Source organism: Tachypleus tridentatus, chromosome 13 (genome assembly GCF_004210375.1).
Source record: "Tachypleus tridentatus isolate NWPU-2018 chromosome 13, ASM421037v1, whole genome shotgun sequence".
NCBI classification, from domain to species: Eukaryota; Metazoa; Arthropoda; class Merostomata; order Xiphosura; family Limulidae; genus Tachypleus; species Tachypleus tridentatus.
Genome location: NC_134837.1, coordinates 173,914,499 through 173,986,587, shown reverse-complemented (window position 1 = coordinate 173,986,587; position 72,089 = coordinate 173,914,499). Strand labels below are relative to the sequence as shown.

Sequence of the window (72,089 nt, the reverse complement as noted above, 5' to 3'; positions counted from 1 at the left end):
ATATGCTGTACACATTCTGAAATATACGGTTTTAAAAATGCTATAAATATTTTTGTTATTTACCGCCAAATTTCTTATAGTGAACAAACAATGATATCAATCGACGAAACCATTTTAGCACAGTGTTTCCAGAGTATTCTAGAGAAAGCAGCAATAAAACACTGTACACATAAATAAAAATAATTGTCCACTTGTGATCTACAGTTCAAACAATGGAACAGCTATGAATAGACAGTCCTCTATACTATCTTACTTTGAACAGAAAACAAGTAGATACTATTTGGTTATAACAATGGATAGTTTTTTTCCACTGAAACTTGACGTTATTTGTAGGCAAAAATTCAAATAATGAAAAAGATATTTACGAACGTTTGGTTTGGTTGTTGTTAAATGCAAAGCAATACAGTGGATTTCCACTACTCTGTCCACTACTGGGACTGAAACGAGATTTTTTCCATTATAATACTGCAGACAGAGAACTGAATCACTGGAGAAGCATTTAGAAACAATCTAATATTTTAACTGCTCCAGTTCAAACTGTATTAAGACTTGTCTTGCTGAAGTTACATATATGACACGTGAAAAATGCATAGAGTATCTTATAAGTTTGCACCTTGTCATCCGTCTGTCTGCGTTTTAGCAGCGACACCTTGTATTGTGTTACAATTTTGCACACGTATGTCTTAGTACTGGAGGATGTGTTCTTTTATGTGGCAAAACTTTCCATGGTGCGCTGTTTTTCCGATTTTGTCATGAAAAGTGACATGTGTGTGTGAGAGAAATTCTTACATCATTTACCAATAGAGTAACAAACCTTACTATCTAATCCCAGGTGTACGCCTAAATACTCGAGAATTTTACTTGGAACAATATAACTATGTTTAGTTACTCTACTCGTGACAAGGTTGTGTATTAAATAAAACGACTAGCAAAGTTATTGTATGTTTCGTATGTTATTAGTATTATTAATCTGGGAAGTGCTAACATAAAAATCCGATTAGACTTAAGTAATAGTTTTGTCAGTACCTAAGTAAAACTTCGGTTAACCTTAAATATTTTCCAACGGTAAAACGTAGCTGATTTTCTACCAAAGCTTACAAGGAATTTTGCACAAATTTTATCTACAGTGAATAGAGTGTGTACATGTTTTCCATTGTATAACTTGAATAGAAACATTTATTCACTAATTTATGTGTAACTTTCAAAAGTGATGAGATTAGATCATGTAAATAATTATTCTAATAAGCAAAACAGCTGTGTTTGTTTGTTTTTGAATTTCGTGCAAAGCTACTCGAGGGTTATCTGCTCTAGCCGTCCCTAATTTAGCAGTGTAAGACTAGAGGGAAGGCAGCTAGTCATCACCACCCACCGCCAAGAATAGGTTAGGAGTGAGCGATAACTATCATGCTAATATAGATAGCATGTTATTATGTTATAATAACATATTATAACATATGTTATAATATACTGTACCAATATATTCTTGTACACAATACTAGAAAAGTATTGCGCCAGTTGATTAAGGCGCTCGACTCGTAATCTGAGGGTCGCGAGTTCGAATCCCCATCACACCAAACATGCCTGCCCTTTCAGCCGTGGGGGTCTTATAATGTGACGGTCTAATCCCATTATTCGTTTGTAAAAGAGTAGCCCGAGTAGTCTAAGACTGCTAAATTAGGAACGGCTAGCGCAGATAGCCCTCGTGTAGGTTTGCGCTAAATTTAAAACAAACAAAAACCAAACATTTAATGTTTCTATACAGTGCTGTGGGGAGAGAACAGATAGCCTATTGTGTAGTATGGGATTTAGTTACAAACACATTTTATTTTGGTATCCAAGGTAGTTATGTGTTTTTATCTATTTCTTAATTAAAATATATTTTAGGAGTGCTTTTTCTTGATCGTTAAGAGTTAAGGTTAAGTATGTACAAAATCTCCCAAAATGTTCTAAATGTGCTCTATGATCTCTCTCTATTATTATTATTTTATTATATTCGAGGTAGTCTCTTTCAATCTTGACGTGCATCATAACTAGCATCAAGATAAAGTCAAGTCCGATTACCCATGAAAAGTTATGCAACTATGTTAAATATTAAGTAACTATATCATTAAATGATACATTCACTTCCACGAAAACACAATACGATCTGAATATCCGTTCGTTTTTATGTTTGTGGAAAATAACATTAAAACGTTCATACTGAAAGATGTCGACCTGAGAGTAACGTTGGCCTGTGTTCTCTATACAAGAAGTTCTCGACTATTAATTGATACGTGAAGAGGACAGTGGCATTGTTTACAGTACTGTGCGAACAACTTCAGTGGCTGAAGCAGGTCATTTCGACTTTACGCTAGAACAAGAGTTTTGTTCCTCACCACTTGGTCACTTATAACCTCTCCACTTGCTGTTTCAGGTCTAACAGTAGTTAGATAGGCAATGTTACATAGGTGGTAGTCAATATGGACATAGATGACGTTTCATGACGTTGTCTAGACTGCTTAGTGATTCAGACCAGCTGTCTGATGTAGCATGTCCATTAAACGAACCTAGATATCCCAAGATGAACTGGGTGATATAGTGTCTTTCGATTTACAATATAACAATTAAGGGCTCGAATCCTCTCTGTGGACACAGCAGATAGCCCGTACTCATACACACACATAGTCACCAGGCGATTAGGGCGCTTGACATGCAATCTGAGGGGCGCGAGCTCGAATCACCCGTCCCACCAAGCATGCTCGTCCTTTCAGCTTTGGGGCGTTATAATGTGTTGGTGAATCCCACTATTCGTTGGTAAAAGAGCAGCACTAAAGTTGACGGTGGGTGGTGACGACTAGCTATCTTCCCTCTAGTCTTACACTGCTACATTAGTGACAGCTAGCGCAAACAGCACTCGTGTAGATTTGCGCAAAATTCATAACAAACCAAACTGGTTTTTTCGGCTCTTGATATTGATGCACTCTGTACTCTCACCCACAAAATCGTCGTCTGCTACAAGTGGGTAAAAAATATCATTTAACTATATGGAAATGACCTTAATTAAAGCGGTAACCAAATCAGAAAACGGACAAAATGAGTCAATATTAAGTAGAAATGAGGATACTGTCTTTGAAAACCATGCTGAACGTCCAGGTTTTACTTCAAAAGCCTTGAATTCTGACAATACGAGAATATAACTACCGATATATCAAATTTCACTCACAATTGTTCTTTCGTACAGTATTACATTTTTATCCCTTTGATGTTTTAGTGTTATGTATTTTAAAACTTTCATTTTATCAAATCGCAGGTGAAATCCATTGGGCCTGTTACATTTTTCCTTAAAGTATAATACTATTAACTGAATGTTTAGCAGTTATCATATCCACAATCAGATTTTGTCCACAAAAAAAATTAAAATTCATCAATCAGGAAGCAATACGAGTAATATCAGATTACAATAGGACAAATTTATCAACTAAATCACCTCCATTTTTGTTGGTCTAACATGTGTCGAGCCAGTAAAGCCAGATGTAATGCCACACGTCACTTAGTACTTGATCTTGATGCACTAACAGATTAAACGTTGCACTTATATCCTGAAAACCATTCACGCAGACCAAAGCAAGTGGTTGGACATAAAAAAGTTTTTATTACTTTTCTATACAACGCCCCCATGGCCCAGCATGGCCAAGCGTGTTAAGGCATACGACTTGTAATCTGAGAGTCGCAGGTTCGCATCCCCGTCGCGCCAAACGTGCTCGCCCTTTCAGCCGTAGGGGCGTTATAAGTTCGGTCAATCCCACTATCGTTGGTAAAAGAGTAGCCCAAGCGTTGGCGGTGGGTAGTGATGACTTGCTGCCTTCCCTCTAGTCTTACACTGCTAAATTAGGGACGGCTAGCACAGATAGCCCTCGAGTAGCTTTGTGCGAAATTCAAAAAGCAAAAAACATACAACGCCCCCTAGTGACAGTATTATTATTACAAATCTGCTGAATAGCAGTGCAGTTACAATACACTTTTGTTCATCAGAGGAAACTATTACCAGTCGAAAGTGACAAAATTGGTGTGTATTTTATTTATGTCCATACTTACCTGTTCTTTTACAGTGGTTGAGGGCTGGGCGTGGCCTGGTAGTTAGCGTGCAAGGCTGTGGCTCCAAAGGTTCATAGTTTCTAGGGAAAAAAAGGGTCGCGTAACGCATTTGGGGCCGTGGTTGTGTTGTTAGATTGACGATAAAAATCTTAATATTCTGTTAGAATAATGCAAAATATGGCGGTGGATGCTCTTATCTGCCTTCCTTCTAAACTATCTAAAAAGATAGTTAAGAACCTAAAAAGGGTTAAGGTGCACCTTTGCACGAATACACCAAATAAACAAAACCTAGCTAAAGAATGAGTGTAGTCCTTCAGCGTTCCTGGTATATTTTGTGCTCAGATGTTTTCTCCTTGCAATGATATAAATTGTAACACAATTTACCAAAATTATAAACTGTTTTCTCTCATTGTCAAAATTTTAAATGTCGGTTTGAAAGAAATGTGAGACTCAGTCCATTGTTAGATTCGTCATTTAGGTCGATTTCCGGGAAATCTACTTGTCGTTAATTAACCCCAGGATAAGGATAAACCAAACTAAAATATCTGACCTCATTAAATGAGTCTTACAAATTTATAAACAAAGAAATAACGACAATATATTTGAGGCATCTATTGAAATAGTATAAACGACTAACAACCAAACCTTGGAAATTCAACATTTGTTTTATTGCACTGCCGATTCTAAAGAAATGCCTCTATGTCCATCGAGTGTGTACACGTGTTTCGTGATGACGTGCTTTAAATTGCTGTAATAACTACAATTATAATTTTATGTTTCATGCGTGTTTCGTCACCTAGCGTAAAGAGGGCACTACAACTGGGTGGAAAATATCATCTTCTATATAAAATCCAGGTTATATTTTAACGAAACTTACTATAACCAGCGATGATTTGTTTGTTAACTTTTGTGTGCTTGATTCATATTTCGAACCCACAAGATTTTTATTTAGTATACGAATTATTTAAAAAAATATATTTGAAAAATAAAAGTAAGATTCATTCTAGGGTTACGATTCGCCACACTATTTTCGCAGCATCACATTTCTCTATTTTTGAAGGAACTACTTCTAGATACGGTTTATAACTCGTAAGCACCAGTGAAATGGCAAGCCAGATGTACAATTGTACCGATTATCGAGAAGTTTTCTGGTTCGTCAGTTGTTCTAGAATATGATCAGTTTAATTAAAGAATATAATAAGTATAATATAATACGGTGTTAAATAAATGATGTGACCTTAACATTGTGCAATAACCCAGCTGGTCTGAAGAGTCCTCGTATTGTACGAAAGGCCTCGTCGGCAGTGGATACACCGTATATAACGTGGTTGACATATTATTATATACATTCTTTTCTTTTCACTTTCACTCAGTATGGCTCGGCATGGCCAGGTGATTAAGACGCTCGACTCGTAAGCCGAGGGTCTCGGGTTCGAATCCCCGTCACACCAAACATGCTCGTCCTTTCAGCCGTGGGGGCATTATAATTTGACGGTCAATCCAACTATTCATTGATAAAAGAGTAGCCCGAGAGTTGGCGGTTGGTGGTGATGACTAGCTGCCTTCCCTCTAGTCTTACACTGCTAAATTAGGGACAGCTAGCGCATATAGTCCTCGAGTAGCTTTGCGCAAAATTAAAAAACAAACAAACAAATTAAGAAGCGCATATCATTATAATATTCCCTTATGATAGTTTTTCCTTATAGAGACATATTTGGGATATTGTAATGTATTTTAAAATAATTAAGGATTGGGTCACATTGGTATAAACGTGAAAGTAGAAAATACGCGTTCGATCTGGATATTAATTACTGCAAGGAAATGCGAGCTGTTTTTTTGGGTTCCAAAAATACTATCAACCCACAAGCAAAACCGGATGACTGTTTAAAACCACCTGGAATTTTATTACAAGAAAAATATCAGACTTACTTTTGTCTTCTGTGTAGACGTTTTCGTGCACAACATTTACAGGGCTCTGTTAGTTGTATATACCTCACGTTAGCATTTAATGTGCTGGCATTATTTTTATGTATAGTTAATGAGAGTCGCGTGGCTAGAAAATGATTGAAGTAATTTTTTATGTCAAACCCTCAAAGTGTAAAGTTCGTTTTTGTCACGAACTAAGTAATTTCTGGAAGTTTTCTATGTGCGAAAAAATTTTATTCTTTTTTTACTGCAGAGTTGTAACACGTGATGTCTGTGCTCTTTCCACCTCGAGAAATCGAGCACCAGATTTTAACTTTTTATCTCTGTTGCTGTGTGCAAAGCTGCACAATAAGCTGTCTGTGCTGTGCTCCGCACCGACGATTATAAGCCCACATATTTACCGCTGAGCCATTGGTGGCGAAATTTACTACTGACACACTCTATCAGTTAGTAAAAGTTATTGTTGGTGTTTGTAATCACGCACAAAGCTACACAATGGGCTATCTGTGCTCTGCCCACGAAGGGTATCGAAACTCGGTTTTTAGCGTTGTAAGTCCGTAAAATACCGCTATGCCACTGGGGGGCGTTACAGAAAGAACAACTTGTTATCAGCATATTATCATACTTATTTTGAAGTCACGTACACCTTTAAAGAAGTGAGAAAATCTAGCAAAATATCTCTTTTCTGGTTTTATGACAATCTATGTCGTTTCATCAAAGAATAAAATATATTCGATAGTTCTTTTCTCTTTAAAAAAGTTGAAGGGAAACATTTTAATCTTTCCTGAAGTGTACAGCTGTTGCTGTTTTTTTCCTTTCGTCGTATGCTTTCGTTTTACAGTTAATAATATCATGGTGATAATTGCCACTTGACTTCGTTTTCTTTTTTCTACTTAAAACAAATCAGCACCACCTCAATCGAAGCAGGTCTAGAGTATCATCGAATTTTGACATGACTTCATCATGTCATTGGATCACAAAAAGCACGCGCTTACAATGTTCTTTTGATGAAGTATGATTCGTGGCTCGTGTCGGTATCAAGCTTAGTTTGAATGATTAGAGCTATATTGGTAGACTGGAAGAGCTCTCAGTTAGCGCGTGCAGTCAGTCAAGCTGTTTCCATACAATATTTACAACAAATGCAGACGTCACCTCTTGTTCTAGCCTGATTAGGCGTGCGTGCCTGAATTTGACTAAGCTTTCTAGATCGCTGATGTCTAATTAATGAAATGGCGCATGGCCAGCTTGCTGTTCGGAAACGGCAGGTGTGTACTGCCGCTTAAACTACGACAAGGAAGCCGTTATCAAAAAGATTTAGCCGTTGGAGCAAGAGTAACATTAAGCGGGAAGTACTAAAAAAACGTTCTCTCTGTTTAAACGTTCTAAGGTAGACTTCTGAAAATTTAGTGGAGTAACTTATGTGACAGATACACTAAGAAAACACAATAGTAAGATAACTTACATCTCTGTTTCTTATTATTAAAAAAAAAAAGAAGCTGAAAATAGCACGAGTGTGAGTTGGTAACCCTAGAAGATTTGAACCACTGCTTTTAACGTAAATAAAAAGCCCTAGCGACAAACTTTTGCTCTAAATAAAAACAATCAGTATTCTGGAGTATAAACAATAAGTGTTGTGACGCGAATATCCCGGATATTATATGTAATGTAAGAAATAAATACGTAGTTCATATGGTGAATTATCACACTGTCCATGATAATAAAACACGAATACGAAACACCACAAAGAATTTTCAGTCATTAAAGCTTTATTTCACAACATATATTGAATAACCGTAAAAGGTTTTGAAAAACAGTTTGGCTTTATTTGATTTAACGATATATACGTAGTTCTTACGCGTTTCTGGTGTGCACGGGGTATGCATATTTCTGACACATTTTTTGGTGTACTCGGAATATGCGCATTTTAACATATTTCTTGGTTTAAACATAAATCACATAACTGTAATTTTGCGATATATTCTTTATTTCGTTCATAACAAAAGTAGTGTACTGAGAAGAAATTCGCGTCTTAATTACGTCTATTTATTGTCGAAATCACAACGTTTCTTCTCATTAAGTTCGAACAATGTCTTGACGTGGAAATCGATAGCAATTCCGTAAAGAATCTAACGATGTCTTGACGCAGAAATGGATAGAAACTCCGTGTAGAATCTAACAATGTTTTGACGTGGAAATGGATAGAAACTCCGTAAAGATTCTAACAATGTCTTGACGTGGAAATGGAAAGCAACTCTGTAAAGAATCTAACAATGTCTTGACGTAGAAATGGAAAGCAACTCTGTTAAGGATCTAACAATATCTTGACGTGGAAATAGACAGCAACTCCTTGTAGAGATATCTTTTACCAGACATTAAGTTTGAAGTTTACATCTTAATCGTGTAACTTGTGGTTAGGTATCTGTAACAAGAAGAAATTATTGGAGATGTGAACCTAATTGTAATCAATAAACGAAGGGGTTACGTGATAAATTCAGTTCAATAAACAACTGAATATTTGTATGCCTGACTTTTCCTTATACATTTGTAATGACTTAATACTACTTTGTGCTTCAAATTATTTTATTAACTATAACTGTATACAGCTAACTACTCTTCCGGTTTCTTCAGAGTTATATCTCAAGAAAAACTTGCAATGGTAGTGATGGATTTACTATTATGTATGTATTTTAATATATATATTTATTTATGTTAAATTTATATTTAGAAATGGTCGTAGCTCATACTGTTAAATCAGCATTGTGAAATTCCTGCCTATTCAAGAAAATTGCAGAGGATTCTCGAGTGTAAAAATCAATAATACATGTATGCAAGTAAACACTGACGTAACGTCAGCATTGTTGTGCAGGCTGAAATTTGTATAGACTATCCTCATGCTTATAAATATAACCAACGCGTCTTACCAAGAGACAGTGTATATTATTGATTTGCTATATAATTGGTGTGCTGTAAACCTCGGAAGCTATAACTATGATTGTTAAACGCTTATTTATCGATAACTCCAGATATTTGACCTGGAACGTTCACAGATTTTTAAAATTATAAACTATTTAACTTCAGGATTAACATTAGACATTAGTATTTATGAATGTGTTATATAACTAATGTGATGGATAACCTGGCCGACGAAGAACAAAGAATGCAAAGCCACCTATCTCCCAATTATGTGAATTGCATATACGTCAACTCAAAATTCATTCGCTCATCGTGAACGTTTGATAAGATATCAAGAAGGTTCTAGAGCATATAGAAGACTCAATATTGTTTGTAAATTTGTAGAAAAAGGATATGTACATAGATCATTATTTGTAATAACCATTATTATAAATTGTGTTATTGTCTGCATGTTAAAATATATTTGTATTAAAGGATTGTGTGCATCACTGTTGTTGGTAAGTATCGTAAATATATATATCGACATTTATTTAACTTCTAAATCTAAATGATCATTTTTAAAATTCATTTTCAGGCTATTCAAAAATATAATACGTTATGTAATAAACTGGAGGCTCGTCCGCGATAAATTGTAATACGTAACATAATAAATTGAAGGTTCGTATCTAAGATCTGAATTCAAGACAAAATTCATTCTAAATTCAAGTTCAAATCTTAATTTAATTTAAATTTATCAATGTCAACAAGATCTGATAATGTCTGATTCTCAAAGTTTTCTTGAATCGCCCTCCTTCGAATAACTAAAGAGATATAACAAAAATGAATTGCTCAAAATTTCCAAAGTTTTAAACTGGAATTTAAAAAATTAATATGAAATATAAACTAAGAAGTATTTTAATGAAATACTACTCGATGATGGTTTCTTGCCTGAGGAAGTATTAGAGGACTATTCTAGTGTTCTTACTGGCTAATCAGACTTGAGGGATAAAAATAAGTCAGATATTCAATTAAAACTTAAGCAAATTGAGCTTCAACAAATTCGTATTCAAGCTGAAAAAGAGAAAGAACAAGTTCAACATCTCAACACCCAGAAAGCTCGCATTGAAGCCAAAAAAGAAATTAAGATGAAAGAAATGGAAATTAGAATCAAATCCAATCGACCAAGACAAAATGACAACTTTGAATTTAACTGATATGTTAATGTATAATCATTCAATGATAATGAAACTGACAGATGTTTCTAAAATTTTGAAAAGGTTGCCCAAAGCAATATAATAGCCCATTGAAAAGTGATCATTATTTTTACAGAGTGTCTTAACCGGTAAAGCACAAGAAACTTATGTTGCTCTTTTTCACTCTAAAAATAGAACGAATTATTAAAAGAACCTCGATGTGTTTTCCTCACATGCTGTTACTCGATCTTAGGAAAAGAAATTAAGCTAAAAACAAATGACAGACACAAGTTTGGAGAATGATATTATAAATTTGTCTTTTCAATAATAAAATCATCCTCAGATGAAAAAGTGAGCGGCCCACAATCGTTTTGGGATCAGTAACAACTTTTCTCTCAGCCAACTCATTTTCTAACAACTTGTATACAACTAAGAAATAAGTCGTATATTTTGAGAATAGCTGCTTTAATCTTATCATAATTCGTTCTATCTTTTAGAGTGAAAAAGAGCAACATAAGTTTCTTGTGCTCTACCAGTTAAGACACTCTGTAATAACAATGATCACTTTTAGATGGGCTCTTATATTGCTTTGGGCAACCTTTTCAAAATTTTAGAAACATCTGTCAGTTTCATTATCATTGAATGATTGTACATTAACACGTTTTGGATCCAACGAGGATCTTGTGGATGCTTGTCCTACTGGCGATTCTAAGGGGAGTGGCAATTATGAATGTAAGGGATCTTGTTCACCTAATGAAGTCCCATTTGCTTAAAGTAAACCAATTGCTGAACTAGAAAAGGATTCTCAGATCTCTTCACTGTTTAAATATACACTCTCAAAAGATAAACTGGAGAAAGTTGCAAATGGTTATTGTTTCAAAAATAGTGTACTTATGAAGAACTGAAGACCACCAGGTGCGCCAGCTTCAGAGGATTGAGCTACAGTTTATCATATCATTATTCCCAAAGCATATAGTTCTGAAATATTGAAATTTGCCCATAAACTCCCTACTGTAGGTCACTTAAGTGTCAACATGATATGTGGCAAAATTATGAGACATTTCGTTTGGCTACAAAATTGGGCAAGATGTATCTCAGTTTTGCAAAACTTTTTATACATGTGAGATGGTTGGAAAATCTAACCAGAAAATTTCTGTTTCTCCTTTAAAACTTACCCCATCTTTAAAAGAATCCCTCAGACGCGTACTTGTTGATTGTGTTGGACCTTTACCAAAAAGGTGATCAGGAAACCAGTATTTGTTGGCTATCATGTGCGCATCCACTTGATTCTCTGAAGCTATGCGTTTGAGAAACATTTCAACCAAAAAAATTCTAAGACTTTGATTAATTCCTTTACTTTCCCAAATATATTCATTCTGATCACAGAATGTATCAAAAAGTATAGCCTAATGAAGGAATACTGGACTGTTCCTCTAATTGACAGGGCAAAATAAATCTCTTCTTATAGAAAGATGTGTAATTCAACATTTCACTCATCACAACAAAACCTTACCAAAATACATCAAATTATTATAAATAGAATCCGTGACCTAATTTCACTTCATATTAAATACTCAGTACTTGGTTGGATCTTCTTATACTTTATTAACCTTTGCAAAGCGAAGTAGCGTGCTTTCAATTAGGTTATTTTATCCCAACTTCTCACCAAAAGGCACTACAACTCAACTACAGTAGCTGATTTAGAGTCGTGGTTAGCAATTATCCGATTAAGTTCAGCCCGATAGTTTTCAATGGGATTACAACTGAAAGACTTCGCTGGTCATGGTATTCTTTTAAAGTCCTCCTGGTGGAGATGATACTGTACGGTATGCACACCGTGGACAATTGCACTGTCATCCTGGAACACAAATTATTTCCAAACTTTGCCTTACATATAAAAAAATATCATCTCCAAGTTATACCTGTAGGAAGGTCCATTGACGCTTCCCTGGAAGATATGAAGAGATATGACGAATAGTTACCCAAACATACACTTCACCTCCTCCTGTGGGAAAAGTAGTTTTCCCTCATCATTTCTCAAAATGTAGTAGTCTTTCATGAAAAATAACCTTGTTTGGTCGGTTTCCTATTCACGGTTCTTCTGGATACCCCGAAATAAACGTGTTCATGCATTCTTGTCGTAAGTTGTTGCAAGACTTCTTTCGACCTTGACGTGTTAACTTATCATCTCGGGTAACAGTTTTTCATCTTCTACTAGTAGGCTTTCTTAAAACAACGTTTATAGTCCAATGAAGTTTCTTTCAGGATTCTGTAAACAGCGTATGAGGGGTTCCCTACTGTTCTGGCAATGTCTGTTTGCTTCATACCATTTCAGGAGGGTCGAACAGTTTGATGTGCTGTTATTTCTGACACGTGACAAAACATGACTCTACACCAAGTACGGAGAAACTGTTTGAACAAAAGCACGCTCTTTTATACAAAACAGGTGTTTATGTGTATTTTGTTGATGAAATGTTCAAAACAATTTATACAGACCATAATAACAACCCATACTTGTTTATTGGATTATATACTACCTTTTCTGTTACTAACTGAGTATTCACACAGTAACTAATTGCATGTAGACAGTAATATCAATAGAGAACAATATGGAAATAGCAATTCTCAATCGTAATTAGTTGTGTCTACGATAATTTGATTTTTTGTCTCCTTTCATAGTTTCTGATTCAACTCAAACCTTTGCTAGTAGGCTTTTGACCCTATAAAATATACATTTTACTTGAAATACAAATAAAGCGTTCCGAATGAGTTTTTTGGGGGCGTTAGCTTATCTGATCTCATTTACTTCAAAATCAGTATTATCATGCAAGGAGTCGTTCAGAACAATAGTCTAAACAGAACTTTTGTAAATTTAAAAATCTGAGACCCATACAAGTACCGTTTTTTATTCTCGACAACACGTTTTAGTAAACTATTAATCGATTGATTTACTTGGGTTTTTATAATTTTGCGCAACGTTACACGATGATTATTTGCGCTAGCCGTCCCTAATTTAGTATATTTACACTATAGAGGAAGGCAGCTAGTCATCACCATTCATCGCCAACTGCCCCTCAGTGGCTCAGCGATACGTCTGCGGACTTACAACGCTAAAAACTGGGTTTCGATACCCGTGGTGGGCAGAGCACAGATAGCACATTGTGTAGCTTTGTGCTTAACTTAAAACATCAAAAACAACAACCATCGCCAACTATTAGGTTACTCATTTACTAATGAATAGTGCGATTGACCGTAACATTATAACGCCCCCATGGCTGAAAGGGTGAATATGTTTGGTGTGAAGAGGATTCGAACCCGCGAATCAAGCGCCCTAACCACCTGGCCCTGGTGGGCCTGTATCAATAAAAGAATCTCTAGAATTATCATAGACAAATATAGCGTTAAATATGAACATAGGGAATTTTAAAGGTAATCATTTCCAGAGATCATTACTTTGTTGTACCAATCTTTATATAGGACAGTCTCGGTCAGAAAGTATGGTTTATGATAAGGTTCGGAAAGATCATGTGCCAGGAGTTGTAGTAAAATTATAAACACGGTTATCCAACAAAGATGTTAAAAACTTCAAGTTTGTAAATCAAAAACTTGCGGTTTCCGGCAGCTGATAAAGAAGGCAGCTGCAGTGAAGAAGTTTCAAAGACGGTATTTAAATATGAGTTTTAAAATAAATTGTACAATAAAATTGCTCGCGTTTAAGATAAAGAAATTATGCAACTTCTAGTGGAGTCTCATAATGTCGACCTCGAAGTTATGTGAAAATAAAAAACACGTTCGAGACCGATGAATCCACATTGGAATGTGTCTTATCTGCCTATGATGTAATGTATGTGTTTTCTTATAGCAAAGCCAAATCGGGCTATCTGCTGAGTCCACCGAGGGGAATCGAACTCATAACTTTAGCGTATGATTTAATGTATTTGTCTTTGCTTCATGGATCTGATGCATGTCAGATAAGAAATTAGATGTGCATGAGTAAAATGAATGAAATATAATGAGCTAGAATTTAACTGTTTTAGCGCAAAACTATACAATAGGCTATTTTATGCTGTCCACCACGTAGAATCAAACCTTATATTTTAGCGTTGTAAGTTCGTTAACTTAGAATATAAGTTATAGAGAGAGCGAGACTATAGACATCTTGTGAAATACATTAGTTTTAGCGGAAATAAAGCCTAATTTTTTTATAACAAATTATTATAGCAAATAATTGTTGAAAATATATCATGTACTATCAGAGAAATGTCATTGGTTATGCACTATGCCCAATAAAAAAATGTCTTGTAGAATCCACATCTCTTTCTAAAAATAATAAAAATAAAGGGTTAAGAAATGTCGTATGCATAGACGATCTAGTACAAAAGAACAAAACCAAAATAAAATATTACGTTCTTTTTTTCGAAAATAATAATAGGCTTAAAGTCAAAATCTTATTTTGCCCTTTTGGCAATCTAATGGTAAATTCCCAAATTGCTGAAAAGAAATGTTACAATTATTTCAGTTTACATGTGAGAAGATGTGCGATAACAATGTTGACAGCTTGTTCTCAGAACAAACGCGAATGATTAGTTGAATAAAGTTATTTTTAATAGAAAAGCTGTTATACCTGAAATGCAGTGATTAGGTATAATAATAATGCTATTTATTTTAGCACGTATAGGTTCCAGTAATATTGTAACTCATAACAGTATTATATAATAGAGATTCCAAAATAGGGAAAGAACTGAGTTAAAGGTAACTACGTAAATACAGAAAGTACAGAGTTCCTTTTGAATTAATGGTGAAGAAAACTGTGATTTTCAGTATTAGTATCTACGTATGCTTAAATGCACTGAACCCCCGGGTCAGAGACCCCTTGATTTAAGTGCAGCATTACGTGATTACAAACCAAGTCTATACCGATTTTGGGACGATTACCATCAACATTTGAATGTATATTTGATCACGTGGGAAATTGTATATCCTTAGTGAAGGAATTCAAACCTGCGTACGTGTATAAAAATTAGACCCAATCACTGATCTGTGGATGCCGAAGTAGCGCTGTGTAAGGGAAGGTATTATTATTTCTCAATTTATTTTGTATGTACGTGTGAAACCTTTACTTAGATAATTCATTGATATGTAAAAATAGAAAGAAAAAATCGAAAGATATTCTTTATTGCTCAAATTACGAATCTGGCTATGTTAGTAACAATGAGAAGCGTAATAATTTTACATTACGCAAAAACAAATCGCGATCGGATATGGTTGTCGTCCTCTTTTAAAAAAAAAATTATAGATGACAATTCCTTAAGCCTAAACAGTATAAAGAAAGAAAAAAATTATGCATTCCACTAAGACATGATCGAATTTTAGTGCAGCTTAAATAAAACGGTAAAGTTTATTTGTTTGCTTGTAGTTAAACACAAAGCTACACAATGGGCTATCTGTGCTCTGTTCACCACGGGTATCAAAACCCAGTTGCCAGCGGTATGAATCTGTATGGATATAAAGTAATAAAATGTAGATTAGCTTATCTAAATCTAATTCAAATAATTTTAATTCGTATTTTAAATTTAGTACTTATGTAATAGTTGTAAAAATAATTTTATTAACCCTTTCTTGTATGCATAAAAGTAGCATTTCATAAGTAATTAATGAATGCAAATATTTCATTGTAACTTTATTCTTCAGTACAGCACTGCAAAGATTATCAAAACATAAATGAGTTAGTGATTTATTTGTAAAATACAATGTTGTTTTAACTGTTAGCATTCTATGTCAAGTTCGACCAATCACTTGAAAGATGCTAAACTTGAAAATCTCGGCTTCTTTAATCAGTTGTTTATAAGTTGATTTGCAGCAGTATATTACGTTTGTTTATATGATGTTTGGGTGATTTTTCTTTTTGCGTGATATTTGTATATTTTCATTTTCGCATGTTTTTACGTGACATCTTTCACTGGAGTTTGGCGTTAAATTTCAAACAATAACAACAACCAACGACATCAAACTGCAATCACAATAAATCTTGTTAAGATAAAGCCCAGAAAGATTTCATAATAAACGTTTCTTTAACACGTGGCCCGGCATGGCCATGTGGTTAAAGGGCTCGATTCCTAATGTGAGGGTCGCGAGTTCGAATCCTTGTCACAGCGAACATGCTCGCCCTTTCAGCCGTGAAGGCGTTATAATGTGACATTCAATTCCACTATTCGTTGGTAAAAGAGTAGCTCAAGAGTTGGCGGTGGGTGGTGATGACTAGCTGCCTTCCCTTTCTAGCACTGTCTAACACTGCTAAATTAGGGACGGCTAGCGCAGATTGCCCTCCTATAGCTTTGCGCGAAAATCAAAACAAATAAACGTTTCTTTAACACGTTGGTTTCTAACCAGTTTTAATTTAACGATCATGGCTTTTTACTCCATAAGTGTCATACTACACTTTATAACGAAAGATTGTAACAGAATTTACACTGCAGACAAGGCAGAATCAATGTTTATAATAAAGCATAATTTATTTTTCTCGAACAACTTAAAAACAAAAGTAGATTAACGTAAAAAACAATTAATATAAGAGAACAAGAAAATTGATATTATTGAATAGGTTAAGAACAAAAAGATATCAGAAAATACGGTCAGAAGCGTATTTATTTATTTTTGTAGACAAGTAATAATGATGGGCTGGAAGAATTAATTACGATAAAAAAACACACACACACACAAATAATTATTTGAATGCATCGCCTCGAACTACGATAAAACATTAGGGTTGTAAATAAATATCTTATTTTAATTACTAGTTATAATGACAGTAGCGGTCTCTTCCATGTTATCAGCTGTTGTGTTGCAACTGTGTCACAACTCGATTACCACGAACATCTGTCAGATTTCGGGACTATAGGAAGTTGTGGCTCTCGAAGGTATTCAATCACGGTCTTCCAAATTCCGTTATATCGATGGCACGTGCCACACGCATGTCTGGAAGGACAGGTGTTTCTTGCAAAATTCATTTCCACTTTGAACAAAAATCGTTTTTATCGTAGGTAACGACACGATAAACTCTACGACTGATGTCCTAACGGTTATTCTGAAAATTCTTAGAAAGGTAGAATTGGAGGGAGGAATGATAAAATATGAGTTGGGCAGCTGTAAGGTAAGTTTATATGCCTATATATAAATATACATACATGCATCCTACCCCGGAAGGTTTCTAGGCCTAACTAACAAGTTCTCATTCTAGCAGCGGGACTCGTATAAGAAACAAACCTGTATTTTGAATAAATGATAAAAAAATAATTGAATACGTGAACGTATTGTTAACAATAAGAGGTTAAAATTAGTTTAACAGTTGCCTTTGTTTGTAGATAATTAACAAGCATACTATGTTTTGTATTAGTTTCTACCCAGTTTCGTATTAGGGTGTATTTCGTTTTGTATGAAGATGTATTCAGGTGGTTATGCCTACTTTTGTATTATCATGTATTGACCTTTATACGAGGATATACTGAGTTTGTACAGGATGTAGTCAATTTTGTACTGAATAAAACGATCTGATGTAACGTAGTACGTCCTTAAACGTGTGTATGTTATAAACATGAAGGGTTCTACAGTTCTGTGATCTGTTGTTTTAAAATATTGTTATTGGCGGAGATTCAGAGACCTTAATAAGATTGGTATTTTGAAATAACAATAACATTTAAGCGTTTAAAAATTAGTAACAGGCAAACTCTATATCAATTTCACTGAAGTATTACATTTCAGAATAAACTATTTTTTATCATATGGTTTAACACTGCATTATAAATACATTTTCAAAGTGTTCCACTTAATACGAAGTGAGTAAAAATATGTTTTTTTTTCGGAATTAGTTTGCGAAATGCGATAAAGATAACAATAAACATATGAAGTCTATTACATATAATTATGTAGCGTCATTTTTCAATATACATTCAATATGAAAACAACTTAGTGTTAATATTTATCAAAGTCACAGTAACTATTAGTGAATATATTTACTGAAGTGATTTTTCTTGATAATTACGTATCAGTGTTGCACATTTGGTTTGACTAAATAAATATCCTGGATCTAAATAAGCTAATTTCAGGTTATCTTTAACCTTCTATTAAAAGTGAAGTAAATCTCGGGCGCTTTATTAAGGCGATTCGTTTCGTGTTGGTTCTTTTGAAATTGATCAGAGATAAACTTGGGTGCTTCTAACACTTCCATCCCTGAGATACACATTTGCGTTTAACAGTGAAAAAAAAAAATCATTATTTTGCATTTCATTGATTCAGAAATTAATTATGATGTTTGAATTAAGTTAATTTTGACAGTATTTAATTTTGTGAAGTAAATAATAAAAACTAGTTATTAGAGAAATTTGTTGTTAATTTTTATACATGTTATTTAAGGGGTTAGAAATGCATCAACCTTGTTAAGTTGATTCTTATCTTATAAGCTATATTTTCGTTCGGTTTACCACGTGGTACATAAAATGTGTGGTATAGTGATACCTACTTCCGGTTTTATATAGTAGCATTAATAAAATTATTAATAAAACTAACTGATAACTGTTATAATTAGATACAACTACCCTAAATGTGAATAAACAGCCACTGTAATACCATGCTCTTATATGTACACGTTCAATTAAACAATTATTGTATTGTTGCATTCTTGGCTATACATGATCAAATAAACAGTCACCATAATATCATCTTCTTATTTGTACACGTTCAATTAAACAGTCACTGTATTATTATATTCTTGGCTATACATGATCAAATAAACAGTCACCATAATATCATCTTCTTATTTGTACACGTTCAATTAAACAGTCACTGTATTATTATATTCTTGGCTATACATGATCAAATAAACAGTCACCATAATATCATCTTCTTATTTGTACACGTTCAATTAAACAGTCACTGTATTATTATATTCTTGGCTATACACGATCAATTAAACAATCACTGTATTATTATATTCTTGTCTATACACGATGAAATAGTCATTGTTATGACATGAGCAGAATGGTATAAATAATCGCTTCGGCAATGCATCGATAGGGTTGATTAACTAAGAGTAAACTATGATGAGGCGAGCTACAAACCTCCGGATTAAACATACCTCCCAGTTAGGGTTCTTCAGATTAATGTCTAGTAATACAGGACCGTGTGTCAGACCTGCTATAGGCAACTATCGTATGAAATAGTTTCATGAAGTTTATTAAAATGCCTATAAATTTTTGGTTGCGTTCTAATCCAGAACATTGTTTTATAATGTCTTGTAACCAATTGGTTGCGTTCTAATCCAGAACCATGTTTTATAATGTTTTGTAACCAGATTCAGCCAGTGTGGTAGCTACTATATTAGAGACATTCTATGACCGTCACGTAAGGCGAGACTGACAATGAATTCTCAAAATTTAGTGCATGACTGGCCAGATATAAATAGCACGTGAACTATAAGAACAATTTGGGCAGTTTCAGAGAGAATCGTTTGGACTTTGAAATAACTCGCTGGTGAAGTACTGTAATTACCCACTTTGAACTTTGTTTTAATCAACTACAGGCTAATTACATAGTTTTTGAACTAATATTAGCGCTCTAATTCAAAACTATTAAATTCCTTAGAGCGAAATCAAATAATAATTCAGTGTTAAATTACTACAGTCCCATTTCCTAACTCATTTAAATCATTTAAGTCTATATAAATTGATTTTCTTATAGATTTGATGTATTAATTTGATTTATAATATATTTTTTCTGTGTCATTTTCTGTTTTCATATTTTGTCAATAAAGATATATTTTTGTTCTTATTTTACAACGAAGACGTGACTCTTTCATTCAAAAGGCAAAAAAATCATCCATTTTTTCTCTTGTAAACAAAGTTCTGACACATGTCGTTACTATAGAAAACTCCATAACTATGTTGTATATATTCAGAGCTCCAGACCACCATAGAACTACCATAAGTGAAAACTTTTCTAATACACAACTAAATCTAATTACTATGAATGTATAGGTGATCGATGTTTTATATCTCTGCTTCTGTTCAGTTGTTACACACTTGTGGTCTTCGAGATACCGTCCGAGAGATGTCACTGTTTGTTAGTATAATTAAACATAGCGAAGAGACAAATAGTAGCTAGATAATATCAATAGATTTCTGATAGGTTAGAAAAATAACTATCTCGCACTTTGGCATTCTATCAAGAAGGTCATGCTCTGGCCATCCACCCACCCATCGAGATGACTGGGCTCCAACTGTATCATTCCAACTCACTGATAATTTGATAATTATCCACCCACCCATCGAGATGACTGGGCTCCAACTGTATCATTCCAACTCACTGATAATTTGATAATTATCCACCCACCCATCGAGATGACTGGGCTCCAACTGTATCATTCCAACTCACTGATAATTTGATAATTATCCACCCACCCATCGAGATGACTGGGCTCCAACTGTATCATTCCAACTCACTGATAATTTGATAATTATCCACCCACCCATCGAGATGACTGGGCTCCAACTGTATCATTGCAACTCACTGATAATTTGATAATTATCCACCCACCCATCGAGATGACTGGGCTCCAACTGTATCATTCCAACTCACTGATAATTTGATATTATCCACCCACCCATCGAGATGACTGGGCTCCAACTGTATCATTCCAACTCACTGATAATTTGATATTATCCACCCACCCATCGAGATGACTGGGCTCCAACTGTATCATTCCAACTCACTGATAATTTGATAATTATCCACCCACCCATCGAGATGACTGGGCTCCAACTGTATCATTCCAACTCACTGATAATTTGATAATTATCCACCCACCCATCGAGATGACTGGGCTCCAACTGTATCATTCCAACTCACTGATAATTTCGCCCATTTACATCGCAGAGGAAAAAACATTGAATGAAAAATGTCACTAAGAGAATGTTAGCTGTTGTCATGGTAAGATATTAGGAGAAGGTATTTTAATGTACCACATTTATTGCGGCAGACGCTCTATGCTGAACTGTTCAGACAGCTTATGTATGAATAACACAGAGACATCGGAACATTACTGATGGAATTTGTTGATGCATTTAAGAGCAAGTTCGATAGAACTAACATTAACCAACAAAGATGTCTGAAATGTGCATCTTGTAGAACATACTTGATTCTTCCTTACAGCGCCAGTGATATAGCCAGTGTTGGATGAACTGGGGATTAAAGAGTGAATTGTAATTGTTTGGTCAGTGTCTGTAGTAACTGCAATTAAGAAACAAGGTGTGCCAATATTGTAGTAATTGTAATTAAGAAACAAGGTGCGCCAATATTGTAGTAACTGAAAGAAAGAAACAAGGTGTGCCAATATTGTAGTAACTATAATTAAAAAACAAGGTGCGCCAATCTTGTAATAACTATAAGAAAGAAACAAGGCGTGCCAATATTGTAGTAACTGTAATTAAGAAACAAGATGTGCCAATATTGTAGTAACTATAATTAAGAAACAAGGTGCGCCAATCTTGTAATAACTATAAGAAAGAAACAAGGCGTGCCAATATTGTAGTAACTGTAATTAAGAAACAAGATGTGCCAATATTGTAGTAACTATAATTAAGTAACAAGGTGCGCCAATCTTGTAATAACTGTAAGAAAGAAACAAGATGTGCCAATGTTGTAGTAACTGTAAGAAAGAAACAAGGTGTGCCAATGTTATCAATAGTTTTTCGATAAATGAATACAGTAATGCATAATGATGTGGGGCTGCGGTAATGAGAGTCCAAAACTCGAGATGTCGCAATGCTGAATATGCTTTACAATTTCAGTTGTGGTATTTTATTCTATTTAAAGAGCTGGAGAAGGCTATTGAAACACTAGATGGTGCTGGCTGACTACCTTACCTTGAGCCAGTAATAAGAGGCGTCTGTGTCTAAGTCTCAGAGAGTAAATGACCTAGCCATTTAGTTAGTTTGTTTGTTTTGTTTTTAAATTTCGCGCAAAGCTACACAAGGGCTATCTGCGCTAGCCGTCCGTAATTTAGCAGTGTAAGACTAGATGGAAGGCAGCTAGTCATCAACACCCACCGCCAACTTTTGAGATACTCTTTTACAAACGAATAGTGGGATTGACCGAAAGTTTGTAATGTCCCACGGCTGAAAGGCCTAACATGTTTGGTGTTACGGGGATTCGAACTCGCGACCCTCATATCACGTGTCGAGTGCTCTAACCACCTGGCCATGCCGTGCCAGGCTATTTCGTCCCTGTGTACATAAGGTACTTTTCAAGCTTAGATTTACACCTCTAAACCATAGGCTGTGCACACATGGTTCTTTGGAAGTGTTGAAATGACCCCACGAATTGAATACAATTGATATACGATATGGCTACTGGCAATTGGGATTAAACAAAGGAAGTAGTCACTGTTATTTTTAGCACTCATAAAAACATGTGCCAATTTTATATTGTGCCATGCAGTAGTTAGTCTCTAGTAGTAAACTGAGCTTACATTATGTGCATTGCACCAATAATAATGTCTAATGTACGTAGGTGATATTCTGGCGCTCGGATACATGCTTTAGACTGGTGAATGGTACTCTAATGTATAAGGCAGTCAGATCTAAAACTGAGAGCAAAAGAAATGTGCGCTTATTCAAACGCATGTGCATTTTCTTGGATGTATAACTGAAGCAGTAGTAGGTTGGCCCTACTTTCAACTAGGAAACATAACTAGATGTTTCTCAACCTTATGTTATGTTACAGGTGCTTAATGGTCAACTTTGATAAGATAAATAGATCATTTACCGCATTAACAAAAGAAACTTCAGTAAATTTTTGTCGATTCATCAGAGTTAATTTATTAGAAAAAAATACTCTATTCCATTCGACTGGTTTTTGATGTCAGCGACGATGAAAAGATAACAGTGCTGTTGCAAGCAGAAGATGGTTTAGACCACGTAATAGAATATACGAAGTGAACACCTCTAATTAACAGCAACGAAAAATTGCTTACAGTTGTAGCCTCCAACAAATACTTCTGCCTCTACTTGTTAGAAAGAACATTCACTGTCAGAATAGGTAATTCATTATAGAAGTGGCTTATGAATTATTTAATAATTATAAGATATGACTACCTGATGGATAACAATAATATTGGGGTACAATTTCACTGTTTAATATTGACATAGTGCAACCAGAATGTAAACTTTAAATAAACTTTCTTCCCAGTAGGTAAATATCTATCCACTTTTTAAACAGACATAAAGCTATTGTGAAAGTTAAAGTTACGGAGTACATCAGGGTAGAGCATTTTACAGCGCTACGCCAGCAGAGGCCAGAAGAATAACTAGTTAGTTACTCTTAAATTCATCAACTTGCAGTGAATAGCATAGAACCTAATGTATATCATACACAATGCGTATAATGCACTTAGATTCATGATCACAACAAGGTCGCGTCTCTGTGTTAAATCTGTTTACGTTTTTACAATTTTCGTATCGCCAGTGTGAATGCTTTGTACAGCACTGTCTCTCCAGGAATGGGAGAATATTTAGAGTGATCCCCAGTTTGGTCACTGTTGGCCAGTGTGAACTACCTTTGTTGTGATGTAAAAATTTATTTGATCAATAGAGCAAACTTTTGTTTTCGAAGCCAAAGATTAGTGTTTTCACAATCATATTGGACTTGACAAAACGAAGGAAATGCCAGGGCATGGTTGATTCTGGATTCCACCATTTGTGACACTATGCTGAGAACTGAACTCATGATCCGTCACAGGTCATATAAGTCACTAGCGATTCCCATTAAGTATGCTTGTTATAGAGCCAGGTAATGCTCAGACTTGTCATATGATCATTTGATTTTTTGCTAATCACCTTTTTAGTTCCGAAAAGAAGGGTCAAAGGTGCTATAGATTTTGACAAAGGGCAACCATATAATAGAATTCAAAGACTTATGGAAAATGCCACTAACCACCAGATTCATCAGTGGTGATGGACGTGAACTATCCTCTTTAGTCTCCATTTTCTGGATCGTGCTATTATTGAAGGATGAGAGAAAAAATAATATGCTAAGAAATACATGAAATAAGATGACTTACGGGAATCTTATGTTACTGAAATTAGATCAAATGTTTTTCAACCTATAGTCCTTTCTTTGGTAGGCTAGAAACTTAAGTTTCAATCAACATCATTTTGTTCACATCAGTGATTAACGTAACTCAACACATACGAAAGAAAGTAATAATTATAATAACACTAGGATTCTAGGAGATAAAGAAGCTTTGTCACTTCCAATGGGATCATGATTACAAAGGATCCTGATAACAGTGTGCCAAACTAGTGAGAAGATCATAACAGTTTATTTGCCATGAGGCCTTGCTACAAACTCTCCCCATCTGAAAACAGAGAAACCAACATTGGCCACTGCAGCGATAACATTTAATACTTGTGACTTCCACCACCATGATGGCCGTCACCACATTGTTTCTCGCTGAACAACTTCAAATGCAGGATTGACTGGAACTCCAACTAATTTTCTAGAATGTTTTTTAAAGATAGAAGCAGTGAAGGACTAGTTTACTGTTTGCTTGAGTCTAGGTTTTCTTTTTACTTGGCAATGATCAGTTTAAGAAAGGCAGAATGAGAAGACTTAAGTGTTTGAAGGGCTCCTAGGAAGACAGAAAGGAGATCTTGTTACAAGGATATCCTAAGAGGGCAAGGAAATAATAACTGCCTTAGGAAACCGCCTTACTAAACTGAATTGACATTCACCATTTATGTGTATAATAGAGGTTATGTAAATATGTATTACCATGTTTATTTTGTTTCTTATTTGTTGTTCAAGCATAATATGACGGGTTCAGTTGGCATGAACAGTTGACCCATCCAGTTTTGGTAAAAGTTTCAGTGCAAAGCATCATTCTTAGTTGCCCAGGATCTGTATTTACGTGATTATTTTTTATGTAACTTGTTCTTATGTGACTGATCTTAGTCATGAAAAAAATTTATTCTTTTATTCTGTGATACCTTTAATGAAAATGGTGAAATGTTATAATATGAAAAACTATATACGTACTAAACTACTTTTATAACTGGTTTTATAAAGCTATATATTTTACTTTTCTTTGAGAATTCTATTTAATATAGTTTGTATTTAAGTACAAGAATGTGTATTGTTTCTTGTCAGTATCACTATACGTTGCTAAAGAGTAGTCCAAGAGATGACAGTGGGGGTGTTCGCTAGCTGCCTTCTCTCTAGTCTTTTATTTCAAAATTAGAAATGGGTAATGCAGACAATCCTAAAGTAGCTTTGCACGAAATTACACAAAGCTGATTTTATACTGTTAATTATTTCAAAATTCTAGATCAACTTTAATGTAACATTTTTATATATATAGTTTAATAATTCTCTCATATTTTTGCTGCAGTGTAGCAGCTTATAGAATTGCTTTGAGTTTTTCAAGTATAAACTTTTAGCTCGTGGCTCCGTCCAATATGGGATATAATTACAATTTTTAACTCAGGAGGTCAAACCTTCAAGCATATCTTCTGTAACGGATTTACTGTTATACATTTATTTTAATACCTAAATTTGTTCCACATTGATGTATATCACGTATATTGTTGGATATATATTGCGCAGGTTCAGCATGTTTTCTAAATTTGTAGAAGATTCTTGAGAGTAAGAATCAACAATAAATGGTTTACGAAATCACTGGCGTGTGTTCGAAAATTGTAAAATATTCGAGAATTTTGTGTTAAAGTATATGAAACTTACGCGCTGAGAGATAGAACAGAATATTGTTTTGTCGCTATAGTCAGTATACTCTAAGTCTCGGAATCTATAATTGTAATTAATGTTTAGTGATTGGAACACTATAGAACTTGACCAGAAAGTTTATAGATTTGGAACATTACAAACCGTTCAACTTCAGTGAATTACTTCGGACGTTGATATTTCTACGAAAACATTAGATATCTTCTTCGGTAAAAAGTGAGCTTGTAAACTGTGTTAGGTAAAACAGAAATAAAACTAGCCAGCATTCCTGTCAAGTGAAGTGTACCTGTATGTCAACATAAAAGTAATTTGTGCATCGTAGATCTGGACTGTTCATAAAATATTCAGCTATAGAACACATAAGCTGGTTGTTATTATAAATTGTATTGTTTTTTTTTATATTAAAATACACATCTGTTAAAAAAGAAAATTGTGTGTATTTAAGTTGCTGCCACTTATCTTCTCATTTGCATCAGAGTGAGAATATTTATCATTCTTTAGAGTTCTCATACACTTGTACCAGGGGCATCGCATGAGGTTCTGCTTGAATGAATATATTGGTTAATATTTAGGGTATGAAATAACTGTCATGGTATCCCATGCAGTGTCTTAATTATATTGAAATAAGCTAGCGTATAGTATTGGTATGTGGTAGAAAAAATCAATCTAATAGCACTCCATAAATAAATTTTCATGAAAACAGTGTTTAACATTACATATTAAGTTTTATTATCATGCTATGATCCCAAAAGCGTAGAGAATTGTTAGTAGAGCAGAGACTTCGTATAAAAGCTTTACGTGGTGTTGGTTGCATTCTCTGACAAATTTCTACACACTTGAAATGCTTCCCAAACACTGTCAAGTACACTCTAGATTGTGAGACTCAGACAGGTAAATTTGAAAGTAGAAAAGGAAGAGATAGAATACCTAAACTTAATGATACTGATGCCAGGTGTCTTTGTTTATTCAGCCTTCAGAAGGAAGACTGCCACTGATCTCAAGCATGAGATAAACAACCACGTACCAAATATCAGAAAAATGTCCAGATTTACATTATCAAGGAGACTAAACGAGAATGGAGTCAGTGATTGTGTATCAGTTAAAAAAAAAACTTTACTTCGATTTTGAAATATTGTCAATATTTAAGACTAAAATTTGCAAAAAAAAGTTCAAAAATTAACTGTTGCTGATCGAAAAGGGGTGTTATGGACGGATGAGTCAAAGTTTGAAATATTTGGTTCAAAGAGTTGGTTGTTTGTCCAGCGGAATAAAGGTAAAAGATTCCTCAATGCATAGCACCGACCATGAAGCAAGAGGGAGGTTTGGCTTGTTTGTTTTGAATTTCGCGCAAAACTACTATAGGGCTAGCCGTCCCTAATTTAGCAGTGTAAGACTAGAGAGAAGGCAGCTAGTCATCACCACCCACCTTCAACTTTTGGGCTGTTCTTCTACCAACGAATAGTGTGATCGATCGTCACATTATAACGCCTCCACGGCTTATAGGACGAGCATGTTTAGTGTGACGGGGATTCGAACCTGCTACTCTCGGATTATGAATCGAGTGTCTTAACCACCTGGCCATGTCCGGTCCATGAGGGAGGCAGTGTAATGGTTTGGAGATGTTTTACTGCTGAGGCGACAGGAGAGATTTACAAAGTAGATGGAATAATGGACAAGAACTAGTACAATTAGATAATAATCCATCATGGTATACCCAGTGGTTTGCTTATTATTGGTAGATGATTCTATTACAAGGAAGATAAAGATCATAAATATTCATTCAACCCATGGAGAAGATAGTTAGCTAAGAAAAAAAATACTGGAATCATTCAAATGATGCAAAGACAGATCCGCGATCTCAACTAAGTTGATCAGATCTGGGAGTTGATAAATCAGAAACTTAAAATATCAAAAGTTACTTCCAAAGAAATGTAGTGAGAGTGTATGAGAGACATTTAGAGCAAAATCCCAAGAGACACTTTAATGAAATATGTTTAAATAATGTCTGAAAAACTGTCAAAAGCAAAAGGGGGACACGCATATTATTAACTGTTTGCTGAACTCAAGCACTTCTAATGAGTTTCTGATGTAATAAATAGGAATATTAATAAAACTTTGATGTGATTTACCTTCCATGGTTTTCAAAAGTAGCCTGAAATATAACCTTCGACTTTGTCCAAACACTCTTGCACAGTACTGTACATGTTTTGGTATGTGTAACAACAGTCTTGCTTAGAGTTTGTGACTTTACTTACACACATTATCGATAAAATATCTATATGAAAGTTGTATTTGTCAGTGTTATGCATACAGATCTAAATCAGCAGGTATTTCCTGGTACGTTTTGGCTTATATGGCTATTAACACTTTCATTGATAAACAGAAAACAACGTTTCGACCTTTCTAGGTCATCTTCGGGTTAACTCGTTATTCTCTGCTTATGAATAAAAGTATTAATACTCATATTAGATGTTTTGAGATACATTTTTATTTCAAGTGGGTTTCTCGTAATCAAGAAATAAGTTCTATACAAATACTTGTGAAAGGTAATGACATGATTTTCTACAATAGTAATGACTAAAGCATAGTTTAAACGCGTATTGATGCCACAACAGTGTGTTAACTTTATTATCTTGTACTCTTATTGTTGTAAACTTGATGTCACAACAGTGTGTTGTTTATTATTTTGTACTCTTATTGTTGTAAACTTGATGCCACAACAGTGTGTTAACTTTATTATCTTGTACTCTTATTGTTGTAAACTTGATGCCACAACAGTGTGTTAACTTTATTATCTTGTACCAACAACAGTGTGTTAACTTTATTATCTTATACTCTTATTGTTGTAAACTTGATGCCACAACAGTGTGTTAAGTTTATTGTCTTATACTCTTATTGTTGTAAACTTGATTCTACAACGTGTTAAGTGTATTATGTCTTGTATTCTTATTGTTGTTAACTTCTCACTGTATACTGCTTTACGTCGAAAAATTTCCAAAGTGTGTTCCAATGAAATATTCATCTATAAGGAACCACGTCTGTTGGTATTAACCTTCTTAACTTTCTTAATAAATTCTTGACAGCGAAAATATTTGAAACACTCGACCAGTAATATTCTGCAACAAACTCTTTGTTAGTTAAATGAGAGGTATCTTTGTTGTTCAGCGCAAAGAAACATAATAAGCTATCTGTGCTGCGCTAGGGTTTTAGTATTATAAGCCATCGGACTTACCACTGAGACTCTGGGAAAGGCTCCTGAGAATATGGTCATCAGTTATATGTAATTGGATAATACTTTATACCAATTTTATGTACTTTAGTAAGACGTAAAACTTTAATAGAATATGATATGATGGTATAAAATTATTTTACTCTTTTATGTATTAACTCTATACAGAGTTTGTTTACCACATTATGAAACACCTCAGTCAGATTATTATTTATTTCAACATGAAATCCATCCTTTAATAAATCAGCCACCTTTTAAACATTTTCTGAGTTATCCAACATAACAATCTATCCTCCATTCTTTGCTTTTGTTGCTATTATATTATTATGACCCATCGTCAGTTATATCACTCTTTTATAATTAAGGTCGGCAACTTACCTGTCGAATAGAATTTCAATAATCTTATCATTAATTAATGATCTCACGTTTTAAGTTAGTTTTAGCCGCAATAACCAAATTATCTTTTGTTAAGATCATCTCGCTAACAGAAAAAAGTAAATCTAAGTTAAGTAACTCGGTTTGTTCACGTATCACTTCCTCTTTAGATAAATTTATCATTTTAGGGTTAGATGGAAGTTTATTTTAAGGTTCATTTAAGGCTTGTCTAGTTATCATACTTTAGCCTTTTCTTTTTTAATCAGCTTTAATTTTTCATTAACTTCACATCAATTTTAAATTTTAAGATTTTGCTCCAATTGTACAGAAATGGTAAATTAATGAATGTATCAGCGTTAGTTGAACATATAATGAACAATACTCTTTCTTACAATGTTAATTTAAACAATGTCAATAACAAACATGAACTACATATAATAGAATCAACAGACATATTTAAGAGCTTGAAGTCAATTGTAAACAGAAATTCATTTTTCAATTTTTATTTCTGGAGATTTTTACAGTAAAAATAAATTGATGGCAGTACCATTTATGCTAATAATTTGTCAAGTTTTATTGTTTCTTTTTGTATTATGTAAAATATTAGAAGGGTATATAAAACAATACAATGAGGTTGTTTACTGCTGTTTCATTTCTGTAGAAAACAGTGAACAAGGATTGCGAATAAGATAAAATATGTTGGTTAACAAATTCAAATCGTGAAGTTTCACTACACACAAGTTCATGCCTAATTGTAACTCTCAATCTCTGAATCAGTTGACTGTGAGTGTACTTATAGCTTTTAATTCTGAGGTAACAAACTCCGAGTCAGTTGATAATATAGTAATGCCTCTGAGCTAATTGTGGATACATTTATAGCTCAACACTGCCAGAGCAGATTATGAGTGTATGATACTTATAAATCTAAGGCCATTCTGTGTTTATTTATGGTTTGGTTTGTAACTCAGGTATTGCAAAGTTTATGAACATAACACTTGAGTATACTATCAGGGTTTAGTTATATTGCCGAAATGTTTTAGCTGAATACAGTTATAATTATTAACCCTAGTTCATTCTGGGGTGTAACGAATTTACTTAATGTGTATTTATTTTAGTATTTATGTTTGTTTTAGTTAAATATATATTTAGAAATGCATGTAATTAATATTGTTAAAAGTATCTTGCGCAAGTCCTACCTGTTCTATAAATTTGAAAAAGATTCTCGAGAGTAAGAATCAACAACATACGTTTTACATTGTTGCCATTTCAACTTTTGAGAACCTCGCTTAATGAGTATAAAAAGCAACTATTGCAGCCCGCGGATAAATAGTTTAATATTGTTGATTTGCTACAGTTAGTACAATATATACCTTGGAAGCTATAAGTGTGGAAAACTACAGATTTCGAACATTACAAACTCTCAACTTCAGACGTTAGTATTTTTACGAGGACATTAGATTTGTTGTCGTAAGAATTGCCAGCTTGTAATCGGTGTGAAGCCAGCCAAGAACAGAGAGCTAGCTAGTTTATCAACACAACATTAATTTGCTCATCGTGAATGGTCGATAAAATATTCAGGTTACGAAAAAATATTGTGTGTATCAACCTTATTGGCAAATATCATAAGTTTGATACATATCGAAATTCAATTAACTTCTGAATTAAGATTAAAATTTCTGGATACATGACATCGTAATACACAACATAATAAACTGGAGAATCGTTCGAGACAAATTGTAATACGTAACAAGAGGAAGTTACAAATTTTAATTTGATCTGAAGTGACTTATAGCTCTCAGTTTTATCAAAATTGACTATGGACATAGCTACGTTCCCAGTGTTATTTGGTAAGATATTACAGGATCTGAAAAGGGTTTCAGGAGAAATCTGATTCGAATGTCGTAAGAAAGATTAAGGTTCTAAGAAGAATTGATTAATTAAATTAATTTAAATTAAACAATGTAGACTATTTTAACAGTCTGTTTCACAGACTGTTAATAGTTGTATAGCTAAAAAATGGAAACTGTATGAATCCAGTTTTCTGTAACAGGTTGATTAATAATAGAAAAATTAACTGCGCTAAACATATAGTTCTTTGGAAGTTCCAATTGTTTTACATTAAATGCTCACATTTTAAATTTAGCATGTTATTAATACTCAGTTCGCTATAAAAGAACAAGACAGATTTGTTTTGGATTGGTATCAGCTTACAAGAACAAACTTTACTGGACTTCTCTAAAAATATAAAAGATAGCAAATCTTTTGCAGAACAACCATAATCGACATTGAAGGTGGTGACTTCGTTGGACTTGATGCAGCACCAGCACTAATTTTTACACGGTCGAACCGAGTTAGGTTTTAGTCTTCTTATTCTAAGATTCTCAAACCATGTAATAAAGTATGTAAAAAAATACAAATAAAATTCAACAACACTTATAAAATATTTATTTTTCATAAAGTACAATTGGACGGAAATATTTCACCAATAAAGATTACAACGTTCTTAAATAACCATATTCATTGAAACTTCGACTGGAACACAATGACTGAGATATAAAAATAAGCTTACAAGCATTTTGTACAGAGCCTGAAGACATTTTTTGTGTTCTGTTTCCAAATTATGTACTTGACCGATAGGTAACTACATAAATAATCGTGTATATCTCTATATCTTCTCATTGCTTAAATAACGCAAAAACCTTAAATTCTCGATCAATTTCTTATCTTCAAGTCCAGGTAGCACTATTTCAAGTGACGAGGTTGCCAAGCTCGTCAGTGGAATTAACAGTACAGAAGTACCCGTTGTGATGATTTCTTACAACCATATTCAGCCATTGTAATTACGTGCCACGCGAATGTACCAAAGTCACTCGGTCTTGTTCATTTGTCTTGGATTTCGCACAGAGGTACTCGAGGCCACCTGCACTAGTAACCCCTGTTAAACCAGGGGTAGATTAGTCGACACCACTCGGCACCAGGTATGAAGCTACTCTTTTAGCATATAATAATTTTTGTTTGTTTTTTTAATTTCGCGCACAGCTACTCAAGGGCTATCTGCGCTAGCCGTCCCTAATTTAGCAGTGTAAGACTAAAGGAAAGGCAGCTAGTCATCACCACCCACCGCCAACTCTTGGGCTACTCTTTTACCAACGAATAGTGAGATTCACCGTCACATTATAACGCCCCCACGGCTGAAAGGGCAAGCGTGTTTGGTGTGACCCGCGCCCCTTGGATTACGAGTCGAACGCCTTAACCTACATGGCCATGTAGTGCCTCATATAATAACAGAATTAACAGTGATATTTTGACATAGGTTGCGAGTCAAGCGCTCTAACCACGAGGACACGCCACGCTTCTCGGTATAATTAGTATCCTGCTAATCTTTATACATATGAAATATTTCAACAATAAGTTAAAGATTCTCATTTAGTAAAGTAAAATAAATCTGTTAATAGAAAAGTCTTCCAAGTCACCAGTATATCATAAGTTTAATTTAAGTTGTATGTGAAGGAAGCAAAAATATAATTTAATGTCCAATACTTCTAACAATCACATTTTACTACTGCTGTATTTAACTTAATGTTGACATACTTTCTTAGAATAAAACTGTAAATGTCTTTCTTATATAAAAAAAAACATATGATCTGGTTTATTTCATACCACATTACTTCCAAATTTCAGAATATATAAACATTTCAACCTTAAAAAGAGACTTAAATTCCTTAATTTTTGAGAACACACACAAATACACCGCAGAGTAAGAAAGATATGAAATATCTATGTAAAAATTCCACAAATAGTTTTACAAAAATATAATTACGGACCACTCTCATTGACTTTAATACATTTTTTAAAAGATTTATTTCAATATATTTCTATAAATATAAAAAATACTACAAGTAATAACGACTTATCTTAAGCTCTGGGTAATTATGACTGCCAAAAAGATGAAAAGAAAGGTTTTATCTAAATGTTAAGTATTTGCGGGTGATTTCCAGAAAAAAGAAAACAAAGAAAAACGTGATATATAACATAAAATCTAAGAGTTGTTCCACTCATCAGTATATTAAAGTGTTTGTGATAAAATAACAACAACATCGTATAAACATAAAACTATGAAAATTTGTCCTAATCAAGTGAATTTCCATCTTCCACTTGAAAACACAGTCACAGTTTGTTAATTCATAATAAATTATAGCATCTTTCGAAGACAAAGGAAACACAGCAATAGACATTATTGTATTAGTAATGTTCTGAAGATTATTGATTAACTTATTTAAAAACAACTGTCTGTAACATTCACATGCACATTCATACATATATTGGAATCATCAATTTCCTTAAATGTAGAAGATGGAATGCTATTAAATTCCTAAAGACATTTTATCGAATTTAAGTATATCGTAAAAAAATGTCATTAAATTATTCGGACATTATTTCTTTATCCAGCATTAACCTAGAAATTTGATTTGAATTTCACGCAAAGCTACACGAGGGCTATCTGCGCTAGCCGTCCCTAATTTAGCAGTGTAATACTAGAGGGAAGATGGCTAGTCATCTTAACCCACCGCCAACTCTTGGGTTCCTCTTTTACCAACGAATACTTGGATTTACCGTCACATTATAAAGCCTCTACGGATGAAAGGGTGAGCATGTTCGGTGTGACAAGGATTCGAACCCACAACCTTCAGATTAGGAGTCTAGTGCCTTAACCACCTAGCCGTGCCGGGCCTAGAAGAAATTGGACTGTGGTTGGTAATTTACTTATCTTATCACAAGCCACTCTGTTGTAAGATGTTTTTACGAGTGCACATGATAATGTTAAACAACTGATATCCTAGCATTATTTGTAGTGGAAAACACTTGAAACATCTGTATTTACAAAACTGGAAACGAAAAAAATTATTAACAAACTGTGTCGAATTACATCGAGAAACCTAAAAGGATACAACAAACTATAATCATTTAATGAGATTCATACCATTGTAGAATACCTTAGGATGTATACTAAAGTAATGTAATTGCAATACAGTCAGACTAAGTTGCCTTGTAATTAAAACTTTCATATGTTTGCTAATATATGCACTGTCTAAACGTAACTGTTTAAAAAAAGATACTGCAACAAGAAATAAAGTTAGATAATATTCAAGGATATTACAACCTTCAATCAGCAATGAAAATGTGAAAATAAACGAAAAACGTATAAATGTTATATATTTTTTAGGTAAGACATACTAGAAATATAAAAAATGATGAAGTGTCTCCGTCATTTATTCCGATTACCCGATGAACGCGGGGAATGTTCGTAAAAGGCAGGATTTTGGTATGTAAGCGTGTTACCTATACTAATTACTGTTCGGCTTTCGTCCGTCCCTAATCTGGAGTATTGTTGACTAATATCGGACTGGTCTGTTTCGTTCGTAGATCTGAAATTTGTGTTTTTTTGTGCCGCGTCAAACTCCTCTTCACGAATGTTTTTGTCCTCGCTAGTGAGGTAAGGTTTCCCACTAGAGGGCGTCACAGCTATGTTAGGATTTATATTTTTCTTCCGGGCGGAACCAGGGGACTCTCCATAAAAGGATGGATTTCCATACGTTTCTGCCATGTCCCCCATGGGGTCCCGCGTAGCAGCCTCCAGGTTGGCCAACTGCCAGTACTGTATATTCTCAAACGCACATGTCAGAGTCAGTAATACATTCAATACTAGGACTGCCACCTGTCGTCGTGAAACCACAATACAAAGTTAATGTGAATAATTATTAAATCAAATTTGAAGAAAATTCAACTGGCAAGTAAAACGTTTACTTTCATATTCTTGTGTGAAAAAGTCTAATTAGATTAATATTATAAAGGTACAGACACAAACTTTATTGGATCTTTTCAATTAGCTGTTGATTTTTGAGATATATTTATGACACATGGAATGCGTTTTTCTGTAATTAAGATTTTCCTTCAGAGATGTTACTAATTTACACCAATAGATGGCATTAACGCATACATATTTTATATTGTTATTATCAATGATTGAATGTAAAGGTGGAGCCTGTGTAGAGTACTATCTCTTTCATATTGATAAGCTTTCACGTGACATGGATATAACTAATTCTTACAATTAGAAGTCCTACGTTCTTACGAATTCTGTCAAACTAATATTTAGAATTGCATACAAGCCAATCACAGCACTCACGGGGACAGAAAACTAGTAACATTAAAAACTGATAGCTGCTAATAAACAGCAGAAACAGAATCGGCAAATGTATCAACTCTCTTTAGATAATTCTTCAGTAATACTTACGATTCTTGATTTCATAATAACATGATCTGTATTAAATGAAGTATAAATTCTATGAATTTATAGAATTTTGGGTTGTTTCATAGATATATATTTATTTTTTTTCTTTCTATTGTTCTTTATGATACATATATATCATATTCAAATTAAATATTATAATAGTGAAGTTAAGCCTATGGTTTTGGAACTGAATTCTTATTCCAAATTTTCTTAAAAGAGTATTCTGAAAATAAATGAAGCAAAAATAAAAAACTCGACTTATTTTCTAATGTAAATTTAGGTCATCAAATAATCCAATATTTCGAGGTGGTCCTATTGATATATATATTTAGAACGATTTGAGTGAAGAAAATCAGACTAAAATACAATACGCAACACAGTTTGTTACGATACCATAAAGCACAGTTTTTCCTTAGCAGTGTACATGGATGGCACTCATAAAATTTCGAGTTTTCGTGCAATAAAAAATTCCATTTTTAAAAAATTTTATATAATTATGTTTCTAAAAATGCCAACTTTGTCTGTATAGCGAGATTTCCTCGATTTGCAATATCGGTTTGTTTTAGATACCACGGAAACAATGTCATCTCTGTGACTGAGTTAAAACTGGAAATGTCCCATTCTTTACACCGTCAGGTCAAGTAACCTAAGGCAAGTTACTGCTTAGTTGTCTAATTAGTAGCGTACCAATGGAAACTAACAATATCACAGATAAACGAGAAAAATGACCAACTGATAAGAAATAAATAAACTGAACTTCTTGCGGATTAATAAAACTTGGCAAATAAATAATTATATAAAACATGACAAAAGTCCCAAGAATAGGTTATCTGTGCTGTGCCCACACGAGTATCGAAACTCGCTGAGCCGCTTAGAATTTATTACTTTTTTCTTATAAACTAGAAGATACCATAAATTTCGATATAAATGTAATCAAATAAATCTGGAAAAGAAAAAAAGATAAAGAAAACTTACCTCAAGCCAGAAACCAGCACCTTTCCATACAATGTAGTCATGCAACTGGTTTTCTCCGACACTGACCAAAATAACCACTAATATAACGAGGAAAACTAAGGAAACAAAACACAATACGAAACGTTACAGTCAATGAAAATCTGTGCAAATTCAATTTAAAACTGATAATAATCTTACATGTACTCAAGTTTCTAACAATAAAACAAACCACATGTAAAGATTTTTAACGCATAACACAAATATCAAAAGTTTCAGAATGTATATATACATATTCACGTACAATACTGAATGCTAAGAAAAACGTGAATGAAGTACTACTAGGTTAAACAACAACAAAAATTGGTCCATATAATTATATGGTAAACCGGATAGAAGTACAAAATTTGTAAGTATAAATAACAATTTTCTACGTGTTTAATAAATGTGAACGCAAAAGAAGCCTGGGCAGGACGCTGTTTAGTCGCAAAACTGGAAGGGTAAGAACTAGCTGAAGAAGAGTTGGGAATTTGTAATGACCAAGAGGATTGACCAAGAGGAAGGCGATGAATGTCTGTAAAGTTTCCTGGTTAAAGATTTGGGTAGGTAATCAAAAGAGACGGGTTTATTTATTTGTTAAGATTAAAAAAAACAGCATAATTGATGTATAATATTGACATAAATCAACATATTATTTTATAATCAATGAAAAATATATTTCACAAGTTATTTAATAAAAGTAGGTAATTACAGTGTACAGTCTTTACAAAGTTCATTGTTGTGCTGAAGAGAAAGTGAATCATCACCCAGGAATATGACATAAAAAACAAATCATATATAATGAAAACCATGCAGTCTGTCCGGAGTTTCTCCGTCTCCCGTTTGAAAAGCTGTGCACGCAGGCGGTTCTCAACATTCACTTTTGAAATACTGTTCTCGACAATGGAGCCACACTGATTTCCTACAGAATCAATCACATGTTCGATAAAAATATAATCGTAGTACTTCGTAGGATATAGATGGATCTTCACCATATATGGTATGAAAGTTTACAGGGCCCATGGGGAGATGCATACAAATTTGCTGTTCACATTTTGTGCTTTGCAGTTTTTATGGGCGTTTCTTACAAGTTCATACAAGGGAAGCAGCTTTCATTAATCATGAATTTACATAACTTCCAACCAGGGAACGGGTACTCCAGGTGGTATCCTATAAAGTTAATTCTAGAACTTGGTTCGAATATACATTCTATTTTGTTTATAAACCAGCCATGTTTCTGTAAACTGTTGCTGCACGTATAGAATTATTAAGAGAGAAAAGTCTAAGAATTGCAACTTTACAATTTTAATTTACTAATATATAAAATATTCTGATAACTTCACTATCATTGACTTGCGTGTAAGTTAAAGAGAGAACAGACATGAATAATGTTGATGCCACATTTTATTTTTCGAGCAGGATATTCAACAATAAACTGTTAAGAATTAGCCACACTATCATTCATACCTTCAAAATATAACGTAAATTAAATAACAGAAATGTTATTGTTCAATGGTTCTTTGCATGAATGACATGCTCAACAATTATTTTTCAAGGTGGGTGGTATAACTAGTTCATGTCTTTAGCTCTAAGTGAAACCAAGAGTACATAACAATTAACATTTTAAAAACCCATGAAATAATTTAAATTGATAGATCAACTTAAACTCTTTCCGCCACTTTGGAACTTTTACTTTCACAAGAAAAAAATAAAAAATCTATATTCTACATTTCCGAAATTGTTCAGTTTTCCCACCGTACAGAAAGTTTATTTAAATATTTTAGTTTCAAATATAGTTGCAAGTGTCTATTAACAATGTTCAGATTTTTAAGAATCCCGTGATTATTTAAAGAATAATTTATCTAATTATGTTTTTAAAAACGTTGTTGCTTCAACTGTAAAATCTCCAACACTGCTTCCAACAGAAGTTAAAAATAAAGAGTGGTAAATGAAATCTTGTGACTTATTTAACTGAATTAATTACCATAAAAATTACAAGCCAGGAAAATTCCAGTTGCGATATATTAGACCCATAAAACAACTCATTAAATGTACATTCCAAATGTGGCTCCACATTTAATATCAACATATAGCATCTGCACGTACACATAAACAGCAAACAAACGTCTTCCATGTATCTCAGAACAGCTGGTATAGGTTAACCTGAAGAAAACCTAGGAAGGTCGAAACGTTGTTCTCTGTTTAATTAGTAAAAGTGTCAATACCCATACCAGTTGTTCTAAGATACATTTTTATTTCAAGTGGGTTTCTCGTCATCAAGAAACGTCTTCCATGTACACACTAACATAGAATATTTGCATATTTATATGACAAACTCAATTTCATAACAATGCAATAGTTTGAAGTGTTAAAAAGGTGAGGTTGTGTTAGTTTTGGTTGCTAAAAAGTGCTTTACAAAGATATGGTAGTGTTGAAATTGTTAGCAATTGCTCACTAGCGAATAGCAGCAAGTTTAACACAGTTAACAGAGCACTTGCTTGTAGCATGAGTGGTTCCGGGTTCAACCGTTGCTCGTGGGTGATCGGGTTACCACACCGATATATTATGAACGAAGAATGGTACCAGCATGAGCAACAACACAACCTCATTCAAGTGGCATAAGTAGAACCACAAGTCCAACTCTATGCCTGCAACTAACGAATTCGAGACGCGAGGAATGCAGTATGTACATTATGAATTTTCACACGATGTTAGCAAAATATTGAAGTTTCTTAGTATCATAAATGTTTATTTACTTTTTGGTATCTAAATTTTTGTACTGATTAGTTTTAGTGTATCGAAAGCTATTAGTTTGTTTGTAATTAAGCACAAAGCTACATAAGGGTGTAAATGAGTTCTTTCCATTACGGGTATCGAAACCCAGTTTCTAGCGGTATGACTCCGCAGGCATACTGCTGTGCCATTGGGAGGCCAACAGATGTATTAGGCCATGATCTTCCTCGCAGAGAATTTCACTAAGCTGGGAGGTGTTACATACGTGAATAACATTTCCCTAAATCATTTTAAGAAAAATATGTTGATAATTCAAAGCAGTGAGGCTCGCTAAGAGGACGCTAATATCGGTACGTTCCTTTTGGATTAGTTCAACAAATTAAATGTAATCCACTCCAACAAGATGAAACAATGTAATCCACTCAACAAAGATGAAACATCCAATCATTAAATCCAAAAGCGTTTTTTAACTTATTTCATAGTTAAGCATTATTAACGCTATATAAACCTCTAGGTCTTCGCCTTTTTGATATCCGAAGTTCTTGCATGTTTTTAAACTCATATCTATGAAGATGTTTATTTCTCACTCATATCATTGTTCTATGAAAAATTCACACAACGTTGGGTAGGTACAACTATACATTTCGCCCTAATGCTGACAGACCCAGCAAGGCAAGGGTGCTTGACGAGCAACCTAAGGGTTGCGGGTTCGAATCCCCGTGCCACCAAACATGGTCGTCCTTTCAACTTATAACTTTACGATCAATCCCACTATTTCTTGGTAAAAGAGTTACCTAAACGTTGGCGGTTGGTGATGATAATTGGCTGTCTTCCCTCGAGTCTTTCACTGCTAAATTGGAGATGGCTAGCTCGAAACTCTAAATAAACTGCTGATGCCGTAACATGAACCAAAATGGCTTCATATAAATATTTTGATGTTTGTAAGTTGAACACTGAGAAATTTGAATATGCGATATATCGTAACTATTTTATGAAACATAAAAAATAGTTCAGTACAACGAGAAATATAAAATCCAACAAAGCTCCGAATATATATTTTCTTTCCTCCAGTAACACAGCAGACTCACATCGATGGAAACTGAGTTTCGATACCGTGGTGGGCAGAGCACCGATAGTCCATTGTGTTGCTTTTATTTAATTCCAAAGCAAACAAGCAAAATATACTTTCAACGTAACAATGCATAACTGTTTAGAATTTTCAAAATTTTCACCAGATGTTTTCTTACTTGATACTTTTCATGCTGGGAGGATGGTTTGTCTGTTTTGAATTTCGCGCAAAGCTGCACAAGGGCTATCTGCGCTAGCCGTCCTTAATTTAGCAGTGTAGGAGTAGAGGGAAGACAGCTAGTCATAACCACCCACCACCAACTCTTGAGCTACTCTTTTACTCTCGAATAGTGGGATTTACCCTCACATTATAACGCCTTCACGGCTGAAAGGGCGAGCATGTTCGGTGTGACAAGGATTCGAACCCGCGACCCTCAGATAAGGAGTCGGGTATCTTAACCACCTGGTCATGCCGGGCCGCTGGGAGAATGAAACGTTAAAGTCCCTATAACAATATAAAAGCGATCAATAAATTGTATCAAAATTAACCTATGTTAAAAATAAAAACAATAAGAGAGCCATTGTTACCACACTCAATAACTGTATCAAAATTATGTTTTATTTTTGTTTATTTTGGGAATTTCACACTAGCCGTCGTTAATTTAGCAGTGAAAGGCTAGAGAGAAGGTATCCAGTTACCACCGCCCACTGCCAACTTTTAGGCTACTATTTCACTAGTGAATAAGTAAGATTGGCTGTACATTGTAATGCCCCTACGGCTGAAAGGACTGGCATGTTTGGTGGGAGAGGAATTCGAACCCGCTACCCTCAGGTTGCGAGTTAAAAGTCCTAACCATATGGCCATGCCGTGCTCGACTAATTTAATATAAATGTTTGAAATTACCTCCAATTGCAACAAGGTAAAACAATATGAAGACCTACTATACAATACAACTGGAATTAATGAGTGTATGTTAATTAAAACACAGTCAGCATTACGTACGCCTAATTTGGGAAGTTTTTCCTTGTTTCTCAGTTAGATTACACATCATATTGGTCCATCTGTTTCTTCTTTCCGCATAAAACCCCACAGGAGGTATTCACTATAGAAACATTACTAGCGAACAAGAAATATAAACCATGAAGAGAAAAAAAACATCAATCGTTTAAAAGAAGTTCAATCCACGGAAGTTTTACTGGAACGCTAACTGGGCGAGGGTTTTGTGACTGCTTACGTTCTCAGTGGGGTCTAAGGACAGAGCATTGACTAGGGGGGGATACGTATATTAAAAAAAAAAAATCTGTGCGATAAGTAGTTATTCAAAGTGACTATTAATCACCATGTGAAACACTGGGCTATCTGTGTTACTCTCACCACGTGTGTCGAAACCTGGTTGTTAGCGTTACAATTTCGCAGACTCGGTGATGCACCACATAGGGACCATTATCTATATCAACAAAAATTAACAATTTGTAATTAATATTCAGCACATACAAAGACTAATGGATTAATGTTGATTTTCATATGAAATTTTAGCAATCGCAAATAATTAATAATTTTCCTGTAATCGTTGTAAGAAGAATGTTTATATATGATCTTCCTCCGATTAATCGTTCGCGAAACAGACGGATATTTAGCAATTATTTATACACTGTAGAATTTCAGTAATATTTTGTACTATATATTGATAAATAGGACACCAAAACAAACTAAAACCACTAAACGGCATTAATCAAATGTACAGAGCCATTGTGATAGGTTGAAAGGTCACAATTATTTTTTGAATCTTTTCCACTTGTTCTATGTCGAGTTATAATATCATTTCTGTTTTCTGCGATAACTTGATTCCATTCTTAAAGTATCCAATAGTTAGATGCATAAAATTCGCCTTAAAATTCAAAATTACTCTAGTGTTAGGCCTAATCTCATTATTTTTACTCCAAGTTGAGATGCCATTGGAAGCGTCATGAAGCATACTGGACGAAGACGATCTGCTGGAATATTATTTTAGTTGTCCCTCGATAGCCCGAAATGACCAGGTGGGTTAAGGCGTTTAACTCATAATCTGAGGGTCGGGGGTTCAAATCCCCGTCGCACCAAACATGTTCGCCCTTTCAGCCGTGGGGGCCTTATAATATGATAATCAATACCACTATTCGTTGGTAAAAGAGTAGCCCAAGTGTTGGCGGTGGGTGGTCATGACTAGCTGCCTTCCCTCTAGTCTTACACTGCTAAATTAGGGACGGCTAGCGCAGATAGTTCACGTATAGCTTTGAGCGAAATTCAAAAACAAACAAGACAAACAGTTCTCCCTCGTGCAGAAGACAGATTCACCAGACCTGTTATATTGTGCAATGGTATTGAAAGAACGTTTGTACTTTCATCATATTAACCTACGTAAACAATGTTAAGTCAGCACGTGACTTGGCGACATCTGAACCTGAGTGATATTGAATGACGTCATGTTACTCCATTGTTGACAGATATTTGTAGACATTTGTAGGCATCCATAGGGGGGAGAGAAATCTAAATTTCTAACACCTCTAGTTTTAAGCCTAAATACCTACCTTGACGACAATTACTAAGTTGAAATATAATAAACACTTATTATGCAAACATGTAAATATATATTTAATAAGTACACGTACATATGTAGTATAAATACGTGTAGATTCTGTACAAAATTACATTTATGACACTGTACACTTAATAAATAACTATAAATTTAGTATGTCACAGTTGAGGCCTTTTTGGCAGTATGCAAATAACATGTTACAATGAATGCAATAATTATAACGTTTCTTCGCGTGTGTGCAATTTAACGAATTACTTCTGAAACAACCAACCTATAGTGGACATAAAAAATATTTTACCTAGTACTACAGACAATGTCACTTTCACAAGACAGATAATTTTCGGGCGAAGGCAGATATTTGGGGCGTTATTTACCACTTGTATCACACGCAATACAGCAAATATGAAGAATAATGTTTCTATCAAAAGATGAGTAATTCCTAGAGCCCCAGCGACTCCACTATGTGGTGGTAACTTAAAGAATGTGTCCAAGGGGTCACAGTCTACGGTGAAATGTGGTGCTCTCAATGAGCAAAGCGTCCAAAATCCATAATGGCCCTCTTCTTTTTCATTACCTTGATCCAAATAAATAAATAAAGAGGAGGATAATATTAATAGAGTAAATATTTATTTCAAAACAACTGTATATTAGTTATTGTTAAACGAAAAGATTAACAATGGATTGTGGTTTGACATGTATTTACCTGTGAAATTACTTCATATTATAATTTTTTGTACACTTAAAAGAAAAGGTTTCATGCAATTTAAAAATTATATTTATAATGAGTTGACATAGAAATCTGGATCTATTCGCGATAGGAACAGAACTGTAAATTTTAGCGTTGTATCCTCTTAAACTTATCACTGATGCACTACTTACATACACACAGGTTCGTTCAGCTTACCACTGAGCCACTATGCGTGTGTAAATCAGTTTTATGGTTATTCAACGAAAAGCATTATTTAACAGAAATAATGAGATAAGAAACAATGGTTGGAATACGAATTAATTTAATAGCACGTGCATAAAAAACGATCACTTCTGTGAGTCAGTGAAAAGAAATGGAATACTGGTAAGAGTTTTTATTAAAATGGAACATTGCACATTAATTGTGGATAGACAGTTTTTGAATAACCAAATATACAGCCCGACATGGACAGGTGGTTAAGGCGTTCGAATCGTGATCTGAGCGTCGCGGGTTCGAATCCCCATCGCACCAAACACGATAGCCCTTTCAGCCGTGGGAGCGTTATAATATGACGATCAATCCTACCATTCATTTGTAAAAGCGTACCTCAAGATTTGGCGGTTGGTGATGACGACTAGCTGCCTTGCCTCTAGGTTTACACTGCTAAATTAGGGACGGCTAGGGCAGATTGCCTTCATGTAGCTTTGCGCGAAATTCAAAAATATTACATTTGATTATTTACACGATAATAGTTACATTAAAAGACGATAAAATGTTTATCTTTTGTTACCGTAAACTTTAATATTTTAATAATTTCAAGAAATAAAATAACGATAAATAACAAAAAAGCGAATACTACTACTATACCAAAAAGAAAATCATCAACATTCAGATATACTAGTTTACAGTAATGTTTTGAATCCTGTTGAACTTTAAAAGAAACTACTGTTGTTTAACTAGTATACTTTCGAAGTGTTTAGACGACATATTTTTGAAGAAGTTTTAAGGCGAAACGTTGATATAATAAATATTTTTACACGGCAATAATTACTCTCTGTCAGTTTTGTATACACTTCACCGTGTATTACGCCACCTTCAATTTACTGAGGTTTAATTACTTTAATTTATAGCTGGTTGCTTTCGATGTAATACTCTAGTTCTGGTTGCATAGTGTCACTGATCCTGGGATTTGGGTGAAATACTCTGGAAAATAATAGTCATTATATGAGTTTTACCCATGTGTAAAAATTCTGAGTATCTTAGTAAAATGATTAAGTCAAGGCCGTATAATTAGAATATTCCTTTTTTAAATGTATTAATGATACTAATTTTATTATTTAAATGTAGAAATAATCACGTAATGAAAACTTGTAAAGATAAAAATAAATAACAATAACTGTTTTGTTTGTTTTTTGGTTCACGATTTGGCTGTTATACACTTAATTTTCGTATGCAATAGCAAACCAGTACTGGTTAACAGTGTTTTAAAATTAAAGTGGCTTATGTATTTATTTAACCATTAAAATCAAACGTCATGGCCAAGACACGTGTTTAACCACTTTGATGACACTTGTATGAATAATAAATTCAGTTATGCTGGTTTTCGATGGTGGCCGTGATGGAATCCAATATGGCGGTTGTTTAGGACAATATCTGCGATAAGTTTTGCTTTTATACGAATTTACATATTATATACATATTATATTACATATGTCAAATTTCATACATTAACGTGACATTTCTTTACATATTTGAAACATATAGTTTCAGTGTTGGTGATTTTCAACGGCGGCCATATTGCAGGTGGATGATTGAAGTGAAATATGCAATGGGACTTCCTTTTCTATGAATCCCCACATAAAAATCTAGAAATATGTCAAGTTTTATACTTTCCTCACAGTTTGAGAAAAATTCGCCTAATTTTTTATTTAACCACTTTCTCTCAAACTCTTTTGAAAGTTCATTATTAAGTGGGAAACATGACATCTTTTAGTAAGGAGTACAAGATGGCATGTTCTTTAACAGTGGCGAAAGTTTGGTTTCGTTTGTTTTTAATTTCGCACAACGCTTGTTTTGTTGTTGTTGCTTTTTAATTTCGCACAAAGCTATTCAAGGGCAATCTGTGTTAGCCGTCCCTAATTTAGCAGTGTAAGACTAGTGGGAAGGCAGGTCATCACCACCCACCGCCAACTCTTAGTTTACTCTTTTACGAAGAATGAGATTGAGCGTCACATTATAACGTCCCCACGTGAATGTTTTACCAGTCTGATTCTTCTTCACTCCTCATTCTGTGTCCAATGATAATACAAAATACTTTCTATTTAAAAATGGATATTTTTCATTGTTTTTTTTCTCTCTCCTGGTTACGTACTTGTAATGAACTCTTAGTTACCGATTATTAATGTGTAATGCAGTCACAGTCACTCGTTATTTTCTATCTGCGAAGTGTTTGTTTGGTTTTTAAATTTTGCGTAAAGCTACACGAGGGCTATCTGCGCTAGCCATCCATGATTTAGCAGCGTCACACTAGAGGGAAGGCAACCAGTCATCACCACCTACCGCCAACTCTTGAGCTACTCTTTTATCAACGAATGGTGGGATTGACCATACATTATAACGCCTCCACGGCTGGAAAGGGCGAGCATGTTTGGTGTGACGGGAATTCGAATCCGCGACCTTCAGATTACAGGTCTAACGCCCTAACCACCTGGCCGTGCTGGGCTCAGCTGCAAAGTGATCTGAATCAATGATACCTGATTAGGTTTTCTAATATCTGTGTAGTTTTATTGGGTGGTAAAATTCCTGTTAAGTTTGTATACCTTAATATATAATAATGATGACTGACAACCTAATTAAAACGTAAATAACGCGAAATTAGAAAATGAAAGCCACATGTCTATAAAACAAAACTTACCTAGGTCACCACGTGCTTCGAAATATGCCCAATAGCTTAATGGTAGCGCCACCAATTCAAGAATTATGGTGATAAGAGACAACAGGACAGCCAAAACTGGTAAAATGGCGTAGGAGGCTCCCATTTCGGCATTTTCATAAAGAATGACAGACGTTAAACATATTTCGCCTAATATTTCATAGGAAGCTTTTCTAGTTAAGTATCATAAAATATAACATTCAGTGGTTATTATATTATAGTTCCAGGTTATTTCTTACAATAAAACTATATTACATTGTTAAATATCCTTTTTCTAAGTATTTTTATCGCAGTAAAAGTACTGTTTTGGAATAAAATATTCAGCAAGTGAATTTTTAACGTCGAAAAAAATATGCAACTAAGTTCGTTTCTGGGGCTTTAATATTTTAATAGAGGTATCTATTGGGGTGAATCAAAATAAAATTAATAAGAAAATTCACTTTCCAATTCTGGAAGTAACTTTGTCACCAATCATTTCATCTCTACATATCTATACTTACCTTTCGTAATAACTATACCATTGTTTTTCAACACCAATCTATTCAATGGACTCTCTCAGTATCTGTTCTCTGTCCAAAGCGGGTATCGAAAACTGGGTTTCAACGTTATAAACCCTTAGACTGATCTATTGTTCAGCAAACCAGTCTCTCACTGTACTTTCTCTTCTTATTAAACTCTCCAGTTCTAATGGAGAAAAGATAAAAATCCGAAAAGTTGTAGAAATTAACGATTCACCCAAACTGTTTCCTCTATTCACGATATCCACAAACTATCGCTAAAATTCCAAACATTCGTTATCCGGTTCTTGTACTTTTCAGCTACATATGTGTTATTGTAGGACTGTAGCTGATATATCATTGTTTAGCGATTTAACAAATAAAATAATATGCGAGTAAAAAGTATAAGAATAGCCACTCGATAAAATATTTATAATTTTTAAACTAAAAGAACGAGTAAACAAATATATATAACGTTTTAGTTGTTTTTTTAACATTAACACAATTATGATTATTTTTAACCTGACAAGAAAACAAGTCATAATCAAATAATAATAATACAATAAGTACTAAAATGCAAAACTTGAAATTTTAAGAGACGAGTTGGAGTTACCTAAAGTATAAGCGCAATCTTAACTTTTTAACGCTAATCGAAGCTTATTGTTACTGTTATGTAAATAAATGTCTTAGTTCATAATTTATAGAAATTAATAAACGGGCTAATTCGTAGAAAATAGCGACTAAGATTATTATCATCCCTTAAATCATTTGGAATATCATTTAATTATTCAATTTGTATATATACTAAATAATAATCTTACACAAATTTCGTTTAAACGCTTCACTACAGCTTACATTTTTTCTACTGTGCTGCCATCTGTGATTAATATAAATAACGTAAAGTTTTATATTTAAAGTCGAACCAAATATTCAAGTATGTTATTTATATTCGAATAAACTAATTACTACAAAAACTAGCCAATTTTTGTACTCGAAAGACTTATCTGTTTCAGTACAAAGTTAATAACAGTGTCCACCAAGTAAATATATATAAGTTTAAACCTTAAAATCGGTCTAAAGCTATTTGTAATCCAGCAACTGCCACACCTAGGTAATGACTATGAAGTTACTAAACCTCAGGGATATTATATTCCCAGTTTGAGAGGTAATGCAACTAGAAAATACACTACATAGTCTTTCAATTAATCTGAAGAAATATAAGAAATAAGTGTTTTGAAAATTTACCTTCTTCAAATAGAATCCTAGATTCAGCATTTTTTGAAAAGACTGTTGAATCATAGAAAAAAAGACATAGTTCTTTTCTCTGTAACTACATTTGTTCGTACGTTAGGCCTAACATCTTTCGTAACCGTAACGCAGTGCTTGAAGAACTGTTCCGTTGTCAACATTCACAGGTAGCTGTGCTGGTCACGTGATACATCCGGTAGCGTTAGCGTTTAGGTGAGTGAGGCCTTATGACTATGAACTAACGAACAAAAAAGTCAATGATCCCGATCAAAAACGTTTGAAGTAGCATTGGAGAGTCAAAATGCCTTTCGTTAAGTACAACCGATATCTTGGGGTGTCACGTAAACGTGCCACTGGACTCTGACCTCAAAATATTAACTTCAAGTTCTAACAGCATATTCTAGCCTGCCTTCTTAAATGGCTTTGAAACACAACTCATACTTTAAAAAAAATTTTACAAGGTTTGTACATTACTATGTTAGAAATCTGGGATTATTAAATATTTGAATAACAATAATAAATCTTTGGTAAGTGTTTCGATTTACATAAAATGAAAATTAATTACTTCATCAAATGTTTCACATTTATCTCGATTAAAAACTACACGATAATATGTGTTACTAATTACGGCAGGGCTAAGTTTCTAGACAATGTTACAAGCTTATGGGAATTAGTCATTGTAAGACTAACATTATTCGGTTTAGGTGCTTTTATTCAAATCTGAATTTATGCAAAAGAAAGGAATTCAACATTCACTTGTAGATAAACGTTTTTCTTGGAAAGATTTGGTTACTTATGTAGGGGGTTTGTATGTTGTTGTTGTGTTGTATCCCTTCCTTGTTCTTTTACTTTTTCGCATTGTCATTCCAACATCATCCTTATTTTTTACAAAATTATTTTTATTACTTGTTAATTTTACACAATGTCATAATTATAACCAGTGATGGTAACGACCAGTTGTGTTAGTAAACTGGTTTGTTGGTAACCTTGTGTTACAATATTTAAAGAATAGTAATTATAAGTAGAAATTACTTATTATCTCAACCGCTGAAAATTATTACGTGACTATTAAGGTGTCGCTTGCGTTTATTTGCCTTGGCTATATACTAGTACTCGATTTTATCATCTTTTGAAAACTGTTGAGAAGCGGCATGTATCAATAAAAAAATTGTTTGGGTGAAGTTTAGTTACAAGCTTAATGCTCGTCATATGACAAGAAATAATTAATTTGCCTTCCCAAAATTATATCTAAATAAATATTTTATGAACAGTATTTTCCAAAAAATAATTGTAATTTAGTAACAATCTGTGTAACTTTGTTTGTTTGTTTTTTATTTCGCGCAAAGCGACTCAAGGGCTATCTGCGCTAGCCGTCCATAATTTAGCAGTGTAAGACTAGAGGGAAGGCAGCTAGTTATCACCACTCACCGCCAACTCTTGGGCTATTCTTTTACCAACGAATAGTGGGATTGACCGTAACATTATAACGCCCGCACGGCTGAAAAGGCGAGCATGTTTGGTGCGACGAAGATGCGAACCCGGAACCCTCAGATTACGAGTCGAACGCCTTAACCCACCTGGCCATGCCGGGCCTATCTGTGTAACAATCCTATTTCTAGAATTTCACAAAAGCAACACTTTTTATGTGTATTTGGTCATCTCCTTTAGGTATTGATTTATTAGCATTTTGACTTCTATATGTTTTCAAGTTACTTTCAGATGCTTTTCTTGATAAATCCTTATAGACTGAAACATGAGAAAAACTGATTCTGAGAGACATATTCGTACTTATTCAACTGTATAACATTACAAATTATTAATTGTGGTGGTAAAGGTAGTGAAGTTTATTATTAATGTTGTGGTTTTCTCTTTGGACCGTCTTCCTGGTTTTGGTTTTGTTAACCTGCTTAGCTGAAGAAGTACTTTAAGTTTGGAATTTTCAAAATAGAAATGTGCTGCGGGTAAACCATACGAGTTATTATATAATTGTATTATAGTTTGATGATACTGCGTCAGAGTATCCCCTTAACAACTAAGCAAACATAATGAAGAATTTTAGCCAATGATTATGAGTTTTATGCGCAATATCAAGCGTGAGGGGTGCATATTCCCGATTCAATTTTATTAGTTGTCATGATCTCTACCAACTTACCCTCAAATCTAATTATATGTCCAAAGTAGCGCATCGTCCTTTATATATACACTGCTGGCCAAAATTTCGAGGCCAAAATATGCATTTTGCGTTGTTAGACTCAACCACTTATTTGAGTAGAGCTTCGAAAGATGAAAATAAGAAAAGGGAAAATAAAAAAAAAAACTTTTTTAGCATTTAATAGGGAAATGTGAACACTATAAAATTAGCCTAAATACTAGCTGGTCAAAAGTTTAAGAGCATAATGAAACGAAGCGTTAATCGATAAACACGAAACGAAATTTAGTCATTTGTGATCAAGAATCAGCGTTGTCAACATCTCCCACTGACATCTCATGTGTTACTTTGGGTAAAAACATGGCAAAGGCAAAAAAGTTGACAGAGTTTCAACGTGGCAGAATTGCCGAGCTGCAAAAGCAAGGTCTCTCTCAACGTGTCATCGCTGGTGAGATTGGGCATAGTAAAACTGCTGTTGCAAATTTCTTAAAAACCCTGAGGGATACAGAAGGAGAATTTCAAGTGGTCGGCCAAAGAAAATTTTGCCGGCGTTGAGCAGGAGGATTCGACGAGTTGTCTGGCAAGACACCAGCCGATCTTCAAACCAGATTAAGGCCCTTACGGACTCAAAATGCAGCTCAAGAACAATGAAACGGCAACTACGAGAGAAAGGCTTCAAAAACCGTAAATATCTTCAAAGGCCACACCTCCTTCCACACCACGAAACAGCTCGGTTAAACTTTGCTGAGAAGCACCAAACATGGGACGTAGAAAAGTGGAGGAAGGTTTTGTTCTCTGATGAGAAAAAAATTTAACCTGGACGGTCCAGATGGCTTCCAACGTTACGATAAGGATATCCCACTGGAGACATTTTCTACACGACACAGTGGAGAAGGTTCCATCATGATCTGGGGTGCTTTCTCCTTCCATGGAACAATGGAGCTTCAGGTTATATAGGGGCGTCGAACAGCAGCTGGCTACATTGGCATGTTGGAGAGAACATCCTTATTGACTGAAGGCCCTCGCTTGTGTGGAAATGACTGGATCTTTCAGAAGGACAATGCTGCAATCCACAATGCCCGCAGGGCAAAGAACTTTTTCATGGCAAATGACGTGATTCTTTTGAACCATTCAGCGTGTTCGCCCGAACTGAACCCCATTGAAAATGTTTGGGGTGGATGGGAACTGAAGTCTATAGAAATGGACGTAAATTCCGAACAGTGCATGCTCTTCGTGAAGCCATCTTCACCACTTGGAATAACATTCCAGCCGGCCTTCTGCAAACGCTTATATCGACTGTGCCAAATCAAATGTTTGAAGTTATTCGCAATGACGGCCATGCAACTCACTACTGAGTCCTCTTATTGGGCATTTCCTACCCTGTTTAGTACTTCTTTTTGGTATGGTCTTAAACTTTTGACCAGCTAGTATTTAGGCTAATTTCATAGTGTTCACATTTTCCCTATTAAATGATAAAAAGGTTTTTATATTTATTTTCCCTTTTCTTATTTTCATCTTTCGAAGCTATACTCAAATAAGTGTTTGAGTCTAACAACGCAAAATGCATATTTTTTCTTTATATTCATTGGTCTTAAGATTTTGGCCAGCAGCGTATATGAAGAATTTTAAGAAGCTAAACTTGGTTATTGCGGCAGAAAGGGCTGTGGTTTCGTGTACGTTGCGTTTCGATCGTACCGCAACGACCGATATATCATCTTTATATAGTAGATGTATGGGCGATATTACTTGAAAATAAAGATGTTAATAGTTTAATTGTTTTTTTTAGAATTAAACACAAAGCCATACAAAGGGTTATCTGTGCTCTGCCCACAACGGTTATCGCAACCCGATTTCTTGGAGTGTGAGTCCACAGACACAGTACTGTGCCACTGGAGCCATTTGTATGAAATACTGAATAAGTGATAATAAAAAAAAAAAGACCTAGCATTAGTCTCGAGGAATCAACGATGAGTCATAGGGCTTATAACGTTGATCATATAAATACGTATAATATATTTATTACTGTTATCTATCTTATCTTAGTAAATTCGTAGGGTACTTTAAGTTGGAATTGTTTAGTCAATCCAGAATGACAGTTCAATGTATGTAACCAGGGGATGTAAGTTTCTTATCTCATAAAAATGTTACATATTAACCACCAACAAATGCAATCCGTGTTTATATACTGGTGTTTGACATTTTGTTTCTTTGAACTTGTAAAACGTGCAGCCTATCAGGGTCAATAAAATGTGCAATCAGTTAGGGTTCTTGCCAATAAAATGTGTAATTAATTAAGGCTCTCTGCGAATAGTTTAACTGTTTTAATTTATAATTAAGCACAAAGATACAAAAAGGGCTACCTGTGCTCTGTCCACCACAATTATCGAAACCCAGTTTCTATAAAAAGTTGAACATGTTTCAATTGGATATTTTTTATGCCAAAGCATAGTTACATAATGATGAGTTATTTGTATTTTACTTCTCACGAGAGTCGAAACCCGATGTTTAGCGTTATTAGCCTCAAGACTTGCTGTTGAATCCCAGAAGGGTAAGAATAAGATTTTTCAATTATTATAGTGAATAATGAATTTCGGTCTTACTCTGTTTATTGTACATCACTGAAGACGTGGTCTTTCACCAAATATCAACCTTACTCTTTGTTTGTTGTACATCACTGAAGACGTGGTCTTTCACCAAATATCAACCTTACTCTTTGTTTGTTGTACGCCACTGAAGAAGTGGTCTTTCACCAAATATCAACCTTACTCTTTGTTTGTTGTACGCCACTGAAGACGAGTTTTATCACCAAGTATCAGAATTATTGTTAGTCTGCCTGATTTCAACATCAAAGTTTTGTTTGAAACGAACTCTGAATTACTTATCTATCTATTATCTCATATATATTTATTTTAATATTGATGTTTGTTTCAGTTAAATATATGTTTAGAAATGTATGTAACTTATACTGTTAAATCTGTATTGCGAAATTCACACTATTTACTAAATTTGTAAAAGATATTTGAGTGTAAAAATCAACAATGTATTATATGTGTATGTAAATACTAGTGATTTCCAATATCGTTGAGCCCACTGAAATTTCGAGGACCTCACCTATCGTTTATAAACCGACGCGTCAAGAGAGAGTATATATTGTTTGTTTGCTACAGCTATTATACTATAAATTTCGGAAGCTATAACCGTGATTAACACTTATCAATCGGGAAGCTATAGATATTTGACCAGGAACGTTCATAAATTGTGAACATTACAAACCGCTTAGTTTTAGCGGATGAACTTCCAACATTAGTATTTCTATTAAGATATTGTATAACTTCAGCTGTAAAAAACTCGCGTGTGAAGAGCTATCTAGCTCCAATTTAAGTGAATTGTACCTATATCAATTCAGAATTAATTCGTTCGTCGCGAACCTTCAATAAGATATCAAGGAAGTTCCGGACAGATAGAAGACTCAATATTGTTTGTAAGTTTGTAAAACTTTTGTATATAAATTATTATTTGTATTAATCATTATTATAAATTGTATTATTACTTGCATATAAACATATATTTATATTAAGTAAGAAAACTGTATATCAATCTTGTTGGCTCAAATAATAAGTTTAATACATTTCTACATTTATTTAACTTCTAAATTTAAATTACAATTGAACTCAGTTTCAGGTTGGTGGAAATCTTAATATATAATATTATTATTATAATAAATTGGAGACTTGGACAGGATAAATTATAATACATTAGATTTGTTTGTGAGTGACAAAACTACTGTAAACGGAACAAACTGTTAAACTTCTGATATCAGAGACATATTCGTGCATCTTATTTAGTGTCATGGTGTCTTCTGGTTGGAAAATAACAACAAAAAACGTTAACAAACGCCTACCTTACCCCTAATTTTAGAATTCCCTTAAGGACACAGGAGGTTGGGATGTTGTTAAGATCAGGGGTCACACAAGCGTTTGTTGATCAGTCTTTTTTTTTTTTTCTACCAGAAGACAATGTGAGACTAACAATAAGATTCAACAGTTCCGGCTGAGTATGCCCGGATGGAGAACTAGACAACTGTTAATTAATGTCACTACCTCTTTTAAAAAAAAACGGCCAGATGCCTTCCCTAGCAGATTGATGTTTCTCAAGGTTCTAAAGTGAACTAGTATTGCAGCAAGTTTAATTATTTGATTTCCTGTTAATTGTTTCTTTTGTGGCCATTATTTTTGTTTTAAACTCATAGTTCATTTAGAAACCTATATTGTGTGTGTGTTTTCTTATAGCAAAGCCACATCGGGCTATCGGCTGAGCCCACCGAAGGGAATCGAACTCCTGATTTTAGCGTTGTAAATCCGTAGACTTACCGCTGTACTACCGGGGAGCGAACCAATATTGAAAAGGAAGTAAGAAAGAAAACATGAAACATTTAGATAGGAGAATCGAATTAAAGATCTGTTACTTTACTTAATCAAAACAAAATAAGGATATCGACTATATCTTCTTCTGTTATTCTTCATTCTTTCATTTTGTAGGCCTTACGATTACGGCAATTTTACCTCAAGCGGCAAGTCTAAAGATCTTTAACACTAAAATTCAGAGTTTGACACTAATAGTGGGCACAGTAGTAGATAGTCCACTGTGTAGCTTTGTGCCTAAAATATAAACTAACAATTAATTTATTGTAAAATAAAATAAATAGATTAAATTAAACTTCTTTTATTCTTGTTCGTTCATTTCGTTATGCCCGGCATAGCCAAGTGGTTAAGGCACTCGACTCGTAATCCGCGGGTTTGAATCCTCGTCACACCAAACATCCTCACCCTTTCAGCCGTGGAGACGTTATAATGTTACGGTCAATCCCACTATTCGTTGGTAAAAGAGTAGCCCAAGATTTGGCGGTGGGTGGTGATGACTAGCTGCCTTCCCTCTAGTTTTACACTGCTAAATTAGGGACGGCTAGCACAGATAGCCTTTGTGCGGAATTCCAAAACAAATATACAAAGCAAACAAACACATATTTCGTCTTTATGTATACTGATAAGTAAAGAGATTAAGTTACGTATTTCTAACTATTTTCCTTTCTTTCTGGAGATTAGCACCAAATGAAATATTACTAAACGGTCCAATGTGAGTTGACTTCAGCCGCGTGTCGTAATTTTTTGTTGTTTTTAGTTTTAAGATCACATTTCATTGAGAGATGTAAAAACGTAAGCTGAGAAAAGTAAAAAAAAATAATTGCATGTTATCTAAAAAGGTAATTGAGATAGAAAAATATATCAAAATCGGAAAGATCTTATAAGGGTAATTTTATTTGTAAAGAACAGAAAGTTCCTTCGAAAACTGTTTTAATTTTCTTTCATCAGCCTTGACGGAAATAAAAAAAATGGGGAGGGAAGAAACAGCCCAGGCGTTGATATTCGAGGAAATAACATTTCCTTGTAGCTGTGGATACGTTTTCTGGCTTTCACTGTATCAAAGACAGCCCATAAGACAAGGGCGTTGCACAAGAATCTTTCAAGTGCTTTCTTTCCACCTGGTGCTTGCGACAACAACTTATTTCAATGACGCGAAACCTAGAACGTGTCACTTACTGTAAATTGTTTACAACATAACATTTACCACATGCGACCAAGAATACCATTTGAAGGTTCACAGTAACTAGTACTACCGACAGATATCAAAATGTCTTTCATTTCCATTTTGGTTGAACCCACCAAATCACTTGGGAATTCTCAAAGTCCCGTCCCCACCACAACAATTTGCAATCCTGAGTTTTGTCTGTTATTAATGTGTTTTTTAAAATATTGTAATATAAGGATGTTCTCCTTCATTGGTTTAATGGTAAGTTTGAAAAGTTAAGACGCTAAAAATAGAGTTTTGATACCCGTGGTTGGCATACTACAGATAGCCTGTTATGTAGCTTTATGCTTAATGACAGTAAAACATGTTGTGGTAACAGCATTTTGACATTTTCAGGAATTTACATTATTTCAAATAAATTAAAAAAACAACCAAAAACACAACAATCCCAAGCAGGAAAGTGAATGAATTTCCAATAGTTCTACTACAATCTCTAGATAGTGTTCAATGTAACTTTCTAGAAACATTCCTTTTCGATATCTTGTGTTAACGTATGGGATCTAATTATATTGAGAGTTGTTAATTTTTAATAATCGCACAATCGTTTTTGTTTTGGATAACACTTTCTCGATTTAAATTTTATCCAAATATTAGACCATTGTGCTGATTTCGTGTTTGAAGAATTTGTCATGTTCTATAGTAACATTATGTTTGCATAGAGACCTAAGAGATGGCGCTTAGATCTCGATTCCGTGATAACATGGTTTACGAAACATGCCTCAATTTTCTAAAGAAAGTGTAACCTAAAAAATGAGTGGATTATGTGCCTATTAAAAGTAACAGCTACAAGTAAACGCCAGTTTTTGCATATTTTACTCTTAATATACCAGTACAATTTGCCTTAAAAATAATTATGTGCATAGCTTACTCTAAAGTTTAACATTACATTGATTTTGTCTTTAAAACTTGGTTCCGAAAACATCTGTAGTCATTATAATGTATACATAGCCTACATAAAAACGAAAAGAAAACGTTTTCCATATACGTATAGAAGATGATCAAGAATTATGGAAACGCTTTAGGAAAATCATGTTAGGAAAATGTTTTAACACAAAGACACACTATCTATTGCTCATGCAAAGAGAAGGTTTAACATACATTTACCATTGCTGAATACGTGCAACGAGGGGTATTGTAAATCTGTGCCATATCTTCGAACATTTTTCAACACTGCAGAAATAATTTTTGTATAGGCTTATTGGTTACGAAACCATGTACTTTATAAAACCCATAAAGAAAAGTACAGAGACGTAACGTCCGGGGAAGGCAGGGAAGAGATGATTGGGCCGCCCCTCCCAGTTCACCAACTGAGAACGTTTCGTCAAGTGCATTATGGACACTTAGTTCATAACGTCTACTTTAACTGCAAAATATACAACAGTATATTTACAACAACAAACTTAAAATATTGGTCTTAGACGTGCAACAAACCACGTGTCTTTGTTAAACGGTTTTCTCAGTATGATTTCTGAAATGTATTTAAAAAAAAACTCTTGAACAACCAGTGTATAAACATGAACTACACAGTTTTATACCCGTTACGAATGAACTCTAGTTGAAAGATTTGTATTTATCTATAAATTTTAAAAGTTATCTTTGAAGCCCCATCGATGTTCATTTTTTCTCTTATGCAACGTATTTCAATATTTCATTTCAATAAAATCTTTCAAAGATAAATGATTTCAACAGTTAGAAAAGAGAACAGCAGAGAAAAAGTAGGTAGGGAATGAAACGCAATTCATCTGTCTCAGTGGTAAACTCGAGGACTTATAAGCTAACAAATGGGGCCCGGCATGGCCAGGTGGTTAAGGCACTCGACTCGTAATCTGAGGGTCATGGGTTCGAATCCCCGTCACACCAAACATGCTCCGCCCTTTCGGCCGTGGAGACGTTATAATGTGATGGTAAATCCCACTATTCTTTGGTAAAAGAGTAGCCCAAGAGTTGGCGGCAGGTGGTGATGTCTAGCTACCTTTCCTCTAGCCTTACACTGCTAAATTAGGGACGGCTAGCGCAGATAGCTCTCGAGTAGCTTTGCGCGAAATTCAAAACTAACCAAACTAGCTAACAAATGGGTTTCGATACTCGAGGTGTACACAGAACAAACGACCTATTGTGTAGCTTTGTTCTTAACTGTAACCAAAACTAAAGCAAGAAATATCAATATCAAATCTATTAATCTAAAAATTATGCTTTAAGGTGACTTAGATTCCAAAATATGGTTAAGTTGTACTTATTTTCTATGTATTCTACAGTTAATATGAACATACTTTTTGAATAAATTTACACTTATGAATTAACTGAATATTAAACGTCTCCTAAATTCAATGTGCTCTACACCAGCTTACAGTGTTATTTAGAAAGTAAGAGACACTTTATCAATCACGATTTATTTCGTCATTCTGGGCATTTCGTCCGAATTTTAGGATCTAATATACTTTATCGTTACTAATGTTAGTGTCTCAGTAAACAAAGTTCTCTGTCTTACATATAGTGAACTTTTATTACCACAGTAACCAAGTTTTCTATCTCAAATCTTCCTAGGTTTTGACCAGATTACATTACAGTTTATGCGTGATTTGCACGATGGTCTCCACGAAACCTTAAATCATAACAATTGATATAAACTTACTCTCTTGCTAATATAGTCACAGCAATATTGTTATTGTTGATTGGCAACTAGAGTAATGAAATACTATTTAACAATAAAATTAGTAAAGTCAGAGTATGTCAAGTTAGTCACTGTAATAAAACTTCTCATACAAGACATAGATATACCTAAATATACTACTGTAATATTAATAACGTTCTTCACAGAACTTCTGATACAACACACAGATACTTAAATACACCACTGTAATTTCAATAATGTTTTTCACAGGACTTCTCATACAACACGTAGTTACCTCAGTAGGGCTCGGAAAGATATTCAGAAAAGCACATCAAACGTTCAACTGAAATGTTGGAAAAGACAAAGAAGGAAAGATATTTTTCTGTTGAGCAAACTGACGACATTCTGTGAATCCGGTCCCAAGTCAATATATATACATAATTCTTACAAGTTAACTTCCTAAACTAGAAACATATAAAAGTAATAAAAATTATATTAGTCAGCGAGAGTAAGACAAAAATGTACTTTGTCAAAATTATAGAAAATGTCACATTTACGTTACTTGCCACCTGTTGGTAAGTTTTAGTACTACGTAATAAGACAATATTTCATGTAAAATGATCTATTTTAGTCACTGTTGAAAAATAAAGTAAAAATTAAACAAATGGAAAAAGAAGAAACCAAGAAAACAATAAGATATTAAAGTAAACTAGCAGCAAGATAAATTTGAGGACATCAGGTCGTAAGGCAAGTTTTTAAAAGTTTAGAACTCTAAAAAAAATGTTGTGTAACATTTAAAATATTTTATAACAGGTCAAACATTAATGATTTTAATGTAAACCTTAGTTATTTCTCAAAAAGGAGAGACAAAAACGAATTTCATGATCTTCAATGATATTTGTTTACTTTCGTAACTCGATGTGTAATTTAACTCAAAAAGCCCCGAAACTGCAGAAAGAAATAAAGTAGAACAAATAATTCCTTACTTAATGAGCACTCTTCAATATTACTAAAATAGAAATCTTATTAAGTATTATTTTTTTATGATTCTATGATTACGTAGAATATTATTCTTACATATTTCACTTTGCCGAATCATAGATAAACTATTAATTCCAAAATCAGTACAACGGTATGTCTCCGGATTTACAACGCTATAATCAGGGGTTCGATTCCTCTCGGTGGGCTGAGCAGATAACCCTTTGTGGCTTTTTATATGCAAAAACGGCTCGTTTGGGTTGAGAAAATATTTTACATAGAAGAGCAAACAACGTTTCGACCTTCTTCGGTCATCGTCAGGTTCACAAAGAAAGAGGTAACTGACCGGAAGCTGACCACATGTTTGAAAGGGGTTGTGTAACTCTGTGTCGAAATGTAGAGGGCGGTATTAGATGTTTGAATATATAATTTTATTTATTTTATTATATTAATATAGGTATAAAGGCGTTCCTTTATATTGGTTTATTTTGGGTTTAAGTTGTTGTATAAGTAAGGCTTCTTTAATTTTGCGTTTGTTTATGTTTGTTTCTTTATTTAGTATTTGAGTGTTTTCTATGGTTATGTTGTGTTTATTTGACTTGCAGTGTTCGAAAACGTGTGAAGGTGACTTTTTATGTTCTTTGAATCTGGTTTCCATTTTTCTACTTGTTAAAGCCTTTGTGGCTTTGCTATAAGAAAAACACACACTCCAAAATTTAATACATTTTATTATCTACATATAAAACTCTAAATCTCTCTCTTTTTGTTTTGTTTTTGTACGCCTTATTTACTGCGCACGTGAGGTTGCGTAAAACGACATTTTTTGTTGATATAGACGTCTATCGTCTGCTATCCGGATCGGTAATTTTATGGTTAACATATACATTACACTAATAAATTCTATACAGACTTAACCTTTTTTGTTAAATTTGAGTTAACATTTAGTTTAAAATATAGCATTATAGGTCTGTTTAGTAATAGTTCATTATCTACTAATATATCATATATTCAGGCCTCACATACAAAAGAAATGTATGCAGTGAAAAATGGAACAGCAAACCTAGCCTATAAAATAAAATTCTGCTATCTACCGTAAAACAGATTACGTTAAAAGAATAAGGCTTAAATTATAATACCGTAAAAATATATTAAATTTACATCAAAGGAAATTGAAAATAATATTATATACGTATTTCGTTTGGAATTTTAATAATTGAGTAGAGATGACAGGGAATGGGGAAATAGAGTTGGGCTAATTCTGTTCACTAGAAAGAGTACTAATATGCATAGGGTAATCTAAACAGTCTCCATAAGGTCCTATTTATATTTGCCAGTAAGGAAGACTTAAAAATATTGTTCATAAAGAAGTCTTGATTTAAAGTAGGTGCATAGTTTATTTTGAAAAATCAAACCTAAAGATGTTTTTTTTTCATAAATTGATAATTGTTTTCCCTGTCGAATTACGAAAAGGGAAACAAAGAGAGAGTTGGGGCTTTTTTTTTAAAGTGCTAGTAATTAATAATACAGAGAAAAAGTAGTATTTGTTTTATATACAATGGTAAATATATTGTTAATTCATTACACGTAAACTAAGTTACAAGATTCTAAGTAGTTGACAGTATAAAAATTTCAGGTAAAATTTATTTTTCGTGTTTCTTAAGTTTAAGACAATTAGTTTCAATGCTATGTTTAATGCTTAGAAAATATAATTAAAAACAAATCAAAATTTAAAAAATAAAATACCAATACACAGAAACGCGATGTCATGTAACCTGAGCGCATTTCTAAAGATGGGCCTTTCGTAAACACTTGGGTTATAGGTTATCGTATTTTGTGCCAAATTAATTTCTTGAACCTATGAGTTTTTTAATAAGATGAAGTTATTGATACAAAGGTACCGCTATAAACCACTAGATGGCGCAAAATATAGAAAAAAAATCTGAGAGTAATAAAATGAGTTTTTGTTGTTAAACACAAAACTACAAAAGGGGCATATCTGTGATATACCAACTATATGTCTTGAAAATAGGATTTAATGCCATAAACCTTCAGACTTACTACTGAACTAAGGAAGGACAAAAATTGATGTAAACTTTGATATTTAAAATTTGAATTAAGGTAAAGAATTTTCAAAAGTTCAACCTAGAATAACTTTTCACACTAAATTTGACCTCCAGTGGCACAGTGATACGACTCTGAACTCACACCACTAAACACCGAGTTTCAATACCCGTGGTGAGCAGAACACAGGTAGCTCATTGTGTAGCTTTGTGCTTAATTTTAAACAAAACCAGTACATTTTTTACATAATGTATAAGTTAAAATATCAAGGTTTATTTTACCCAATTATTAGTACTCTATATCCTTAATATCTTTTTAAAAACAGCAATAGATTAAAAAAAAAACAATATTAATCATAATAAAACCCAACAGCCTAAATGTCTTCTTAAGTTCCTTGTCAGCGAATGAATTGGAAAAATATTAACGCTGTCGGACATGTCGTTTCCAAATAATTCATTCTGTGTCCAAATGTTATTTTAAAGTTTTCAGAGGAGACGAAAAAAGACTGAATCAGGTTTTGTTTTTCAACATCATTTATCTATAGTTTCCTCTCTTATGGTCATTGTTTGGAGATCTAGTTTATAAACAATTACTGTAGCACAAGTGAATAAACTGTTAATAAATGGATAGTTGTAATGATGTTTTGTAACAAATGTTACAACCTATTAGGCTACAAACAGTGTGTGGTGCAATATATAAAATGTTATACAATGTTCTCTTCCTGTTGTAAACATACAATAAAGATTAATGTTATTAAATCATTATCTGTGAGATCTTGTCATACCTACAAACTCATTATAAGGGAAGTTTCGTGTATGTGCAAACGAGACCCCCCAGCACTCTCGCCGTTGTTCTGCTCTTCTATTATTTATTTTTTTCCCCTTTCATTAATGATGACCTCTTATTCTATTAATGATTTTGTAACATTGTGCATACATATGTGAATAGCATTTTCATATTTATCAGAGGAAATTTACTAATGATAATAAATGAACCATTGCATACTTCGGAAATTTTTTTCATCCCTGAGCACTAAAGTTACATATTAAATGAATTCCACTTTAAACCAAAAGATCCCCCCACTCCATTTCCAGATGTGACAACGGACTTGATACTTATTATGATAAAGAATTTTTTTTTTTGCTTTAAAATTTCGCACGAGCTTACGAGTCACCTAGTGATACAGTGGAATGATTGCGGACTCACATTGCTAGAAACCAGGTTTCAATACTGCTCGTGGGCAGAGCACAGATAGCCCATTGTGTGGCTTTGTGTTTAATTCCAAATACTCACTCACTCACGAACATAAAACAAGGCTATCTGTGCATGTCTATCTTTGATTTTGAACTGATTTATTAAGTGGAAGGCAGGTTGCCATTGAGCTTCTCAAAACTCTGGCGTGAGGTTTTAAGGCAACGAGACTCGAGCCTTAGAGCCGTGAATTCTTCACAGTCCAGGCCACATTAACTACCAGGCCTCGTTGAATTCAATGAAGACAAGGCCTCCAGTATGGTGAATGAAACGTAGATACACACTTGTGTAATGTTGTAATCAAAGGAGTTTTCGACTTACTCAAAAACAAAAGACTTTTTTAGAAAATAAGTAACTTTGTACAACTAAGAAATATGTTATAGAAGACTGTGATTGAAGTCGTTATATACAGCTCTGTGAAGATGATGTAGAATACTGTGATTGAAGTCGTTATATACAGCTCTGTGAAGATGATGTAGAAGACTGTGATTGAAGTCGTTATATACAGCTCTGGGAAGACGATGCAGAATACTGTGATTGAAGTAAGTCGTTATATACAGCTCTGGGAAGATGATGTAGAAGACTGTGATTGAAGTCGTTATATACAGCTCTGGGAAGACGATGCAGAATACTGTGATTAAAGTAAGTCGTTATATACAACTCTGGGAAGATGATGTAGAATACTGTGATTGAAGTAAGTCGTTATATACAGCTCTGGGAAGATGATGTAGAATACTGTGATTGAAGTCGTTATATACAGCTCTGTGAAGATGATGTAGAATACTGTGATTGAAGTCGTTATATACAGCTCTGTGAAGATGATGTAGAAGACTGTGATTGAAGTCGTTATATACAGCTCTGGGAAGATGATGTAGAATACTGTGATTGAAGTCGTTATATACAGCTCTGTGAAGATGATCTAGAAGACTGTGATTGAAGTCGTTATATACAGCTCTGGGAAGATGATGTAGAATACTGTGATTGAGGTCGTTATATACAGCTCTGGGAAGATGATGCAGAAGACTGTGATTGAAGTCGTTATATACAGCTCTGTGAAGATGATGCAGAAGACTGTGATTGAAGTCGTTATATACAGCTCTGTAGAAGAATTGATGATGGAATACTGTGATTGAAGTCGTTATATACAGCTCTGTGAAGATGATCTAGAAGACTGTGATTGAAGTCGTTATATACAGCTCTGGGAAGATGATGTAGAATACTGTGATTGAAGTAAGTCGTTATATACAGCTCTGTGAAGATGATGTAGAAGACTGTGATTGAAGTCGTTATATACAGCTCTGGGAAGATGATGTAGAATACTGTGATTGAAGTAAGTCGTTATATACAGCTCTGTGAAGATGATGTAGAAGACTGTGATTGAAGTCGTTATATACAGCTCTGGGAAGATGATGTAGAATACTGTGATTGAAGTCGTTATATACAGCTCTGTGAAGATGATGTAGAAGACTGTGATTGAAGTCGTTATATACAGCTCTGTGAAGATGATGTAGAAGACTGTGATTGAAGTAGGTCGTTATATACAGCTCTGTGAAGATGATGTAGAAGACTGCGATTGAAGTAAGTCGTTATATACAACTCTGGGAAGATGATGATTGAAGTAAGTCGTTATATACAACTCTGGGAAGATGATGTAGAAGACTGCGATTGAAGTAAGTCGTTATATGCAACTCTGGGAAGACGATGCAGAAGACTGTGATTGAAGTCGTTATATACAATTCTAGGAAGATGATGTAGATGACTGTGATTGAAGTAGGTCGTTATATACAGCTCTGTGAAGATGATGTAGAAGACTGCGATTGAAGTCGTTATATACAGCTCTGTAAAGATGATGTAGAAGACTGTGATTGAAGTCGTTATATACAGCTCTGGGAAGATGATGTAGAATACTGTGATTGAAGTAAGTCGTTATATACAGCTCTGTGAAGATGATGTAGATGACTGTGATTGAAGTAGGTCGTTATATACAGCTCTGTGAAGATGATGTAGAAGACTGTGATTGAAGTAGGTCGTTATATACAGCTCTGTGAAGATGATGTAGAAGACTGCGATTGAAGTAAGTCGTTATATACAACTCTGGGAAGATGATGTGGAAGACTGCGATTGAAGTAAGTCGTTATATACAACTCTGGGAAGATGATGTAGAAGACTGCGATTGAAGTAAGTCGTTATATGCAACTCTGGGAAGACGATGCAGAAGACTGTGATTGAAGTCGTTGTATACAATTCTAGGAAGATGATGTAGATGACTGTGATTGAAGTAGGTCGTTATATACAGCTCTGTGAAGATGATGTAGAAGACTGCGATTGAAGTAAGTCGTTATATACAACTCTGGGAAGATGATGTGGAAGACTGCGATTGAAGTAAGTCGTTATATATAACTCTGGGAAGATGATGTGGAAGACTGCGATTGAAGTAAGTCGTTATATACAGCTCTGATAAGATGATGTAGAAGACTGCGATTGAAGTAAGTCGTTATATACAACTCTGGGAAGATGATGTAGAAGTCTGTGATTTAATCGAACCAATACATGATTATCAGATACAGTCTGCTTCAAATCCAATCTCTACTCACACTACCATTTGGTAACAAGCATATTAGTCACAGGACATTAGATATTGGCGAAAAAACAAAGGAACAGGACTTCAGAGAATAAATAAACAATAATGCACATAAAGTAGGAACACACACCTTTGGTAACAAAATATTTACTAATAAAACAATGACTAATGAAGAAATATTTATTCATCAATATCTTATACTAATAAAAACGTTTCACTTGTGATCATAGCAAACTTATTACAGGGATCAGAACTTAAAACAATCAAGTTATTAGTATAATTGATTAAATAGACTGTTGATACTTATAAAGATTATAACGTCTTCTTTCATCAGTTTGGCATCTTCGCTGTTATGATCAGGTGGTTAAGTCACTCAACTCGTAATCTGAGGGTCGCATATTCGAATTCCCGTCACATCAAATAGGCTTGTCCTTTCAGCCGTGGGGGCGTTATAATGTTATGATCAATCCCATTATTCGTTGGTAAAAGAGTAGCCCAAGAGTTGGCGGTGGGTAGTGATTACTATCTGCCTTTCCTCTGGTCTTACACTGCTACATTAGTTATGGCTAGCGCAGATGTTTCTCTGGTAGCTTTGCGCGAAATTCAAAAACAATCTTCTCTGTTATGAATACTTTTGACAAATATAAACAAATAAAACAACGTATGTATCAGATAAGAACAGCAACGTCAGAACAGGAACAACCAAGTACAAATAGGCAACAAAAAACAGACACAAGAACAGAATTTAACAAAACAACTAAAGCCACGCATGCACAAATGTTAAAAGGAAACAAACCTAAAAAACAGCAAGAACAAAATAATATTACACAAGAAAATAACACCTTAACACAAACACAAAAGCCACAAGAAAACAACACCACACTCCCAGAAGCTAACGCAAACACACCTGATAAAACAAGCCTTATGACTACCATAATCAAGAACATATTCACAGAATTTATAACAGAATACACAAAACCAAACCAAACAACCAACTGTATCGATATGTTAATTAACATCCTGATAAAACACATTACACCTCATATACCACACATAATAACAACACTTACCGGATACATGCTAACAACATAATGTTCACAGTTGTATATATCAACATCCAAGCTTCCAAGAAACACGGGATCGAAGACCTTATACAAGAAACTAAACCCCACATTATAATAGTAAGCGAAACTCTAATATACAATAACAATATATTTAAAATACCATATTACACATCAATAAGGAAAGATAGAATAAACAAAAATGATGAAAATAGAGGCATTATGTTGCTATATAAAACGAAACTATCAGTTACAGAAATTAGATTGCACAGTAACAACGAACATGTTACTGTGATATTCTGCAAATAAACAATACAAAAGTAACTGTAGCAGGAATATACTGTTCACCAAATAAACAACTAGACACAGCATTACTCAATAACATCTTTCCCCACAAACATAACTCTATAGTTATTGGAGACCTAAGTAGTAAAAATATCAAATTTGGATGCAGGTACACAAACAACAATGGAAGAAGTCTCCTACAGTTCATAGATGATAACAATATAGTCCTTCTGAATGATACCACCCCTACACACATAGCGTATGCCACTAACTCCAGTGACATACTTGACCTGTGCCTTTGCATATAAAACATGAACCGAAAACTAATAAAATTTCAGGTGGGAAAAGATGTTCATAGTGACCACTTACCAATATATTGCGTCTTCGATCTCGCCCCCTATAAAAATATAACCTACAGAAAAGAAAATTTTAATTATATTAAAGCAAATTGGCAAAATTATAAACAGGAATTAGACAACCTATTACCTAATAACGTTATAAAAGAAGTTAAAACTCATATTGAGTTGGACACCTACTGTCAAACAATAACGGAGTGCCTTCAGAAAGCAGCCATGAAAACAGTACCAAAACAACACCATAAAACAACAAACAACACATGGAAACCCAATACCGAAATAATTACCCTAATCAAAAAACGAAGACAATTAAGAAGACAGTTCATGATAACAAGAGACAGAGAAACAAAAACGCAAATAAACAATATAAGAAATCACATCAGAACACAAATAAAAGAACAAAAACAAGATAAATGTGACAACTTCTGCTCAAAACTAAATGATAAAACCGACCCAAAAAAATTCTGGACACACCTTAAAAGACTCATCAACGATAATACAGTCGCAAAGAAATATCTTCACTCGAGCATAATAATACAATAACATATACAAATAAAGAAAAAGAAGAAGCTTTTAAAACTCAACTACAAAATACATTTAAAACTCACTCTGATCCAGATATGAATACATATTTCTACAATAAAGTCACCAACCATATACTAAACAATAAAAACAATTTGAAACAATTTTCTCAATAAACATTACTGAGACAAACACAAGACCTATCACAAACTAAGAAAACACGATGCTAACCAAAGAAATATCATTACAAGAACTAATCGAAGCAATAAAAAATACAAAGAACAAATCTCCAGGTGAAGATAAAATACAAGGCATCCTTCTAAAAAAAGGCACTCCGAAATTGTTTGACCACCTAAAACACTATTCAACCTATCTCTATCTTCAGGATACATCCCAATTTCTTGGAAGCTCACTAATATATTAATGTTCAATGAGGAAGGAAAGCCAGCAAATAAACTTAATAGCTACCGACCAATCAGCCTGACCAGCTGTATAGGTAAAATTCTAGAAAGAATAATCAATAATAGACTTTCCACATTCTTGAAAATAACATCAAAATTACCAAAAGAACAAAATGGATTCAGGAAACTTAGACAAACGACAGATCATTTAATTGGATTAATCGAAAATAGCTTCAATAAAAAAGAATGTACCGTCACTTGCTTCCTTGATATCGAGAAAGCATTCAACACTGTATGGCATGATGGTCTTAGGTTCTGAATGATTGAAATGGGACTGCAGCGTGGAATTATTCGCTGGCTATCTAACTTCTTGGAAAATAGAAAATGTAGAGGGTACCTTTCCTGAATACTTTACTCCAGAAGCTCGTGTCCCTCAGGTATGGGTGGTTAGACCTATACCCTTCATCATGTATGTAAACAATATGCCATTGAAGGATCCTAATCATGGATTCTCTTCATAGTTCGCCGACGATGTGGCAGTCTGAAAAAGTGTCGCAACACCAACAATAGCAGCCACTAACATACAACCGCAACTAAATAGAATAAGTGAATACTGTCAAAAATATAGAATAAAAATAAACACAGCAAAAATACAACTTGTAGTCTTTACGGAATTAACAAAACACAAAAAAATACAGCCAGAAATATATATGAATTGCACACTACTTCAGACTGCCACATCGGCAAAATTTTTAGGTTTAACCTACGATTCAAAATTAACTTGGATTAATCATGTTAACGAAATTAAAAATAAAGTCTGGCTGAAAACCAACTATGCTTGGAGTCTAACTGGCAAAAACAGTGGAGTATCTACAGACAACATGCTAAAAATTTACAAAACATATATTAGACCAGTAATAGATTATGCAGCTCCAGCATGGATAACTGTAAGTGACAAAACAATTAAAACCAAATTACAAACAATCCAAACCACACTCCTCACAACAGCATACAGAGTTCCAAGAACTATATAATCTCAATTCATACACAAATATTCGAACATACCAACCATACCAGATAGACTCCTACATAGCACAATAACGTACTTTGATAAGAATTGGATGAATTACTATACAAACTAGATAGGTACCTCATACATGAAGAAGCTAGTCCTAAACATCTCTCCCGGTCAATATATATTTTAAACATAAAAAAATAAATAAATAAATAAACAATATATATATAATAAAATGTATATAAATAAATAAACAATATATATATATAATAAAAATGTGTATATATATATACACACACACATAATGAATAATAAATAATAAAAAAAGTACCAGCAACAAACTGAACATCCAGCTGATAGGACAAAATAATAACCATATATGTACCACAATACATGGACATTGCCCTGAAAAGGATCGGAGTAATATTCAGTTCACTCTGACCCAAAAATGAAGTAACTATCACTGTCAAATACTGCAATACCACATAAGTAGGGGAAGGAGGAAGAAATCAAAGAGAACCTGACCCTCCAGGGTACGAACATACAATACCCAAACACGAGAGAGAGAATACTTTTGATTACATCTTACAAGATCAGTGGTTTTTTCTTTATTCTTCTGTCGCTTTACTCAATATTCCAGCTTCAGACATTTTGTTTCATCTTTAAGCACAAAGCTACACGATGGGCTATTAGTCTTATGCTTACCACAAGTATCGGAACCCGGTTTTTATCGGTGTAAATGCACAGACATATTACTGTTCTACTGGTGGTGGTGGTGGGGGGGGGGGAGAGGCATGAAAATATTAACAAATACAAAATGGTAGGTAAGAACTGAAATCGAAAGAATATTAATCCAGCAAAGTATGTAGAAAAAACGTGTTGTGAAACAAATTACGGTACTAAAGTTTGTAGCGGATGAATTACACATTGTACAGTTCTGTTGTTTCTATCAACGGAACTATAAAGAGAAACCATTCGTCTATAATGTTGGGTGAAGATTTTTCGTTTTTGTTTGTTTCACTAAATGGTTTGATAAATACATGGCTAAACAGGCTTTGTCTTCATCATGACTTTGTAAATATGTCGTTTTTTTGTACTCTACTATAAACAGTTTAAGGTCCACATGTTATTGAGTTTGACTTATCTTGTGTGATGTGTAATCCATTCATTTCTTTGAATCGTTTTAAGGTTCGTTACAATATTTGAACGTTGTAATAATTTTTGTGCTAAGTTCATTTTAGAGTCAATAACCTACATAGTAGTGCTTATGGAAATAATATTTAAATATAAAGATACCCCAAGAAATTCTACGTCTTCGAGATATTTTAGAAAATTATATTAAATACTATATTGGGTATTATTAGACAAATCTGTCAAACCCTTCATTTCGTTTGTGTATGTGTGTGTATATGTATATTTACCCAAAATAATGTGATCCATACCAACGGTTTTCCTAAAAAATAATAATAATTTTTAATTCATACATTTAGGATCTTTATCCGAGTTAGTAGATCTATCTGTAAGACAAAGCATGCTGGTAACATTCTAACCTATCGTCACGCTACGTATCCTAAACTGGCCCCTCATTTCTCTAGGTGTATGGGTATTTTCCACGTTAGTGTTGCTCGATTTATCATCCATATGTTGGGTAATTAGTGAAACTATTTTCGGTTCAACTGGTTCGAATTAAATTCACGTGAGAACCCGCGTCATTTGTGTTAAGGGGCTTATCTAGTTAGTTTGTCAGTTTCTATCCAAGCGTGGATATCAAGCGTTGTCATGGAGACCATCACAACAGATGGTATGGGTCTTCGGGACCGACAGCTTTCAAGCGATCAGAGTTGAGCTAAAACCCAACCGTTCCAACACAGTTGTAGTTCGATGAAAGAGTGGATCAACAGTGTATTTCAATAGTGTTGCATTCATCAAATCAGATTATATAATGAAACAGCATCACGCGACGACGTACCCATGGAAATCGAACGAACAATGTGCAAGACACACGTAACAAAAAATTTAGGCTTAAGCATGCTGTAACTGAATAATGCGGAAGCAAAAAGTATTATATCACCTAGTCCTTTTAACGGACGTTTATAGACAGAAAAATAACAAAACACATTGTTATTAGGTGAAACAATTTCGAAATGTTAGGTAAATATAAGCATTCAAACTTACCAGTGTATATTTTATTTTGATAAGCATCGATTTAAACTACGATACCTATGTAAAGTCCACAGTTTATGTTTTATTTAGAAGATAAGATCCTGCCGCGTCAAGGAACATTCGAAAATTCGAAAAGGTGATTTAATTAAGCTTCATAGACGGAAAAAAAGAGTGGCCTGATCCCAAAGTAATATTAGCTAGCTCGATGAATTAGAATCACGATTTAGGTTTGTCATTATGCGTGTATACAAAATTACGCTTTTGACAGTGAAGTAAATGGCGTTTTATTTATAAATCGAGCAAACATTATCGTCATAAGTACCACACAAAAACTTCGAATAAATTCAGTTGGCGTAAAAGCATAAATTAGCCATAATGAATTTACTGTGTAATATTTCACTGTAAAAAAAAACCGTAAACTTTCCTTGTTAACTGTCATTGTGTCTTATCACAATAGTTTTACGTACTATGGAAATTATTACTATAAGTGTCTTATTTTTGAATTTT

At 34.1% G+C, this 72,089-nt stretch overlaps 1 protein-coding gene across 4 annotated transcripts; it reads right to left on the bottom strand.

Annotated features, from left to right (window-relative positions):
• Positions 1 to 31,906: 31,906 nt before the first annotated feature.
• LOC143237204 (uncharacterized) lies at positions 31,907 to 48,893 on the bottom strand. Of its 4 annotated transcripts, none has more exons than XM_076476196.1 (6): positions 48,500 to 48,888; positions 47,259 to 47,441; positions 46,740 to 46,866; positions 43,436 to 43,711; positions 36,746 to 36,840; positions 31,907 to 35,194 (listed from the first exon to the last, which is right to left on the bottom strand). In XM_076476196.1, the coding sequence occupies exons 3-6, from the start codon at positions 46,861 to 46,863 to the stop codon at positions 34,745 to 34,747; spliced, it is 945 nt and encodes a 314-aa protein (XP_076332311.1). In that variant the 5' UTR covers positions 46,864 to 46,866; positions 47,259 to 47,441; positions 48,500 to 48,888; the 3' UTR covers positions 31,907 to 34,744. The 4 variants fall into 4 exon arrangements, with proteins under 4 accessions (XP_076332311.1, XP_076332310.1, XP_076332313.1 ...); XM_076476195.1 differs by having other exon boundaries at positions 46,740 to 46,930; positions 47,258 to 47,441; positions 48,500 to 48,886; XM_076476198.1 differs by lacking the exon at positions 43,436 to 43,711 and having other exon boundaries at positions 46,740 to 46,930; positions 47,258 to 47,441; positions 48,500 to 48,893.
• Positions 48,894 to 72,089: the final 23,196 nt, after the last annotated feature.

Coding starts and splice junctions, on each gene's coding strand:
- LOC143237204 (XM_076476196.1), bottom strand. CDS start 46,863: ATGGGAGCCTCCTACGCCATTTTACCAGTTTTGGCTGTCCTGTTGTCT. Junction 43,712..46,739: donor CGAAGCACGTGGTGACCTAG/GTAAGTTTTGTT, acceptor ATTTGGATCAAG/GTAATGAAAAAGAAGAGGGC. Junction 36,841..43,435: donor GACATTGTCTGTAGTACTAG/GTAAAATATTTT, acceptor TTGTTTCCTTAG/TTTTCCTCGTTATATTAGTG.